Genomic DNA, 72,089 nt, shown 5'->3' with positions numbered 1-72,089 from the left:
TATGGATTAAAATATTAACTTTATTAATTAGTTAATTTTTATACGACACAAAATAAAACACTAACATAATAAATGAAGATGAAATCTTACTATATCAACTTGAGACATCCCACTTGTGTGTAAATTTTCGACTTGCTCTAAACACCCACGAAATTTGTTGGAACATTTCATGATTATACCCTATTGAGATTGGATAGACACTTGTGTTATTGACTGATCATTCTGAAGCAAGCAATAATTTTCATAAATTCTCCCCCAAAAGTGAGCATACGATTACGAATTGTCAACAATTGAGTCGTCAAAAATATGACACCAAGATTTACAAATTGTCACATCTTCATCAATGGTGAATGATTTTCCTCTCTTTGTTTATGATGAACCTTCCATAGTGATTGTCTTAAAAAAAACTAGAAAGAAAAATGTAATTTGGGAGGTTTGTTATGAAATGAAATTGAGATAAAGAGAAGAGAAAAAGAAAAATGTAATTTAAGATGTTTGCTATGAAATGAAATTGAGATTGAGGGTTTCTATTCATAGAATTACAAAATATGACCTTTTTTTCTAATAGCCGTTGAGACAAAAAAAAAAAATATGACCGTTTAGTTAGAGTCGTTGTTCTTTCTGTTTTACATTTTCTTTATAGGAAAAAAGAGCACAATAACTCTTTTTGCATTCCAAGACAAGACCTCAACCGTTGATGTTTTCACAATCCAACGGCTAAGATCTGTCCTCTGGAATCATCGGCAACTTTCTCAAGACAACATCCCCTTTCTCTCTTGCTCTCAAACCAATTGGTTGAGAGTATATCTCTCTCTCTAGTGTTCTATCTTCATCCATAGCAGACGTGATCCCGACGACCTCCTTCATCTTCATCTTCATCAAGAACCCGTTTATAGCGACCCCGGTCTTTTTTCATTTGATTATTGTATCCGGACTTAGGTTCCGTAGCTCCTGCCATTGTATTATGATTGTTACCGTCCTTTAATTTCCTATTTCTGAGTTGGGGGATGCAATGGGCAGGTTCGTAGCAGATTGGTTGAGCTTGGGAGCAAAGGGTTGCTGCCCAGAATTTTGACCCTTCGCTCGAGCTAGCAGTTCTCCGCTCGAGCGAGCTCTTTGTTTTGGTCCGTCGCTCGAGCCAGGGTTTCTTCGATCGAGCGAGGAGTGCGTTTTGTAGTTAGACCAGAGAGCAGAGGTTTTTGGCTCGAGCGAGCTTTTCTTCGCTCGAGCGAGTTAGTTCGTTCTTCGCTCGAGCGAGAGTTCCTTCGCTCGAGCGTGTGTCTGGTTACAGACCTGAGGGTTTGAGTTCTTCGCTCGAGCGATATTTCTTTCGCTCAAGCGAGCTTTTGGGTTGTTGGCTCGAGCAAGGATTCCTTGGCTCGAGCGTATCTTTTCTGTATCTGGTCACTCGAGCGACCAAGTCTTCGCTCGAGCGAGCCTGTCAGGTTTAAATAGGCAGCAGCGTGTTTCAGATCAGTTTTTCATACACTTTCATATTCCAAAACCCTAGTTACGAGTTCTCTCTCCCTCTACACACCTTCTCTCTTAGGATTGATCTACTTAGAGTGGGTTTCTACCTTAGATCCTTTATTAAAAAGATAGAGTGAGTCGAGGGCTTCCATTTAATCTGAATATTTAGTGATTTGGAGCACATTGGAATTTGGGTATTCATCTCTGTCTTCTCCATTCGGGTTATTTCCTTCAAGGTAGGAATTTCCTACTCCATTTTATAAGTTTTGTTCTAAGTTTTGGTATCTTGATATGTTGGGATTACTTTGATAATTTTGGGAAAAATCCTAGTTGTAATAATTAAATTAATTTGTATAATTAATTTAAGGGAATTGAGGAATTGGGTTAAATTCATGAAATTGGGAAATTATTGATTAAATGGTGTAGTTGGATAATTTAAATCACTTGCCTATTGAATTGTTGTTATAGTTATTTCCAAGTCTAGAAATAACTGTTTTGGGCTATCGGTGGAGGATAGTCGTGATTGTTGTAGACAATGCATGTGGATTAGGTATAACTGAAACTAATCACATTGGTTGAGTTATTAATTTTGACAGTTGAATTAATACAGACATTATGTGTATTGATTGTGTGATGTATATGTTATGTGTTTGCATACTTTGTTTTGTGTGGGAGGAGATAGGGGATGTACTCCATGGTTTAGGGGAAGATAGGGGATGGACCTCTAAACCGGATTTTGTTTGGGAGGAGATAGGGGATGGACTCCATTAGCATCACTTTTATGTGTGCTTATTTATATTGAAGTGTTTTGTTGATACATCACTAAAATGTGTATCAAATTGGGAGTATGAAGTATTTTGGTTTGAGCTTGAGTCTCATTTGTTTGTTGATATTGGAAGAATGTGAATTTGATATATAGAGTACACTGTTGTAAGTTTGGCCAGGTTCTGAGCCATATTGAATTAATATATTGGAAAGTAAAACGTGTTTAGACATTAATGTCATGAAACTGTATAAAGATATAACTGATTATCTTGGTTAACCAATTATTGAATGCTATTGCTTTATTCAATGCTCATATTTGGTTTAGTATATTTCTACTGGGCTGTGGCTCACCCTTTATGGGAACATCATTTTCAGGTTCAGGTGATAAGCTACCTCCAAGGAATTAGCTTGGGAGGGTTTGGTTTCTGGATTTTGAAGAAGGCTATCTTTAGTTAATTGTCTTTATTTATTAGTACATGTAAACATTCAAGCCTAGGGCTTTTCTTGTATTGAGTTAGAACTCATATTTTGTATCCAAGTGTTGGCTTGGAAAGATGTAAGCCTGTTGGGCATTTTATTCGATGTTACATGTAATGCTTTTATTTAGTAATACTCTGATGAATGAATTAATAAATTGTTTTCTTTAAATAATGCATGTCAATGATATATATATAATGGGTTAATTTTGAGGGCGTTACAACTTGGTATCAGAGCGTACCGGGTTTGAATACTTTGGGTACGTGGGAAGTGATTAGTATCACATTGGGTTCGTCTCGTTTGATAGAGACTTAGTGTAATGTTGTATGCTTATGTGATAACATGCTTATGTGATTATGTGGGTATGGAATGTAGTTCCTAGGATGTTGATTGGACCCTTTAGTTTCTAGCAGTCTTGTTGGAAAGGCACTTGATCACTGCTGCTTCCAACCGGAACTATAGTAACGCATTGGGACTATCATTATCCGGGAATGAAATTCATAGGTGCTTATGTGATTATGTGCTTACGTGGAATGTATTATTGTTGTCCAATGCATTAGGACGCGAGTGTTTAGCTTCAGCACATTTACTAATGTGCTAATGTCGTTGTTTCCTTTATTAGGATGTCAGGACGAGGACGAGGACGCGGTAGACGTGGTAGGCCGGGTAGGCAGGAGGTGCCTGTGCCAGAGGAGATTCCGGTAGTTCAGGAGGGAATTGGCCAGGCCAACGTAGCCGAGCCAGTAGGCCAGCAGGCTATGGGCGCTCTAGCCCGAGAGATAGCAGGGGCATTCAGGGAGTCAGTAGGCATTCTCAGAGCTGAGAATCAAGCTCGGGATGTTGCTGCAGATGCAGGACCTTCCTTTCTGAAGAGGGAGTTCTTCCGGTCTAATCCGGATGAATTTGTGGGTGATCCTAAAGAGCCACTTAAGGTAGATGAATGGCTCGAACAGACAACGAAGACGTTTGAGATGCTTGGCATCGAAGACGAAGGGTTGAAAGTGACCTTGGCATCTTTCCAGTTGAAGGGGGATGCGGGTCAGTGGTGGAAGTTTACTAAGGGTCGTATAGGAGGTACATGGGAGGCTTTTGTGAATGCTTTCCAGGAGAAGTTCTTATCTCCAGCAGTCAGGGAGAAGCTGCGAGACCAGTTTTGTCAGCTTAAGCAGTCGAGTTCTTCAGTGGCCGAGTTTGAGGCTGCATTTACTAGCTTGTCCAGGTTTGCACCTGAGTTGGTGGCGTCAGAGGAACGCCGCTGTATTGAGTTTGAGAAGAAGTTGAGGCGTGGCCTCAAGCTGAGAGTTGGGGGAACTATGATTCGGGATTATGGGCGTATGGTTGATGTTGCAGCCCACATGGAAATCATGATGCAGGAGGAGGAGGAAGGACAGAAGGGCTCCAAGAGGAGTCAGGATGGTCAGAGTGATGGTAGGAGACAGAAGGGTTTTAATCCTCAACAGTCTCAGGGTAGCTTTTCTAGATCGACTTTTCCTGTGCCGAGTGCTAGTTCGGGGAAAGGCAGTCAGGGAGACATTACCTGTTTCAAGTGTGGCCAGCTGGGCCACAAGTCTCCAGTTTGTCCTCAGAGGGGAGGAGTGCAGAGAGCAGCATCATCTTCGGCTCGATCTTACAGCCAGAGTCAGGGTAGAGGCCAGCCACTCTCGTGTTATCAGTGTGGTCAGCCAGGGCATATGAAGAGGTATTGCCCGCAGTTGGGTGGCACACCTGGTGCATCTGGTTTGAGGCAGGTTCAGGGTCAGCAGCCAGCTCAGGCCTCGAGGGCCAATCAGGGGGCTTCATCGTCCCAGTCGGTACAGCAATCTTATGCTCCTAGGGGTGAGCAGGTTGATCAGAGGTCGTCTGGGCGCGTGTACGCTGTTACCGCGCAGGATCTGGTGCCAGCACCATCAGTTGTGAGAGGTACCTTCTTGTTTTGCAACTCGGTTGCTAATGTTTTGATTGATACGGGTGCATCTCATTCCTTTGTGTCTGCTGCATTTGCATCTGTTTTGGAGTTGGAGTTAGCACAGTTAGCATCTCCTATTTGTGTAGTGTCACCTCTTGGGGGTGAATTGATTTTGAAACAAGGTGTTAGGGGTTGTGATATAGAGGTTGATTATCATAGAATCCCATTTTCCTTTGTAGTTATGCCTATGAGGGGTTTCGATGTTATTTTGGGTATGGACTGGTTATCGTCATACCGGGCAGTTATTGATTGCTACCGCCAGAGGGTCACTTGTTGTACCATGAGCGGAGAGTATTTTCATTTTCTGGGGGACCGGGTTGGTGATGTGTTGCCACCGGGGTATGTTCCACGAGGACGGAGTGAGCTTAGTGGTCTACTTGCTAACCTTTCGATTAGTGAGGATGAGGAGACACAGATTGTGTTGCCAAGGGTGGTTTGTAAGTACTCAGACGTCTTTCCTGAGGATCTTGTTGGTTTGCCACCGCATCGGGAGATTGAGTTTTCTATTGACCTAGTGCCCGGCACGACACCGATTTCTATGGCACCTTATCGTTTTGCCCCAGCCAAGTTAGTTGAGTTGAAGATTCAGCTCCAGGAGTTACTAGACAAGGGTTTTATACGTCCTAGTGTTTCGCCGTGGGGAGCACCGGCCATCTTTGTTAAAAAGAAAGGTGGTGCTTTGAGACTTTGTATAGATTACCGGAAATTGAATCGGGCTACGGTTAAGAATAAGTATCCTATGCCTCGTATAGATGATCTGTTCGATCAGTTGAAGGGTTCCCGTTGTTTCTCGAAAATAGACTTGAGATCGGGTTATCATCAGTTAAGAGTCAGGGAGGAGGATATTCCGAAAACGGCATTCCGTACGCGGTATGGCCACTATGAGTTTCTGGTGATGCCATTTAGGCTCACCAACGCACCAGCAGTTTTTATGGATTTGATGAACCGGATATTCCGGGAATTTTTTAGATCGTTTTGTAGTTGTCTTCGTGGACGACATCCTTATCTATTCACCTTCTGAGGAGAAGCACAAGGAACACTTGAGAGTGGTGCTTGAGTTACTTAGAGCCCATAAGCTTTATGTCAAGTTTGGGAAGTGTGAGTTTTGGCTAGAAGAGGTCAAGTTCTTAGGCCATGTCGTTTCTGGGGAAGGAGTGTCTGTTGATACATCCAAGACTGAGGCGGTGCAAGATTGGGCACAGCCTAAGAGTGTGTTTGAAATCCGCAGTTTTCTGGGGTTAGCTGGGTATTATCGTCGGTTTGTGAAAGATTTCTCCAGATTAGCTTCGCCTTTGACTAGATTGACTCGGAAGGGAGTCAAATTTGTATGGAGTGAGACTTGTGAAAAGTCGTTTCAGGAGTTGAAAGTTAGACTGACCACCGCTCCAGTATTGATTATTCCAGAGAGAGGGTTGGGTTATGCAGTCTATTGTGACGCCTCACGAGAGGGTCTGGGTTGTGTGTTAATGCAAGAAGGGAAAGTAGTTGCCTATGGCTCACGTCAGTTGAAAATTCACGAGCAAAATTACCCTACGCATGATCTAGAGTTAGCAGCTGTGATATTTGCCTTGAAGATTTGGAGGCATTATCTTTATGGTGAGAAATTTGAGGTATTCTCGGATCATAAGAGTCTGAAATACTTGTTTACACAGAAAGACTTGAACTTGAGGCAGAGGAGGTGGATGGAATTTATAGAGGATTATAACTTTGAGTTGCATTATCATCCGGGAAAGGCCAATGTGGTGGCCGATGCCCTTAGCAGGAAACCTGTTGGTGACATAGCTAGTATAGCCATCCGAGAATGGGAGATGTTGGGTGCACTTGGGGAGTTTGATTTACTTCTGGGCGAATCCGTTGAGGCTGCGGCCTTGTTTTCTATTGTTGCACAGCCTACACTTGTGACTCGAGTGTTAGAGGCTCAGAGAGGTGACCTTGAGGTAGAATCTCTCCGTGAGAAGATTTCCGGTGGGAAGGTTGAGAAGGGTTTGATGGTGTATTTCGACCTGAGTGTGAGATACCGAGACCGTCTGTTTGTGCCGGAGTCTTGCCGAGAGGAGGTACTCCGAGAGTTTCATCATTCACGCCTTGCAGTGCATCCGGGAGGCACTAAGATGTATCGGGATTTGGGTCGCCAGTTTTGGTGGCGGGGTATGAAGAGAGATGTGGCAGCTTTCGTATCTAAGTGCCTTACTTGTCAGCAAGTGAAGGCCGAACATCAGAGGCCAGCGGGTTTGTTGCAACCCTTGCCTATTGCCGAGTGGAAGTGGGAACACGTCACTATGGACTTCGTTGTGGGTCTTCCGAGGACTCAACGGGGTAGTGATGCTATTTGGGTGGTTGTAGACCGGTTGACTAAGTCGGCGCACTTTATTCCTATGCGTGTTAGAGATTCAGTCGATCATCTGGCCGATTTATATATTCGGGACATAGTGAGGTTACACAGGGTTCCAGTGACGATCATCTCAGATAGAGATCCTCGTTTTACTGCCAGGTTGTGGCAGAGTTTGCAGAGTGCCTTAGGCACTAAGTTGACCTTTAGCACAGCTTATCATCCTCAGACTGACGGGCAGTCCGAGCATACTATTCAGATCCTTGAGGATATGCTTCGAGGGTGTGTTCTAAACTTTAGTGGGTCATGGGAGAGGCACTTGCCATTGGTAGAGTTTGCCTACAACAACAGTTTTCAGTCTAGTATCGGTATGGCACCATTTGAGGCCTTGTATGGCCGACCGTGTAGATCTCATGTTTGTTGGGCCGAGGTGGGTGATGCAGCTCTGTTGGGTCCGGAGTTGGTGAGGGAAACGACGGAGAAAGTTGAGCTCATCCGTAAGAGGCTTGTTACAGCACAGAGTCGTCAGAAATCTTATGCCGACCGTAGGAGGAGACCTTTGGTGTTTGAGGTGCGTGATCATGTCTTTCTGAAGATATCACCTAGACGGGGTTTGATGAGGTTTGGGAAGAGCGGAAAGTTGTCCCCATGGTTCATTGGTCCGTTTGAGATCCTTGGGAGGATTGGCGAGGCTGCTTATTGTTTAGCTTTACCGCCGCAACTGTCCGGAGTACATGACGTGTTTCATGTGAGTATGCTTCGGAAATATGAGCCGGATCCATCACATGTGTTGGATTGGACCGATTTAGTGGTTGATGAGGATGTCTCATATGAGGAAAAACCGGTTCGGGTCTTGGATAGGCGGGATCAAGTTTTGCGAGGCAAAACCATCCCTTTGGTCAAAGTTTTGTGGAAACATCACGGAGTGGAGGAAGCCACTTGGGAACGTGAGTTGGAAGTCCGCGAAAAATACCCGGACATGTTTATTGATTTGTAATCTTGTATTTAGATTTTGTAATATTGTTGAACTTAAGAGCCTTACATATGTCTTAAGTTGTAAAACGTTGAGTATGTTTTAGTAAATGGGTGTATCTTGAAACTTGCTTCATTATAGAATTTTAGTGTAGCATTGCATATGTTGATTACATTGCTGAATGTGTTATATATATCATGCAATTGAATATGATATGGGGATTGCTAACATTGAAAGGAATAATGCATAATAGTGATGCATGCTGAAATATATGTTGTTTTATATATATATTGTGAGATGCCTCTTGATAAAGAGATGAAATGACCAGTATTGGGTCAAGCTATTTATTATTGTTATATAATATCTTTGGGAATTGAGAAAAAACTTGTTTTTTTTTTTTATAAACTTATGCTTAATTTCGGGGACGAAATTCTTTTAAGGGGGGGAGGTTATAGCGACCCCGGTCTTTTTCCATTTGATTATTGTATCCGGACTTAGGTTCCGTAGCTCCTGCCATTGTATTATGATTGTTACCGTCCTTTAATTTCCTATTTCTGAGTTGGGGGATGCAATGGGCAGGTTCGTAGCAGATTGGTTGAGCTTGGGAGCAAAGGGTTGCTGCCTAGAATTTTGACCCTTCGCCCGAGCTAGCAGTTCTCCGCTCGAGCGAGCTCTTTGTTTTGGTCCGTCGCTCGAGCCAGGGTTTCTTCGATCGAGCGAGGAGTGCGTTTTGTACTTAGACCAGAGAGCAGAGGTTTTTGGCTCGAGCGAGCTTTTCTTCGCTCGAGCGAGTTAGTTCGTTCTTCGCTCGAGCGAGAGTTCCTTCGCTCGAGCGTGTGTCTGGTTACAGACTTGAGGGTTTGAGTTCTTCGCTCGAGCGATATTTCTTTCTCTCAAGCGAGCTTTTGGGTTGTTGGCTCGAGCAAGGATTCCTTGGCTCGAGCGTATCTTTTCTGTATCTGGTCGCTCGAGCGACCAAGTCTTCGCTCGAGCGAGCCTGTCAGGTTTAAATAGGCAGCAGCGTGTTTCAGATCATGTCACGCCCTCAGAATAAACCCATTATATAAATAACATTGACATGCATTATTTAAAAAAAACAATTTATTAATTCATTCATCAGAGTATTACTAAATAAAAGCATTACATGTAACATCGAATAAAATGCCCTACAGGCTTACATCTTTCCAAGCCAACACTTGGATACAAAAAGATGAGTTCTAACTCAATACAAGAAAAGCCCTAGGCTTGGATGTTTACATGTACTAATAAATAAAGACAATTAACTTAAGATAGTCTTCAAAATCCAAGTCCCTTCCAAGCTAAGTCCTTGGAGGTAGCTTATCACCTGAACCTGAAAATGATGTTCCCATATAGGGTGAGCCACAGCCCAGTAGAAATATACTAAACCACATATAAGCAATGAATAAAGCAATAGCATTCAACAGATGGTTAACCAAGATAATCAATTACTCCATTTTACAGTCTCATGACACTATTGTCTAAGACACGTTTTACTTTCCAACTTTATCAACATGGCTCAGAACCTGGCCCGACTTACAATAGTGAATTATATATATATATATATATATATATATATCATAATCACATCCTTCCAATATCAACAAACAAATGAGACTCAAGCTCAAATCAAAACACTTCATACTTCCAGATTGATACACATTTTAGTGCTGTATCAATAAAAACACTTCTATATAAATAAGCACACATAAAAGTGATGCTAATGGAGTCCATCCCCTATCTCCTCCCAAACAAATCCGGTTTAGAGGTCCATCCCCTATCTTCCCCTAAATCGTAGAGTACATCCCCTATCTCCTCCCACACAAAACAATGTATGCAAATGCAATGCTCAATCAATACACGTATTTTCTATATCAATGCAATAATCAAAATTAATGACTTAACCAATGTGATTAGTTTCAGTTATTCCTAATCCACATGCAATGTCTACAACAATCACGACTATCCTCCACCGATAGCCCAAAACAGTTATTTCTAGGCTGGAAGTAAGTATATCAACAATTCAATGGGCGAGTGATTTACATTATCCAACTACCCCATTTAAGCAATAGATTTCCCAATTTCATGAATTTAACCAAATTCCCCAATTCCCTTAAATTAATTATTCAAATTAATTAATTTAAACAACTATAGTTTTCCCAAAATTATCAAAGTAACCCCAACTTATCAAAACACCAAAACTTAGAACAAAACTTATAAAATGGAGTAGAAAATCCCTACCTCGAAGAAAATAACTCGAATGGAGAAAGCAAAAATGAATACCCAAATTCCAATGTGCTCCAAATCACTAAATGCTCAGATTAAATGGAAGCCCTCGACTCACTCTATCTTTTTAATAAAGGATCTAAGGTAGAAACTCACTCTAAGTAGATCAATCCTAAGAGAGAAGGTGTGTAGAGGAAGAGAGAACTTGTAACTAGAGTTTTGGAATATGAAAGTGTATGAAAAACTGATCTGAAACACGCTGCTGCCTATTTAAACCTGACAGGCTCGCTCGAGCGAAGACTTGGTCGCTCGAGCGACCAGACACACGAAAACCTCGCTCGAGCGGAGAAAAGCTCGCTCGAGCCAAGAATGCAATGCTTCAGGTCTACAACCCTGGAGCACGCTCGAGCGACAGAATGCTCGCTCGAGCAAGGAACTCGAAAACATACACCTCGCTCGCTCGAGCGAAGAAAATCTCGCTCGAGCGAATAAGCACTGCCCTCAGGTCTATACTAGACGCAGTCGCTCGCTCGAGCGAAGAAAATCTGGATCGAGCCAGAAGACACAAAAACAAACCTCGCTCGAGCGACCAAATCCTGGCTCGAGCGACCAACCCAAAAACTGGACAGCAACACTTGGTTTACGAACCCAACCAACCTGAAACAAACCTGCCCAACACATCCTATAACTCCAAATGAAAAAATAAAGGACGACAACAACAAATATACAATGACAGAATAAACGGAACCCAAGTCCGGATACAATAATCAAATGGGAAAAGACCGGGGTCGCTATAACCTCCCCCCCTTAAAAGAATTTCGTCCCCGAAATTAAGCATAAGTTTGTAAACAAAAACAAGTTTTTCTCAATTCTCAAAGATATTATATAACAACAAATATCTCAACCTGTATCATTATTATGCATTATTCCTTTCAATGTTAACAATTCCCATATCATATTCAATCGCATGATAAATACCACACATTCAACGATGTACTCAACAGATGCAATGTTACACTAAACTTCTATAGTGAAGCAAGTTTCAAAATACGCCCATTTACCAATACAAACTCAATGTTTTACAACCTAAGACATATATAAAGCTCTTAAGTTCAACAATAATACAAAATCTAAATACAAGATTACAAATCGATAAACATGTCCGGATATTTTTCGCGGACTTCCAACTCACGTTCCCAAGTGGCTTCCTCCACTCCGTGATGTTTCCACAAAACTTTGACCAAAGGGATGGTTTTGCCTCGCAAAACTTGATCCCGTCTATCCAAGACCCGAACCGGTCTCTCCTCATACGAGACATCCTCGTCAACCACTAAATCAGTCCAATCCAACACATGTGATGGATCCGGCTCATACTTCCGAAGCATACTCGCATGGAACACGTCATGTACTCCGGACAGCTGCGGCGGTAAAGCTAAACGATAAGCAGCCTCGCCAATCCTCTCAAGGATCTCAAACGGACCAATGAACCGAGGGGACAACTTCCCGCTCTTCCCAAACCTCATCAAACCCCGTCTAGGTGATATCTTCAGAAAGACATGATCACCTACCTCAAACACCAAAGGTCTCCTCCTACGGTCGGCATAAGATTTCTGACGACTCTGTGCTGTAACAAGCCTCTTACGGATAAGCTCAACTTTCTCCGTCGTTTCCCTCACCAACTCCGGACCCAACAGAGGTGCATCACCCACCTCGGCCCAACAAACAGGAGATCTACACGGTCGACCATACAAGGCCTCAAATGGTGCCATACCGATACTAGACTGGAAACTGTTGTTGTAGGCAAACTCTACCAATGGTAAGTGCCTCTCCCACGACCCACTAAAGTCTAGAACACAACCCCGAAGCATATCCTCAAGGATCTGAATAGTACGCTCGGACTGTCCGTCAGTCTGAGGATGATAAGCCGTGCTAAAGGTCAACTTAGTGCCTAAGGCACTCTGCAAACTCTGCCACAACCTGGCAGTAAAACGAGGATCTCTATCTGAGACAATCGTCACTGGAACCCCGTGTAACCTCACTATGTCCCGAATGTACAAGTCGGCAAGATGATCTACCGAATCTCTCACGCGCATAGGAATAAAGTGCACCGACTTAGTCAACCGGTCTACAACCACCCAAATAGCGTCACTACCCCGCTGAGTCCTCGGAAGACCCACAACGAAGTCCATAGTGACGTGTTCCCACTTCCACTCGGCAATAGGCAAGGGTTGTAACAAACCCGCTGGCCTTTGATGTTCGGCCTTCACTTGCTGACAAGTAAGGCACTTAGATACGAAAGCTGCCACATCTCTCTTCATACCCCGCCACCAGAACTGACGACCCAAATCCCGATACATCTTAGTGCCTCCCGGATGCACCGCAAGGCGTGAATGATGAAAATCTCGGAGTACCTCCTCTCGACAAGACTCTGGCACAAACAGACGGTCTCGGTATCTCACACTCAGGTCGGGATACACCGTCAAACCCTTCTCAACCTTCCCACCGGAAATCTTCTCACGGAGAGTTTCTACCTCAAGGTCACCCCTCTGAGCCTCTAACACTCGAGTCACGAGTGTAGGCTGTACAACAACAGAAAACAAAGCCGCAGCCTCAATGGATTCGCGTAGAAGTAAATTAAACTCCCCAAGTGCACCCAACATCTCCCATTCTCGGATGGCTATACTAGCTATGTCACCAACAGGTTTCCTGCTAAGGGTATCGGCCACCACATTGGCCTTTCCCGGATGATAATGCAATTCAAAGTCATAATCCTCTATAAACTCCATCCACCTCCTCTGCCTTAAGTTCAAGTCTTTCTGTGTAAACAAATATTTCAGACTCTTATGATCCGAGAATACCTCGAATCTCTCACCATAAAGATAATGCCTCCAAATCTTCAAGGCAAATATCACAGCTGCTAACTCTAGATCATGCGTAGGGTAGTTCTGCTCGTGAGTTTTCAACTAACGTGAGCCATAGGCAACTACTTTCCCTACTTGCATTAACACACAACCCAGACCCTCTCGTGAGGCATCACAGTAGACTGTATAACCCAACCCTCTCTCTGGAATAATCAATACTGGAGCGGTGGTCAGTCTAACTTTCAACTCCTAGAACGACTTTTCACAAGTCTCACTCCATACAAATTTGACTCCCTTCCGAGTCAATCTAGTCAAAGGCGAAGCTAATCTGGAGAAATCTTTCACAAACCGACGATAATACCCAGCTAATCCCAGAAAACTACGGATCTCAAACACACTCTTAGGCTGTGCCCAATCTTGCACCGCCTCAGTCTTGGATGTATCAACAGACACTCCTTCCCCAGAAACGACATGGCCTAAGAATTTGACCTCTTCTAGCCAGAACTCACACTTCCCAAACTTAGCATAAAGCTTATGGGCTCTAAGTAACTCTAGCACCACTCTCAAGTGTTCCTTGTGCTTCTCCTCAGAAGGTGAATAAATAAGGATGTCGTCCACAAAGACGACTACAAAACGATCTAAAAATTCTCGGAATATCCGGTTCATCAAATCCATAAAAACTGCCGGTGCATTGGTGAGCCCAAATGGCATCACCAAAAACTCATAGTGGCCATACCGCGTACGGAATGCTGTCTTTGGAATATCCTCCTCCCTGACTCTTAACTGATGATAACCCGATCTCAAATCTATCTTCGAGAAACAATGGGAACCCTTCAACTGATCGAACAGATCATCTATACGAGGCATAGGGTACTTATTCTTAACCGTAGCCCGATTTAACTTCCGATAATCTATACAAAGTCTCAAAGCACCACCTTTCTTTTTAACAAAGAGGGCCGGTGCTCCCCATGGCGAAACACTAGGACGTATAAAACCCTTGTCTAGCAACTCCTGGAGCTGAATCTTCAACTCAACTAACTCGGCTGGGGCAAAACGATAAGGTGCCATAGAAATCGGCGCCGTGCCGGGCACTAGGTCAATAGAGAATTCAATCTCTCGATACGGTGGCAAACCAACAAGATCCTCGGGAAAGACGTCCGAATACTCACAAACCACCCTTGGCAACACAATCTGAGTCCTATCATCCTCACTATTCGAAAGGTTAGCAAGTAGACCACTAAGCTCACTCCGTCCTCGCGGAACATACCTCGGTGGCAACACATCACCAACCCGGTCCCCCAGAAAATGAAAATACTCTCAGCTCACGGTACAACAAGTGACCCTCTGGCGGTAGCAATCAATAACTGCCCGGTAAGACGATAACCAGTCCATACCCAAAATGACATCGAAGCCCCTCATAGGCATAACTACAAAGGAAAATGGGATTCTATGATAATCAACCTCTATATCACAACCCCTAACACCTTGTTTCAAAATCAATTCACCCCCAAGAGGTGACACTACACAAATAGGAGATGCTAGCTGTGCTAACTCCAACTCCAAAACAGATGCAAATGCAGCAGACACAAAGGAATGAGATGCACCCGTATCAATCAAAACATTAGCAACCGAGTTGCAAAACAAGAAGGTACCTCTCACAACTGATGGTGCTGGCACAAGATCCTGCGCGGTAACAGCATACACGCGCCCAGACGACCTCTGATCAACCTGCTCACCCCTAGGAGCATAAGATTGCTGCACCGACTGGGACGATGAAGCCCCCTGATTGGCCCTCGAGGCCTGACCCGACTGAGCTGGCTGCTGACCCTGAACCGGCCTCAAACCTGATGCACCAGATGTGCCACCCAACTGCGGGCAATACCTCTTCATATGCCCTGGCTGACCACATTGATAACACGAGAGTGGCTGGCCTCTACCCTGGCTCTGGCTCTGAGATCGAGCCGAAGATGATGCTGCTCTCTGCACTCTTCCCCTCTGAGGACAAACTGGAGACTTGTGGCCCAGCTGGCCACACTTGAAGCAAGTAATGTCTCCCTGACTGCCTTTCCCCGAACTAGCACTCGGCACAGGAAAAGTCGATCTAGAAAAACTACCCTGAGACTGTTGAGGATTAAAACCCTTCTGTCTCCTACCATCACTCTGACCATCCTGACTCCTCTTGGAGCCCTTCTGTCCTTCCTCCTCCTCCTGCATCATGATTTCCATGTGGGCTGCAGCATCAACCATACGCCCATAATCCCGAATCATAGTTCCCCCAACTCTCAGCTTGAGGCCACGCCTCAACTTCTTCTCAAACTCAATACAACGGCGTTCCTCAGACGCCACCAACTCAGGTGCAAACCTGGACAAACTAGTAAATGCAGCCTCAAACTCGGCCACTGAAGAACTCGCCTGCTTAAGCTGACAAAACTGGTCTCGCAGCTTCTCCCTGACTGCTGGAGATAAGAACTTCTCCTGGAAAGCATTCACAAAAGCCTCCCACGTACCTCCTATACGCCCCTTAGTAAACTTCCACCACTGACCCGCATCGCCCTTCAACTGGAAAGATGCCAAGGTCACTTTCAACCCCTCGTCTTCGATGCCAAGCATCTCAAACGTCTTCGTTGTCTGTTCGAGCCATTCATCTGCCTTAAGCGGCTCTTTAGGATCACCTACAAATTCATCCGGATTAGACCGGAAGAACTCCCTCTTCAGAAAGGAAGGTCCTGCATCCGCAACAATAACCTGAGCTTGATTCTCAGCTCTGAGAATGCCTACTGACTCCCTGAATGCCCCTGCTATCTCTCGGGCTAAAGCGCCCATAGCCTGCTGGCCTACTGGCTCGGCCACATTGGCCTGGCCAATTCCCTCCTGAACTGCCGGAATCTCCTCTGGCACAGGCACCTCCTGCCTACCCGGCCTACCACGCCTACCGCGTCCTCGTCCTCGTCCTGACATCCTAATAAAGGAAACAAAGACATTAGCATATTAATAAATGTGCTGAAGCTAAACACTCACGTCCTAATGCATTGGACAACATTAATTCATTCCACGTAAGCACATAATCACATAAGCACCTACGAATTTCATTCCCGGATAATGATGGTCCCAATGCGTTACTATAGTTCCGGTTGGAAGCAGCAATGATCAAGTGCCTTTCCAACAAGACTCCTAGAAACTCAAGGGTCCAATCATCATCCCAGAAACTACATTCCATACCCACATAATCAGATAAACATGTTATCACATAAGCATATAATGTTACACTAGGTCTCTATCAAACGAGACGAACCCAATGTGATACTAATCACTTCCCACGTACCCAAAGTATTCAAACCCGGTACGCTCTGATACCAAGTTGTCACGCCCTCAGAATAAACCCATTATATAAATAACATTGACATGCATTATTTAAAGAAAACAATTTATTAATTCATTCATCAGAGTATTACTAAATAAAAGCATTACATGTAACATCGAATAAAATGCCCTACAGGCTTACATCTTTCCAAGCCAACACTTGGATACAAAAAGATGAGTTCTAACTCAATACAAGAAAAGCCCTAGGCTTGGATGTTTACATGTACTAATAAATAAAGACAATTAACTTAAGATAGTCTTCAAAATCCAAGTCCCTTCCAAGCTAAGTCCTTGGAGGTAGCTTATCACCTGAACCTGAAAATGATGTTCCCATATAGGGTGAGCCACAGCCCAGTAGAAATATACTAAACCACATATAAGCAATGAATAAAGCAATAGCATTCAACAGATGGTTAACCAAGATAATCAATTACTCCATTTTACAGTCTCATGACACTATTGTCTAAGACACGTTTTACTTTCCAACTTTATCAACATGGCTCAGAACCTGGCCCAACTTACAATAGTGAATTATATATATATATATATATATATATATATATCATAATCACATCCTTCCAATATCAACAAACAAATGAGACTCAAGCTCAAATCAAAACACTTCATACTTCCAGATTGATACACATTTTAGTGCTGTATCAATAAAAACACTTCTATATAAATAAGCACACATAAAAGTGATGCTAATGGAGTCCATCCCCTATCTCCTCCCAAACAAATCCGGTTTAGAGGTCCATCCCCTATCTTCCCCTAAACCGTGGAGTACACCCCCTATCTCCTCCCACACAAAACAATGTATGCAAATGCAATGCTCAATCAATACACGTATTTTCTATATCAATGCAATAATCAAAATTAATGACTTAACCAATGTGATTAGTTTCAGTTATTCCTAATCCACATGCAATGTCTACAACAATCACGACTATCCTCCACCGATAGCCCAAAACAGTTATTTCTAGGCTGGAAGTAAGTATATCAACAATTCAATGGGCGAGTGATTTACATTATCCAACTACCCCATTTAAGCAATAGATTTCCCAATTTCATGAATTTAACCAAATTCCCCAATTCCCTTAAATTAATTATTCAAATTAATTAATTTAAACAACTATGGTTTTCCCAAAATTATCAAAGTAACCCCAACTTATCAAAACACCAAAACTTAGAACAAAACTTATAAAATGGAGTAGAAAATCCCTACCTCGAAGAAAATAACCCGAATGGAGAAGACAGAAATGAATACCCAAATTCCAATGTGCTCCAAATCACTAAATGCTCAGATTAAATGGAAGCCCTCGACTCACTCTATCTTTTTAATAAAGGATCTAAGGTAGAAACTCACTCTAAGTAGATCAATCCTAAGAGAGAAGGTGTGTAGAGGAAGAGAGAACTCGTAACTAGAGTTTTGGAATATGAAAGTGTATGAAAAACTGATCTGAAACACGTTGCTGCCTATTTAAACCTGACAGGCTCGCTCGAGCGAAGACTTGGTCGCTCGAGCGACCAGACACACGAAAACCTCGCTCGAGCGGAGAAAAGCTCGCTCGAGCCAAGAATGCAATGCTTCAGGTTTGCAACCCTGGAGCACGCTCGAGCGACAGAATGCTCGCTCGAGCAAGGAACTCGAAAACATACACCTCGCTCGCTCGAGCGAAGAAAATCTCGCTCGAGCGAATAAGCACTACCCTCAGGTCTATACCAGACGCAGTCGCTCGCTCGAGCGAAGAAAATCTGGATCGAGCCAGAAGACACAAAAACAAACCTCGCTCGAGCGACCAAATCCTGGCTCGAGCGACCAACCCAAAAACTGGACAGCAACACTTGGTTTACGAACCCAACCAACCTGAAACAAACCTGCCCAACACATCCTATAACTCCAAATGAGAAAATAAAGGACGACAACAACAAATATACAATGACAGAATAAACGGAACCCAAGTCCGGATACAATAATCAAATGGGAAAAGACCGGGGTCGCTATAGATCAGTTTTTCATACACTTTCATATTCCAAAACCCTAGTTACGAGTTCTCTCTCCCTCTACACACCTTCTCTCTTAGGATTGATATACTTAGAGTGGGTTTCTACCTTAGATCCTTTATTAAAAAGATAGAGTGAGTCGAGGGCTTCCATTTAATCTGAATATTTAGTGATTTGGAGCACATTGGAATTTGGGTATTCATCTCTGTCTTCTCCATTCGGGTTATTTCCTTCGAGGTAGGAATTTCCTACTCCATTTTATAAGTTTTGTTCTAAGTTTTGGTATTTTGATATGTTGGGATTACTTTGATAATTTTGGGAAAAACCCTAGTTGTAATAATCAAATTAATTTGTATAATTAATTTAAGGGAATTGAGGAATTGGGTTAAATTCATGAAATTGGGAAATTATTGATTAAATGGTGTAGTTGGATAATTTAAATCACTCGCCTATTGAATTGTTGTTATAGTTATTTCCAAGTCTAGAAATAACTGTTTTGGGCTATCGGTGGAGGATAGTCGTGATTGTTGTAGACAATGCATGTGGATTAGGTATAACTGAAACTAATCACATTGGTTGAGTTATTAATTTTGACAGTTGAATTAATACAGACATTATGTGTATTGATTGTGTGATGTATATGTTATGTGTTTGCATACTTTGTTTTGTGTGGGAGAAGATAGGGGATGTACTCCACGGTTTAGGGGAAGATAGGGGATGGACCTCTAAACCGGATTTTGTTTGGGAGGAGATAGGGGATGGACTCCATTAGCATCACTTTTATGTGTGCTTATTTATATTGAAGTGTTTTGTTGATACAGCACTAAAATGTGTATCAAATTGGGAGTATGAAGTGTTTTGGTTTGAGCTTGAGTCTCATTTGTTTGTTGATATTGGAAGAATGTGAATTTGATATATAGAGTACACTGTTGTAAGTTTGGCCAGGTTCTGAGCCATATTGAATTAATATATTGGAAAGTAAAACGTGTTTAGACATTAATGTCATGAAACTGTATAAAGATATAACTGATTATCTTGGTTAACCAATTATTGAATGCTATTGCTTTATTCAATGCTTATATTTGGTTTAGTATATTTCTACTGGGCTGTGGCTCACCCTTTATGGGAACATCATTTTCAGGTTCAGGTGATAAGCTACCTCCAAGGAATTAGCTTGGGAGGGTTTGGTTTCTGGATTTTGAAGAAGGCTATCTTTAGTTAATTGTCTTTATTTATTAGTACATGTAAACATTCAAGCCTAGGGCTTTTCTTGTATTGAGTTAGAACTCATATTTTGTATCCAAGTGTTGGCTTGGAAAGATGTAAGCCTGTTGGGCATTTTATTCGATGTTACATGTAATGCTTTTATTTAGTAATACTCTGATGAATGAATTAATAAATTGTTTTCTTTAAATAATGCATGTCAATGATATATATATAATGGGTTAATTTTGAGGGCGTTACACCGTTTCTCTCCATCTTCATTTTAATCATCACCACCACCAGACGCGATTGTCAAAACAATTCTCTCTCTCTCTCTCTCTCTCTCTCTCTCTCTTTTTGATTTCCATCACCACCACCAGAGCCGATTACCGATCGCTGAGTTCATTGGAACTCCAATGTTTGGAACACCACTGTTTGGACTTCGATGTCGATCGGTCTGGGAACGAGCCCTACAAGTTGATGAAGAACAAGCCATAGAGGTCGAGGAGGTTGAGATAAAAACAAGTTCATCTATCATGCTGGAATCCAGGTATTTATCTTCTAAATTCGTTTTAGAAATTTATATATATTTGTGAAATTTGGGTTGATTTGTTCTTGACTAAAATTTGGGTTTGATTTGTTCTAAATTTATTCTAAAATTTGTGATTTGTTCTTGACTGAAATTTGTGAAACTAGTTCTTGAATGATCATTTTGAAATCGTCGTTACATTTGTGTTTAGGAAATACAAAAATTGATGAAATTTATTTTAGAATTTTTTTTGAAGGAACATAAATAAATAAATGAATTCTATTTATTTTTATTTTTTAAATGGTGAACTTTTTAGTTTTTTTATAAAAAAAAAATCAAAGATTTTGGGAGGTTTTTTTGGTGAATGAATTCTATTTTTTCAACTAATTTGGAGTCAAAAATCTGTTAATATTTGATGATGTGGCATGTTTGGCACTTCCTATTCTTCTTACCAAATTTGATAACAAAAATAGCATCTACTCTATTTGGCAAAAAGAATAGCAGGTCATTGGAGACCCCTTTTTTGTCACTCTTGCCAAATTATAGCTTTGGCAGCTCCATTGGAGATGCCCTAACAAGCTCTTGGATATCGGTAGATCTGTTCATAGCAATTGTGCCATTATGTATAGATTCCCAACAGAAATCCTACGAAAACAACATATACTTTCTCTAGTTGGGTTGTTGCTTTTTAAGTAATAATTATCTATTCACCTTGTATAGGTTGTTTACCCTTTTCGATTATTCCTCTCGGTTTAGAGGTATTCTTCTGTAGATTAAAAATAAGTTAAGATGCTTGTTTAGTGATCTAATTTATGAAAATAATTCTTGCTAAGAAAATCTATTATTACGGAAATTATTAGTACCTTTGATTTGTTACTTCAAAACTATATACATAAATATTATTATACTGTTGGCACCATAAATCTACAATTTTATTATTTATTATTTATATAATTGCAGGAAATGTGGCACCGTCATACTCATTTGGAGGTTATGAGAAGTAATGAAATGTGGAAAGATGATGAAGAACACAGTGGAGAACATGAAGCATGAAGTGGAGGTTGAAGGAAGTTATGGAAGATCATGGAGTATGAAATGGAGGTGGAAGAGTGAGTAGTTTTGGGTAGTTTTTTCCTACAAATGTTTACCTGTAAATAGCCATTCATGGCTACATTGTAAATAGATCCAGAACTCAAATCAAAGACAATTGATTTCTATTTTTCTTGTCATTTATATTTCCTGCACTTTATTTTATACACTTCATTTTTTAAGCATAGGAGTAGAGTTAAATTTTCAGCAATTAATTTATGCACTTTCTTTTCGAAGCATATGAGTAGAGGTAAATTAATGGTTAATTTGATTGTTCACTCAATCACCTCGACTGTTTACTCAATCATCTTTCTCCGTCTCCCTCTTTCTTCTTTTAATTTTTTTTTTCTCTACACTTGGCAATTTTGAAGTCATTTTCATTGAGGCAAAAGAACCGTCAATACAATTGCTTGATAATTGGCTTGAATTTAATCTATAAGGATTTTTCAATCCTTACTGGCATGCTCGCATTTATGATATTTTCCTTCGTGAGAAAAATAAGCCAACATATACCATGCTAGTCTTTTTCCTTGATCAATAGCTTTTTCATTGATAAGAAAATCTCTTACGACCTTATTATTGGTATGTACAATAAAATTGTTAGGTGCTAAATAAATATGAAAACGTTTTATTGCCAATTTTATAGTGAGTAAAAGGATAATATATTTATGTTCATTTTGTTTATATATTCTAGAATTATATTCACAAATAAGGTCTTCTTTTTGTAGATTGTTGGGTATTATTTAAATTTTTTCTTGGTCTAATCCCATTTATTGCCAAAAATGGTTCCTTATTTTTCAATAAAACTGAAAGTATATATTTCCAAGATTAATTTATAACTTGTTTTAGGTAAATAAACTTCGAGTAGATTTTTGATATTTTTTATTTAAATTTTTTCTTGGTCTAATCCCATTTATTGCTAAAGGTGGTTCCCTATTTTTCAATAAAGCTGAAGGTATCTGTTTCCAAGATTAATTTATCATTTGTTTTGGGTAACTAAATTTCAAGCAGATTTGTGATATTTTTTCTTTAATTTGTTTAATTAAAACAATATCTTCTGATATCCATTTTGTATTTTCATTGAGCCTTTTATAGTTTGGGGCACCTATGGGCCGATCCTGTTAACCAGACTAATTTACCTATAAGTGCTATTCACTTTTTTACCAATCAATATCCCCAAAATGTCTTCCTTCACCCATAAGACCACTGACAACTATTGGTGATCACCTCTGGCTGTCGGAAACCAACTTCGGCTCCGATGACCATTTCCTTTGATCTCTAGCGACGATTTCTGGTAACTACCTCTGACCTCCGACGACCACCTTTGATCACTGTCTCTAACTACTAGCAACTACCTCCAATCTCCAGCAACTTTCGACAGCATTTTTTCGACCATTTTCTAACAAAAACAATGTTCATCTCCACCACTACTTACTCAAATCTGGTAGCAACAACATCAACAACACACACACACACACACACACACACACACACACACACACACACACACATAAATATGAAGATAATGGAGAGAGATAAGGATAAAAATTAAAAACTTTACTAGAAAAAATAATCACATCAGTCTTCACCGTCATAGATTAATACGAGGTCAAATTTAGTGATAAATTATCAATAGGTCCTGCTTTTGGGACTTATTGATAAATTTATCAGTCAATCTTTCTTGTTTTTATGGATAAATTTATAGTGATAAATTTATCAATCAGAACTTGTAAGTAATTAGTCTAATTAATAGGAGTGACTAGTAAGTGCCCTTAAATTTTATCACTAATATATTTCAGTGGTAAATTTATCATTGGATGATTTGTAAAAAAATTACATATGCCAAATCTAATCCATTCACTTACACTCGCTTACTCACAAGACACCTCCTTTTATACACACATACATAAAAGGATAGACTAATAAATTTATCACTGATATATACAGTAATAATTTTCACTCCACATTTCTGTGATAAATTTATCATTGTGTGATTTGTAAAAAAATTAAATATGCCAAATTTGACCAATTCACTCACTCACGCTCACACCCACTTACTCACAAGACACCTCCTCTTATACACATACAGAACAAGATATACTGATCAACTTATCACTGATAAATAAATTTGCAGTAGATCTATTTTGAAAAATAAAGAGACAAATAGAAAGATAGAGAAAAGAGATGAGGAATGAGATTTGAAAAAATACTCTTGTTTAAAGTTATTTGGAGTCGATTTCTCTATTATAACAACTAAATTGGTGGATCGGTGACAGTAGAGTGAAGATCAGAGACGTAGTGTATAGATCGATGATGGTGGACTTGATTGGTAAACGATGGTAGTGGATCGATGATAGTAGAGTGTAGATCTGTAGCAGTAGCCAATGAATGACAACGGTGGACGATGGCAATGGTGGTGGCCAGTGGTCGACAACGGTTGCAATGGTTGGCAACAATGGTGGTAGTGGTGGCCAAAAATAATGATGGTGTGAGGTTTTTGGAGAGAAACAGATAGAGAGAGAAGCCAGTGGAAGGTAGTAGTCAGCGATAGTAACGATAGTTGGCGACAATGCCCATGGTGGGTGAAGAAGCATAATGACGGTGGTGGTGTGGCAATTATGGTTGTTTGAACCTATCTAAAGAGAGTGATGTTTAGAGAGAGAGATGATGATAATGAAGAGAAAAAAGAAGAGTTTTCTAAAAAAAATGGTGGAGAGAGATAAGATAATAGAAAAAGAGAAAATTAATTAAGTATTATTAAATTCAATGAGGGTGATATAGGCATTTAGGACTTAACGGTGCATTTAAAAAGTCAATAGGACTTAATAATATTTAAATTCACTTAATGGGACTAGTTTATAATTAACCTTTATAGTTAACTATCATTCAGGCTTTTCCTCTCTTTGTTTCCACATGGTTTCTTCCCATAAATGCTGGGCTCAAATAAGGACTCTTAGTTTCTTTAGTTAACTACTTATCTAGAAGTTCTTGGATTTGAATATTGAATTCATCTATATCCTGTCTAGTGTTGACTCTTACAACAAAATCAGGACCTTCCAATTTTCAACTACAATAATTTGAGTTACGTGACCATAGTTTTAATAGATCTTCACAAAAATTTTGTTCTAGAATTTTATAAATCCAATGTGATTTATCAATGACGAAAAATCTAAAAATCATCGAGATATTGATTTGTGATTATGTTTCAATTTTTAAAAAATAAATAATAATCATAATCAAAGAATCAAAGACAAATTAACACAATGATTTAACGTGGAAACCACAATTGGAGCGCCTCCAATTGTGAGAAAATAACACAGGAGCCAAATCCAAAAAATAATCCACTAAGAAGACAAAAAGGAATTACACATGTGTACTCTCGATTACTTAGCAAATCCATGCTTGAATTGAACCAACCCCAATGTGCATTTTCCACCATTGGCTTCACTTCAGAGTTGTCTTGTCCAACGTTGAATCCACAACGCCGATATCGAATCCACGTCGATAAGCCACTTTGGAATCCACCAAAGCTTCAGGAACAAATTCCCCAAAATTCATTGAAGAACAACTCTCTCTTTTATGAATAAAAGAAATCAAACAAATCTCTTGATGATGTTGATATAAAGTTCATGGATCTATTGATTACTCTTAAATCATCAAGAAAACACTCATAAGGCATCCTCCAATATAAAACACTTTGTTTGTTCTTCCTCTCTAAAAACCTAGACGACACAAACCCTAAAACGAGCAAACAACGCACTATATTATAAACTGGATCACGAAGACCACTCGAGCACACATTTCACTGCTCAAGCAGTGCGACTAAAAGCAGTGCGAAACATATAGGTTGACCACTCGAGCGCAACTTTCACCGCTTGAGGGGTAAAACTTTAATCCCAGAAGTTCAAATGCTTTACAAAAGTACTGAATGATCATTTTCTTCACTCGAACGTACAAATAACAGCTTGATCCTCATACATGGTTAGCGAAGTAGCAAACATGAAAGGATTAATATCACAAACTCCTCTACAAGACACAATTCGGGTTAAATTCGCATCTAAACACTTATAGCCTCACTGAAACAAAAGAGAGAATAAAATTACAACTAAAAGGAGTTTTGTCAAGTGGGATTACCAATTACAAAAACCTAACAAATGACTTTGATGATAGGAGTCATCTCACCATGTGGAATGGGCACAAACTCTATATCACGTATATTTATGTTTTTCCAACAATGGAATATGAATTAAAGCATTGTTTATGCTTAATGCAATTCCTTTTTCATATATGTGCATAGGCAAATATTTATAGATAAAATTATTGCTAAGAAGGAAATCACCATACATATATGGAAAGCATAAATTTTTTGTATGATGAACTTGCTATTACCTAACCAAATTGTTATGTTTTTACCTGTGAATGGAATGGTGGTACAATTACCATCAATTCCTATTACAAGAATTGGGTGCTTCATTAACACCTATTTTTCTTTTAGCATGGCATTCCATTTACAAGAACGAATTGTAACTCCCGTATCTATGAGAATCACTTAGGTTGTATGGCTTATATCCAACAAAATTGAATGTTCCCATCTCATTATAAGTATATCTTACTTTTTTTCCTTGACTAGGAAAAAAAAAATTATATCATTATATTTTGTTTGAAGATGATGCATTTAAGTACATTTGATATTTTCATTTGAGTAGATTTGATCTCTTTGAGAGAATTTTTGAAAAATACAAATTTTATCAAATCAAAAAAAAGAAAAAAGACATCTACATAAAAATTTATGCTATTTCAAAGTTTGAAAAAGGAATTAAAGATATTTTTGGTACATAAGCTACGTCTTCTACGCTCTTTCCCTTGTCCTTGGTGCAAGAAAATTTGTAGGCTCTTATTTATTTATTTATTTGGGACAATATACCTTGTGGTGAGGGACTTCTGGCCAAAGTACCCCCCATTTTTATTGGGGATTTTATTTCCAGCTCCTCAATTATAAATCTTTACTAGTGTAAGGACACAAAATAGTATTTACTAGTATCCTATAGTATGTTGCACTTTGTTTAGACGAAATTACCCTTACTAAATCTCAATGCTTAAAAGAGCATAAACACAACAGTCATGTTGTTTTCAAAGTTTGAATGCTTTTCAAAACTTAAAAATTTAATAACTTCTGATATAGATCTCATTTTTTTTTTTTTTTTGTAAAATTTATATTTTTTGAATCCTTTTATCAAGATCTATGAAACAAGATCTACAATGAATATGAAATTTTGAAAAAAAATTACTACCCAACCTTAGAATAACTCACGCATACCTTTAACCTACGGAGATGCCTATCTTTATATAGAATGCTATAGAACTCTTATTCCCTTTAAAAATAACAAATCACCTAGGACTCACCACTTGTAGTTGGATTAGGATTTAACTCTGAGAAGAATCCCATCTTACGCAACCTAGGAATCAATCCACACCAGGACTTTGGCCCTATGCCGAACATCTCAGATGAGGTTGTGAACCTTATCCACACCTCGGCCCCTCACACATCGCCACATGGTACCTCGGCCTTAAGCCTAGCCATGTGGCCGAGATGAAAATTATGTCCCTACGCAATGATACAAATTAATTTAAATTTTTTATTTCTCAGAATAATTTAATTAAAAGTAAAAATAGAGATTCTTTATATGTAAAATAATTTTTAGGGGGATTTGGTGATAGCCCCCTCACTATCTAAATTGTCTTTTAAAAGGACAAAAATTATATAAGTACTTTCAAAACCCCCTAATATTTTAAAACTTGTTTCTTTTACCATATTACCCTCATAAAATTTTACTTTGTATGAAAGTAAAATTTTACTCTGTATAAAAGTAAAATTTTACACTCTGAAATTAAAAGTAAAATTTTACTTGAAAAACGAGTAAACTGTGAGACTTTGAAGCTAAAAGTAAAATTTTACTCTGAAAAACTAATAAAATGTTAGACTCTACACAAAAGTAAAATTTTACTCTGTATAAAAGTAAAATTTTACTCTGGTTCTATCAAATGAAAAAACAGAACAATAGAACCAGAGTAAAATTTTACTCTGGTTCTATCAAATGAAATTTGATAAAAAAACAACAAAAATAAATCAAAAACAAAACAAACAAAAACAAAACAAATTAATCAACAAATCAACATATCTAATTGAGAAGAAAAACTTCTAAAACTCGATCAACAAGCACAAATCTCAATGAAAAGAATACATATGTTCAACAACACTCATACACACAAATATATATATATATATATATATACATATATTCTCAAAATCTTGAATGAGGAATGTAACCATGATGGTGATAAAACCTAAACAATATTTAATAGAATTAAAATTCAATATTCTGGATTAGTGATGCTCAACTTTTAGAGCTTACAAACAAAAAATTCCTAGAATTGAACACGTATTCAACAACCTCCAAACCTCTCACGAACAAAGCAAAACACTCCACAGTAACACATGTTCAGACAGCCAATTGTTCTTCTTCTGTGAACACGTGAAGGCAGACACTCCACAGCGCAAAAAATTCCTCAACTTTTAGTGATGCTCCACGTCTTCTTCTGATATCTGCATATAGATATATATATATACATATACATATACACATATCTAGGATAAGATATGAAGGTAGACAGCCATAGCAACCAGACTCAGAGAGTTGCATTCACCGGCCTCTTGGTGCTCCTCCTCCCAATCTTTTCCCGCAATCTCTTCGATCCCTTGGGCCGCGCTTCTCCTTCCATGTTCTCCGTACGTCTCTCTCTCTCTCTCTCTCTCTCTCTCTCTCTCTCTCTCTCTCTCGCCGCCGAATCTGCAGATTTGAACTTCTCCCCATCAAAATGGTGTAGATCTGAGAAGTGTAGCCAAGGGTATAATAGTCTGATAAAATATTTAAATAATAAATTTTATCCTTTATGCAGGATTTTATAATTATGAGGGGGTTTAGAAAGTATAATTTTTTTCTTAGTCCTTTTAACAATGAAAGGAAGGTAAATGGGGTTTATAGCCAAATTTCCCTAATTTGTATATATAATTTTAGAAATTTTGACATAACAAAAAGGAGAGAAATTAGGAAATGTCCACTCAGTCTATAAATCTAATTTTGAAATTTGTTTGTCCAAAGGTTCACACTCTAAAATACTTTGTTCATAAAGACAAGCTCCTACAAAATGACCAAATTACCCATGTATATATATATTGTTTTCCAAACCAAACCCTAACTAAACTACTCTCTCTCTCTCCGATCTAAACCCTAGCCACTGCCATCTCCGCCACCTCTTCGTCACCGCCTTCGTTAATGGCTTCGGCAACACAGATCCATGCAGATCTCATGGAATGAATACAGATCTACAAATCTAGCCAACCCCACGCCATCGTCATAGTACAACTCGAACCTCTTCATCTCTCCGCCGTTGCCATCGGCTGGACTGCGCATCACGATGATGCCTCGGAGATGCAGTCACAGTCACCGGTAACCATGGCTTACAACCTAAGCGTAAAAGAGTGGGACTCCAAACCTTGCCCTCCATGCCTTAACATTGAAAAAATATTCTCAACAGCTAAAGAGGTCCCCAAGCCAACTAAAGAAGTCCACATCTGACGAAATTAATTCATTTGATCTGTGTGTCTTTGTTTGGTTGGATCTAATCTGATCTGTGTCTTTGTTTGGATTTGATATGATCTGTGTGTTTGGTTGAACCGATAATTCCTCACTTTCTCCTCTATCTAATTTGCACAAATAAGGGTTTTTGCTTTTGTTTTTGTTTTGGTGCATTGTTTTGTTATTTTCTTGTATTTAATGACACATATCGATGATGGCACATATCTAATAAGTTTTTTTTTTTTTTTTTTTTTATAGTAGTTGTTGTGGTGGTGGTAGTAAATTTGGGGAGCAAAGAACTCCAACATACAATGGATTCAAAAAAAATGGATAGACGTTTTTAACAGATTGGAAAAAATAAAAATTGGAACAAAGAATTTTTTGAACAGATAAAAAAATGAACAAAAATTTTAAACAGATTGATTTAAATAGATAAGTGAAAAAATTGAACAAAGAAATTTATAGTAGATAGATATTCCAACGGATAGTTACAAATTTAACAAATAGTTAAAAAAATTAAAAAGATAAAAAAAATATTTGAACAGATAGTTAAAAAATTAAATACATAGATTAAGGGATAAAATTGAAAACAAAATGTCCTTCAAAATAATAGATTTTTTACCAAACTATTTTACAAAGGGTGAACCTCTTACTAAATTTTTTTTTTTATACTAAGGCCTCGTTTGGGAACAGGTTAATTTAGTAACTTTTTGGCTATTTAGCTAAAAAAGTAGGTAAAAAAAATTTATATGTTTGGAATGACTTTTTGGCTAATTACGAAAAGATGTGCAAAAAGTAGAGAGAAATTAGAATTTTTGACTTTTTTGTATGAATTGTTGACTTTTTAACTAAAAAAATAACTTTTTGACTAAAACGGTAAGTCTCCAAACGGGGCCTAAAACTAGTGTCTTAAACAGTTGCTAAATTCGACTTTTTAACAATTAGAAAGAAGGAAATAAAGTGGGAGGATGCGTGATTTATGGAATTAATTAGGAGAGATAAAGTTATTGAGTTAACTAGAAAATAACTTATAATACAAACAACTAATAATGAAAATAGAAAAATTAAAAATAAGAAATGTGCAGGTTCTCCGTTGGGGCACAATTATATATAGAAGATTTAATCACGTAATTAACTTTTATAAGACGAACATGAGATCAATTCCAATAACTTAAAAAATCGAAACTAATATAAATCATATGTTGGTTTAAAAATAAATCAAAAAGGAGATGCATCATTCTAAAAAAAATCAAAAAATCAAAATAAACCAAATCAAACCAAATCAAGTCTTAAGTGCTATCAAATGGGTCGGCTATATGAATAACTTCTCCACTCGACTTTATCAAAAGTCATTTGATTAGTCAAATTAAGAAGTTTCATATCTCTATTTACTACACTAGACCATGTCAATCTAAGTCTGTCCCTTTTCCTAAGTCTTCCCTCTATCATCACTGTATCACATTTCTTCACTACTGTTTCTGTTGATTTCCGTTATATATGATCAACCCGTGATCAATGTTAGATCCTAATCCTATAAAATAAAATTTTCATATCAATTTCAGAATGTCATAAAATTTTACGTTCTTTTTTTACCATCCTGCAAACCCGTAATCATTTATTAATAAAATAAAAAAACAAAATGGAAAAGTCCATTTATAAATACACTACTTTACATTAAAATCAATTTACAAATTGATGTGGATTTACATATAACAAAGCTTGAGAATACGTATTTAAAGTGAGACTCATACATAAAAATGACTTAACCACATTATCACCCAAACTATAGTGGGCCTCACTATAAGAATTAACACTTTTAGCAACAAAAAAATTGGTCGCTAAAAGTCTATTTTTGGTCGGCAAAAGTTATCCGCGACCAAATTTTTTGGTCACTACTTTGGTCGCCAATTGAGGGTCGGCAAAAGTAATTCGCGACCAAAATTATGGTTGGTCGGCAAAAGTTGGATTTTGCCGACTAAATTTTTGGTCGCTAAATATTTAATTACCGCGACTAATTTATTTTGTCGCCAAAACACTTTGGTCGCGAAAAGTGATATTTTCCCGACCAAATTTCTTAGTCGCCAATTGTCACATTTGGCGACCAAAAAGTTTGGTCGCCAATTATTACATTTCGCGACCAAATTTTTTGGTCGCCAATTATCACATTTTGCGACCAAAAAAATTGGTCGCCATTTGTGTCTTTTTGCGACCAAAACTTTTGGTCGGCAAAAGTGAGATTCCACGACCAAGAGCTGTTTTGGTCGGCAATACATGTATTTTTTGCGACCAAAACTCTTGGTCGGCAATTGTCATTTTTTGAAAAAAAAAATAATTTTGGATGTCGCAACTAATAAATTGGTTGTCAAAGCAGGAAAACAATACACCTGTAATGATGTTATAATTCAATCAATCCATAATAAACCTATAATTTTAAAGCATCATTCAAATTAACTGAATCATTAACATTCGACACAATACATAATTCATTAACATTCGACACAATACAACTATTCTAAGTTTTCATTCACAAGTCACATCCATGTAGCATAACAATTTGTGTCACGCCCTCAAAATAATAACAATAAACCCATCAGATAAAACATGCATTTACATATAAATTAACCACACTCTTATATTCATTAGAGTTCCGTTAAATAAATATTACATGTTAACCTCATAACAAAATGCCCTACGGGCTTACAGCTTTCCAAGTTAACACTTGGTTACAACAAGAGTTCTAACTCGTTTACACATTAAGTCCTTGGCTTGAAGTTACATGTAATACATCAAAAGTAAAACGACAAAACTATGCCCGCCACTAGCCTCCCAGCTAAGTCCTTGGAGGTGGCATGCTTCCTGTACCTGAAAATGATATTCCCATATAGGGTGAGCCACAGCCCAGTAGAAATACACTAAACCAACCATGGACAATGACTAAAACATTAGCAATTGATAGTTGGTCAACACTGATACAATCACATAAATTACATATTTATGTCAACGACTTACAAGTCCCAATTACTTTTCATTTTCCCTTTTTCAACAGATAAGCATGCTAGCTCTATCATCATTTCCACAGATATGTATAAAAACTATATTTCACATTCAGATAAGCATAAAAGCTATATCCACATTCTCAACAGATATGTATACCAACAATATCCACAGATAAGCATACAAGCTGTATCCACATTCTACAACAGATATGTATATCAACAATATCCACAGATAAGCATACAAGCTGTATCCACACTTCACAAAGATAAGCATATGAGCTCTATCTTCACTTCTCTAGACAAGCATATGAGCTCTGTCCACGGAGTTCATCCCCTATCTCCTCCCAATACCTATCCGGTTTAGAGGTACATCCCCTATCTTCCCCTAAACCGCGGAGTACATCCCCTATCTCCTCCTCTACACATAACGTATATAAACACATTGGTTCTATATACAATCACACAATACACACATTTAATGTATTCTATCAACCGTCAAGTTCCATGACACATTCCATTGATTAGTTTCAGTTTACTTAATCATCAAGCATTGTCTACAACAATCACGACTATCCTCCACCGATAGCCCAAAGCAGTTATTTCTAAACAGAAAATAAATGCACAATGGATATTCAATCAACATTTCATTCCTTCATTCCTCTCAATTAATTATCCCAATTAATTAAACAATGTAATTAGGTCAATTCCCATAATTAACATTTCAACCCTTAGGTCCCATTTTCATCAATGATTCAACATTAATTCCATTTTCCATGCCAAACATGCATCTAGGTTTATTATGAGTAAAACCCTAACTTTTGTAAAATTACACAAAAGTCCCAATCTTTCACCAAATTACCAAACCAAGCCCAACATCTCAAATTACCAAAATTTAAAGACAAAACCCATAGAGAGGAGTAGGTTATCCCTACCTCAAATTCGGAGTCCCAAAGGAGAAGACGACAAAACCCAACGTGCTCCAAAACCCGAGATTTTCAGATTAAAATGAAGCCCTCGACGATCAACAACTTTTTTGTAAAGGCCAAAGGTGAGTAAATCACTCCTACTAGATCAAAACCTAGAGAGAAGGTAGAGTCTAGAGTGAGAGGCTCAATAATGGTGATTTTGGAAAAGTAAGAGAGAGAAGAGAAAGTGAAAAAGTGATTTAAAGAGTCACAAATTCGGGACTTTAACCCAGGTCTCCGCTCGAGCGTAAAACACCCCGCTCGAGCGGCCACTCACAGACTTCCGCTCGAGCGGCCAACCTCCCGCTCGAGCGCAGAATGCACTCGCTCAGCACATTTGCAGAACCAGGCCTCCGCTCGAGCTCCCAACCCTACGCTCGAGCTCACAACACTGCACAACAAGATACTGGATGGATGTATTCCCCGCTCGAGCGCCAACACCTCCGCTCGAGCGGACAGGCCAAAAATCTGGGCAACTAGTTTTGGTTTCTAAACTCAACCAACCTGTAACCAATCCGCCCAACACATCCTATAACTCAAATACAAAGTAAGAAAGGATGTAAACAAGATAATAAACAACTACCAACATCCACGGACACATGTCCGGATCACGGTATAACAAGGGTAAACCCGGGATCGCTATAACCTCCCCCGCTTAAAGAATTTCGCCCCCGAAATTAAGCACAAGTTTTCAAAACAAGTTTTTCTCCAATTTAGACAATGTTACACTTGAACATTCAACAATTCGACCCATTACCGGTCATCCCATCCCTTTAACAAGAGACATATCACAATATGTAAACAACATATGTACTTTCAACATGCATTAACATTATGCACTATCTTTCCAATTTCCACAATATACTTAACACATATAATGTTACATTCAACTTCCATATTAGGCAAGTTCCAAAACATACTTCCAATAATCAAAACATTCTCAATGTTTTACAACTTAAGACATATATAAAAGCTCTTAAGTTCAACACAACGTAAAATTTAAATACAAGATCACACATCAACAAACAAGTCCGGATATTTCTCACGGACTTCCAACTCACGTTCCCAAGTGGCTTCCTCCACTCCGTGATGTTTCCACAAGACTTTCACCAAAGGAATGGTCTTGCCACGCAGGACCTGATCCCGTCTATCCAAGACCCGAACCGGTCTCTCCTCATACGAGGCATCCTCATCTACCTCTAAATCAGTCCAATCCAACACATGTGATGGATCTGGCTCATACTTCCGAAGCATACTCACATGAAACACGTCATGCACTCCGGACAACTGCGGTGGTAAGGCCAATCGATAAGCAACCTCACCAATCCTCTCAAGGATCTCAAAAGGACCAATAAACCGAGGGGATAACTTCCCACTCTTCCCAAATCTCATTAGGCCTCGCCTAGGTGATATTTTCAGAAAGACATGATCACCTACCTCAAACGCCAAAGGCCTCCTCCTACGGTCGACATAACTCTTTTGTCGACTCTGGGCTGTAACAAGCCTCCTACGGATAAGTTCAACTTTCTCCGTCGTCTCCCTAACCAACTCCGGACCCAACAAAGGTGCATCACCCACCTCGGCCCAACAAACTGGAGACCTACACGGTCGGCCATACAAGGCCTCAAACGGTGCCATACCGATGCTAGACTGAAAACTGTTGTTGTAGGCAAACTCTACCAATGGCAAGTGCCTCTCCCACGTCTCACTGAAGTCCAGGACACAACCCCGAAGCATATCCTCAAGGATCTGAATAGTACGCTCGGACTGCCCGTCAGTCTGAGGATGATAAGCCGTACTAAAGGTCAACTTAGTGCCCAGTGCACTCTGCAAACTCTGCCACAACCTAGCAGTAAAACGAGGATCTCTATCTGAGACGATCGTCACTGGGACCCCGTGCAATCTCACTACATCCCGAATGTACAAATCGGCAAGATGATCTACCGAATCTCTCACGCGCATAGGAATAAAGTGCGCCGACTTAGTCAACCGGTCTACAACCACCCAAATAGCATCACTACCCCGCTGAGTCCTCGGAAGACCTACAACGAAGTCCATAGTGACATGCTCCCACTTCCACTCGGCAATAGGCAAGGGTTGCAACAAACCCGCTGGCCTCTGATGCTCGGCCTTCACTTGCTGGCAAGTAAGGCACTTCGATACGAAAACAGCCACATCTCTTTTCATACCCCGCCACCAAAATTGGCGACCCAAATCCTGATACATCTTAGTACCTCCCGGATGCACCGCAAGGCGCGAATGGTGAAACTCTCGGAGTACTTCCTCACGGCAAGACTCCGGTACAAACAAACGGTCTCGGTATCTCACACTCAGGTCGGGATACACCGTCAAACCCTTCTCAACTTTCCCACTGGAGATCTTCTCTCGGAGGGATTCTACCCCAAGGTCACCTCTCTGTGCCTCTAACACTCTAGTCACAAGTGTAGGCTGCACCACGACAGAAAACAAGGCCGCAACCTCAACAGATTCGCCCAGTAGCAAATCAAACTCGCCAAGTGCTCCCAACATCTCCCATTCCCGGATGGCTATACTAGCAACATCACTAATGGATTTCCTACTAAGGGCATCGGCCACAACATTGGCCTTTCCCGGATGATAATGTAACTCAAAATCATAGTCTTCGATGAACTCCATCCACCTCCTCTGCCTCAAATTCAAGTCTCTCTGTGTAAACAGATACTTCAAACTCTTATGATCCGAGAATACCTCGAACCTCTCACCATAAAGGTAGTGCCTCCAGACTTTCAAGGCAAAGATCACAGCTGCTAACTCTAGGTCGTGTGTGGGGTAATTCTTCTCGTGTATTTTCAACTGACGTGAGCCATAAGCTACCACTTTTCCCTCTTGCATCAACACACAACCCAAACCCTCTCGTGAAGCATCACAATAAACCGCATAACCCAACCCTCTCTCCGGAATAATCAACACCGGAGCGGTGGTCAATCTAATTTTCAACTCTTGGAACGACTTTTCACAAGTCTCACTCCACACAAACTTGACTCCCTTCCGCGTCAGTCTAATCAACGGTGACGCTAACCTGGAGAAATGTTTCACAAACCGACGGTAATACCCAGCCAATCCCAGAAAACTGCGGATCTCAAACACACTCTTAGGCTGTGCCCAATCTTGTACTGCCTCAACCTTGGATGTATCAACAGACACCCCTTCCCCGGATACCACGTGGCCTAAGAATTTGACTTCCCTCAGCCAGAACTCACACTTCCCAAACTTGGCATACAGCCTATGGGCTCTGAGTAACTCAAGCACCACTCTCAAGTGTGCCTCGTGCTCCTCCTCAGAAGACGAATAGATAAGGATGTCGTCCACAAAGACAACCACAAATCGATCTAAGAACTCCCGGAAAATCCGGTTCATCAAGTCCATAAAGACTGCCGGTGCATTGGTAAGTCCGAATGGCATCACTAGAAACTCATAATGGCCATACCGCGTACGGAATGCCGTCTTAGGAATATCTTCCTCCCTGACCCTCAACTGATGGTAACCCGATCTCAAGTCTATCTTAGAGAAACAACGGGAACCCTTCAACTGGTCAAACAAATCATCTACACGGGGCATAGGGTACTTATTCTTAACCGTAGCCCGATTCAACTTCCGGTAGTCTATACACAATCTCAAGGCACCATCTTTCTTTTTAACAAAGAGGGCCGGTGCTCCCCACGGTGAAACACTAGGGCGAACAAAGCCCTTATCTAGCAATTCCTGGAGCTGAACTTTCAACTCAACCAACTCTGCTGGAGCAAAACGGTAAGGTGCCATAGAAATTGGCGCCGTACCAGGCACTAGATCAATAGAGAACTCTATCTCTCGGTGAGGTGGCAAACTAACAAGATCTTCGGGAAAGACATCCGAATACTCACAAACCACCCTCGGTAATACAACCTGGGTCTCACCACTCTCACCACTCTCAAAGCTGGCAAGTAGACTACTAAGCTCACTTCGCCCTCGCGAATCATACCCCGGTGGCAAAACACTACCAACCCGGTCTCCCAAGAAATGGAACCACTCCCCGCTCAAGGTACACAATGTAACCCTCTGGCGGTAGCAATCAATAACAGCCCGGTATGACGATAACCAGTCCATACCCAAAATAACATCAAAACCCTTCATGGGCATGACAACAAACGGAAAAGGAAGCCTAAAGTCGGCGACCTCTATATCACATCCTCTAACACCCTGTTTCAGAATCAACTCACCACCCAAAGGCGATACCACACAAATAGGAGATGCTAACTGTGCTAACTCCAATTCCAAAACAGATGCAAATGCAGCAGATATAAAAGAATGAGATGCACCCGTGTCTATCAACACATTAGCAACTGAGTTGCAAAACAGAAAAGTACCTCTCACTACTGATGGAGCCGGTACTAAATCCTGCGCGGTAACAGCATACACGCGCCCCGTAGGCCCCTGGTCTACCTGCTCACCTCTCGGAGCAAAAGACTGCTGCACAGACTGGGATGACGAAGCTCCCGGATTGGCCCTCGAGGCCTGCACAGACTGAGCTGGCTGAAAACCCTGCGTCTGCCTAGAACCAGACGCTCCCGAAGTGGCACTCAACTGTGGGCAAAACCTCTTCATGTGCCCAGGTTGTCCACACTGATAACAAGTCAAGAGCTGGCCCCTGCCCAAACTCTGACTCGGCGATCTAGCTGAAGAAGAAGCAGCTTTCTGACTCCCACCCTTCTGCGGGCAAACAGATACCTTGTGACCCAGCTGGCCACACTTGTAACAGGTGAAATCCCCCTGACTGCCTCTCCCCGAGCCTACAGTAGGCACTGGAAAGGTCGATCTAGAGACTGCACCCTGAGACTGCTGAGGGTTATAACCCTTCTGTCTCCTGCCATCACTCTGACTATCCTGGCTCCTCTTGGAGCCTCTCTGACCCTCATCCTCCTCCTGCATCATAAGCTCCATATGAGCTGCAGCGTCCACTAGGTGTCTATACTCTCGAATATAAGACCCACCAATTCTCAACTTGAGGCCCCGCCTCAACTTCCGCTCAAACTCATAGCAACGGCGTTCCTCAGACGCCACCAGTTCAGGTGCAAACCTAGACAGACTGGTAAAAGTAGCCTCAAACTCGGCCACTGACAAGCCCTGCTGATTAAGCCGGCTAAACTGATCCCTCAACTTCTCCCTAGCTGCTGCTGATAAAAACCTCTCCTGAAAAGCATTCACAAACGCCTCCCAAGTACCACCAACACGAGCTTTCTCGTACTTCCACCATTGACCCGCATCTCCCTTCAGTTGGAAGGATGCCAAGGTCACTTTCAGTGCTCCGTCCTCGATGCCAAGCATCTCAAACGTCTTCGTTGTCTGTTCGAGCCATTCATCTGCCTTAAGCGGCTCTTTAGGATCCCCGATAAACTCGTCCGGATTACACCGGAAGAACTCCCTCTTCAAGAAGGAAGGCCCTGTCTCAGCTGCCTGATTCCCAGCTCTAAGAATACCCAAAGCTCCTGCTATCTCTCTGGCCAAGGCACCCATAGCCTGCTGACCTACTGGCTCGGCCACATTGGCGTGCCCAACTCCCTCCTGCACTGCCGGAATCTCACCCTGTAACGGTACTTCCTGCCTCGCAGGTCTACCACGCCTAGCACCTCTTCCTCGTCCTGACATCCTAATAAAGGCAACACAGAACGTTAGCACATTCATAAGTGTGCCGAAACTAAACACTCACGTCCTAATGCATGGACAACTGTAATTCACTCCACATAAGCACATAAACACATAAGCACTTACGAACTTCATTTCCGGATAATGATAGTCCCGAGGCGTTACTAGAGTTCCGGTTAGAAACAGCGTTGATCAAGTGCTTTTCCAACAAGACTCCCAGAAACTCAAGGATCCAATCAACATCCTAGAAATTAAATCCCATACCCACATAGTCACATAAGCATGTTATCAAATAAACACATAGCATATGGTACTACATCTACGTCTCTGTCAAGCGAGACAAACCCATTGTGATCCTAATCACTTCCCACGTACCCAAAGTATTCGAACCCGGTACGCTCTGATACCAAGTTGTCACGCCCTCAAAATAATAACAATAAACCCATCAGATAAAACATGCATTTACATATAAATTAACCACACTCTTATATTCATTAGAGTTCCGTTAAATAAATATTACATGTTAACCTCATAACAAAATGCCCTACGGGCTTACAGCTTTCCAAGTTAACACTTGGTTACAACAAGAGTTCTAACTCGTTTACACATTAAGCCCTTGGCTTGAAGTTACATGTAATACATCAAAAGTAAAACGACAAAACTATGCCCGCCACTAGCCTCCCAGCTAAGTCCTTGGAGGTGGCATGCTTCCTGTACCTGAAAATGATATTCCCATATAGGGTGAGCCACAGCCCAGTAGAAATACACTAAACCAACCATGGACAATGACTAAAACATTAGCAATTGATAGTTGGTCAACACTGATACAATCACATAAATTACATATTTATGTCAACGACTTACAAGTCCCAATTACTTTTCATTTTCCCTTTTTCAACAGATAAGCATGCTAGCTCTATCATCATTTCCACAGATATGTATAAAAACTATATTTCACATTCAGATAAGCATAAAAGCTATATCCACATTCTCAACAGATATGTATACCAACAATATCCACAGATAAGCATACAAGCTGTATCCACATTCTACAACAGATATGTATATCAACAATATCCACAGATAAGCATACAAGCTGTATCCACACTTCACAAAGATAAGCATATGAGCTCTATCTTCACTTCTCTAGACAAGCATATGAGCTCTGTCCACGGAGTTCATCCCCTATCTCCTCCCAATACCTATCCGGTTTAGAGGTACATCCCCTATCTTCCCCTAAACCGCGGAGTACATCCCCTATCTCCTCCTCTACACATAACGTATATAAACACATTGGTTCTATATACAATCACACAATACACACATTTAATGTATTCTATCAACCGTCAAGTTCCATGACACATTCCATTGATTAGTTTCAGTTTACTTAATCATCAAGCATTGTCTACAACAATCACGACTATCCTCCACCGATAGCCCAAAGCAGTTATTTCTAAACAGAAAATAAATGCACAATGGATATTCAATCAACATTTCATTCCTTCATTCCTCTCAAATAATTATCCCAATTAATTAAACAATGTAATTAGGTCAATTCCCATAATTAACATTTCAACCCTTAGGTCCCATTTTCATCAATGATTCAACATTAATTCCATTTTCCATGCCAAACATGCATCTAGGTTTATTATGAGTAAAACCCCAACTTTTGTAAAATTACACAAAAGTCCCAATCTTTCACCAAATTACCAAACCAAGCCTAACATCTCAAATTACCAAAATTTAAAGACAAAACCCATAGAGAGGAGTAGGTTATCCCTACCTCAAATTCGGAGTCCCAAAGGAGAAGACGACAAAACCCAACGTGCTCCAAAACCCGAGATTTTCAGATTAAAATGAAGCCCTCGACGATCAACAACTTTTTTGTAAAGGCCAAAGGTGAGTAAATCACTCCTACTAGATCAAAACCTAGAGAGAAGGTAGAGTCTAGAGTGAGAGGCTCAATAATGGTGATTTTGGAAAAGTAAGAGAGAGAAGAGAAAGTGAAAAAGTGATTTAAAGAGTCACAAATTCGGGACTTTAACCCAGGTCTCCGCTCGAGCGTAAAACACCCCGCTCGAGCGGCCACTCACAGACTTCCGCTCGAGCGGCCAACCTCCCGCTCGAGCGCAGAATGCACTCGCTCAGCACATTTGCAGAACCAGGCCTCCGCTCGAGCTCCCAACCCTACGCTCGAGCTCACAACACTGCACAACAAGATACTGGATGGATGTATTCCCCGCTCGAGCGCCAACACCTCCGCTCGAGCGGACAGGCCAAAAATTTGGGCAACTAGTTTTGGTTTCTAAACTCAACCAACCTGTAACCAATCCGCCCAACACATCCTATAACTCAAATACAAAGTAAGAAAGAATGTAAACAAGATAATAAACAACTACCAACATCCACGGACACATGTCCGGATCACGGTATAACAAGGGTAAACCCGGGATCGCTATAATTTGAAACATAACTATTTGTTATCCATGCGCAGCTATCAACAAATCAAAACTACTAATATTTGTTATCCATACACATCCATCCAAAAATATTTAATCCTCCCAAAAATGCTTATACTGCCAAGTAGTCTTGTACAATTTGGCTTCGTGAACTTGTTAAGAAATATGTTGGGGAGGGTGCTCGTCTGGTTCGTGAACTTTTGATCCACTTTTCCCAACTTTTGATCCACTTTTCAATGATGGCCCCATCGATATTGTTTTAGCCACTTCAAATGTTTTTGGGAACAAAGAAAAATTATGTCACTATGAAACAACACTACCGAACAAAGATAATAAAACCTCAACAAACTTCACTACAACATACCTTGAAAAGCCCCAGAGTGCTTGAGTCGTTCAAGAACAATAGCGAAGGCAGGTCCTTGAATATCTTTCAAATTCTTGGTCACCTAGTCATGTAACAAGACAATAAACTCAGGAGTTCTGCTAGATTTTTGACAAAAACCAAAGGAGGCACCAAAAAACCAAAGGTATATACCTGAATCATCCAATTCCATTAACACAACTTCAATAAACTTGAATGATTGGAAAATCTACATACTCTTGCATACCATGTCAAGAAGGCTAGAAAGATCAGAAATTATGAAATTTCCAAGTGCATGTAGAATGAAATTTTTTTTATTTATACATTGTATTCACAATATACAATATAGATTGTGCACAAAATAAATAAAATAAAAACAGAAGAAAAGATGAGAGCTGCAATAACCCTTGAAATGCAATTCAAACTATATGGTAAATTGATCTGTAAGTAGGTATAATACAGAATGGTCATCATCACTGAGCACTTGATATATGATGGAACTACACAATGAGGACTGAGAAATTGCAAAGGGAAATACATGTAAAAACTATGAATTAATTACCTAAAAATAGTCTTCTTGGCCTTTTCAAATAACAGTCTTCTAGCAGGAACTCTTATCTGCTGCATGACCTCTGTGTCACTCCTTAAATCAATCTCACACTACTTTTCATTCTCCCAAAACCTTTGAGTTGATAGGAAACCTCTCTAAGAACCTGGGAAAAACAAAGTATGCTAAATATAATAGAAGGTTGGGATTAAACCAAGTTATAGAGGGATACACATTCACAACAGTAATCATTATATTTTTGTGACACATTCTATATTTTAATTCGATAATTGAATGAGTGAAGAAACAATAGACACAGCCACAGGTTGGGCTACCCACCATCTCAATATAATCATTGACCCAACTATGGATCAAAAGATAAAAAATTACTTTCTGTTATTTCAATGTTTCCCTCTTCAATTAGGTGTTTCTCAATCCATTGATATATATCCCTCCTATGGTTTTGGCAACCTGTTGGGCTATAAAATAGCAGAAGTCACACATTGTATTACACTGTTTAGTAGGTAATTATCCAGAATCAGATAAAAGATATAATCTAACTGCACTCACTCAAAAAAAAAGTGTTCTTATCCCAACAGATTAATTTTGTTTGGTTTGTTTTTCTTGTTTTCAGAATAAAATAATAATAAAAGTTTGAAAACATCCATCGTTTCCTTCATTTGTGCAAAAACAGCTTTCGAAAATTTAAAAACTATTTTTTAGTGTTTCTTTAATAAAAAAAAGTTTTCCATATTTTTCGAAATATGAAAACAGAAAAATGAAAATGATACCAAACAGATTTAAAGTTTATTCCATAGAAAATGTACTAGTTGAATTGCAATATTTTCTCTCATGTATACAACAAATTTCCAAAGTACCACCAAGAATACATAAACTGGTACATCCCACTGATATTGCAAATGCACGAGTGTCTCTACTTGCAAAAAATAAATGAAAGGCAGCATGGAAAAATACCCAATGACGAACTTTATAATGAAGATGCTGAGAATACTAGTCAGGGTGCTAACCGATCAATTTTCCATACTCTTTTTCCGTCAATCATTTCAGGGGAATATCATATCCTGTCAAAGGAATGAAATTCTATATTACCAATGGTATTCACCATCTTGTACAGAAACAATAGTTACCTGAATCAAATAAAAAACTTACAAAGAAATGGTTGATTATGCAAAATGTGCTTATATATTTTGTTTCTAACGTCTTTCCAACACCAAACATCATTTGCAATTAACACGCATTAAAATATGATCTGAAAATGAATGGAAAGATAAACTTAAATAATGGGGCAGAATAAGGAACTTTTCAAGCTAGATTCCAAAATGCTAAAATTCATCAAAAAGTGTGTGAAAATCAAATATGAAAAATGTAGATAGATCAGTCACAACTTAACAAAATGTAGGAAAATCTTGCTTACACAAAATTCAGATTTACATAACATCGAAACAATAAGATCTACCACACAATACAATTTTCTTCGTTTTTTCCTTAAAGGTCATAAAATCCTCCAAATGTCCCATTTTATTTTTCTAATAATAATGATAAAGTGTCCCATATTGCTCTCCCTTTTGTCGCCCACACAAACTTCTAAAACTACTCATGAAACTATGGGAGAGAGTAGTTGAACAGAGATTAGGATATGCAGCAATAGTTTTAAATGAGTAATATGGCTTGATGCCGCAAAGATCCACTATGGAAGCTATTTTTCTACTTAACCAACTAATGAAAAAATATAGGGAAAAGAACAAATATTTCCATATAGTGTTTATTCACTTACGAAAAGCATATAGGGTTATTATGACGAAATCTGTTTTGAGTCTTTGAGATGGTATGGAAATGTGAAACATAAATAGTTAATGCATCTATAAGAAGGAGTGATTTAATCCACATTGATGTTGCTAAAAAAAATATATAGGCAGTGAGATTATGAGATGAAGACATGATTAATCTAAACTTAACTGAGATGACTGACTTCAAACAGATGCAAGTTAATTAATTATATGTACCGTATCAAGCCATTTTTTAAACCATTCTATAGCTGAATTCTGAAGACGTTAGATGTTCAAATCCTGATCTTTAATTAATTTTTTTGCCCTTGTGTGGAACAAGAAAACTTCCCAAGCAAAACCATTTGAATTTTAGAGTTGTCTTTTGTGTTAGGCAAGATTGATGTTAGTTTCTCTAGTTTTTTTTTTTTGAACCTCATTGGCATGGGCCATCATAACGACAGCAAATTCAGTGATCAAATCAGAGGCCCACACTAGGCTTAAGGTCAGTCCTAATTGAGAGCCATTGATTGGTAGATTACATGCTCATGCAGATAAACAGGGTAACATGCATTAAAATCATGTACTTACTAATACCCCGAGGAGCAAATATTTTAAATGACGCCTCAACCGCTTCTTTGCCATTGATTGGCAGATTACATGCTCATGCAGATTTTTAATGGGTTTTTTTTAATCAGAACTCCAAAGAAATAACTTACTTGGCAATATTTATGTGATCCATCTCTGTCAGTATAAAGATTTCCAGGATTGTTGCATATGGGACACCATTTTTGCAGTCAAAAAAAAGTATGCAGTCTCTTTATTGCTACAATTTGATTAGTCTCAAGATTAAGACCTTTTTAAACAATACCGTAGGCGCTGAGTCCAATAACCTTACCCAGCTTATACTGCCAATTCAGCACCTTTAGTTTATTGACAACACACAACATATATAAATTGATTAATGATGATTATGATATTGAACTACACAAGCACAACACATATCCTTAATAAATTCAATTATGCCAACCGGTAGAGATATGTGATGTCGTACAAGTATAGCTAGAGAAAGAAGCAGCAGAGAAAAGGAAGACAATTTTAGATATGAATGTTCACAATATATTGGTTCACAATATATTGGTTTCACAATATTATAATATTATCATTTCAAAATTATAAAATTGTATCACATCATCTATTTGTATACTAATTAATTTTCCAAGTCTGTTTAAAGTGATGGTTATGTTTGATTGGTAAAAATAACATATGAGACTAAGAGTTATAAATCTCTCCCATGGTGCAATTAGCATTTCTGTAGGGTAGGATCGCTAACTCGAGTTCAACTTACATTAAATCATTAAAAATTCGTTTAAGCTTATCATATAATTAAGTCAAATTTGAACATATTTTAAAACTCATGAATTTTTTAAGCTTAACTTTCACCATAAAACTGTATATATATTTTAAAAAATAAAAAATGAAAACCTATATATATTTTAAAAAATATAAATAAAAAACCCAAATAACTCAAACTCAACTTCATTTAAACAACTCAAAACTCAACTCATTTACAACTGAGCCACATTAGACAAAACTTTTCGTGAAAACATGGCTTTACTCAATCCTAGGTGTAGATCCCCATATCCTTCTGTACCATGTAAATGGCTTCCACACTAGTCCAATTTTCTCTTTTTAGCACCTGGGACATTGCATAAACTAATGGCTAAAGCAACCTCTCTCTAATTTGTAAAACAAATTAAAAGCACTAATCAACAATGTCAAAAGGGAATGCTCACTGTGCACCGTCCTAAAAGCATATCTCTGCCAACATTTAGTGTTAATCTTATCCATTAACACTAACCCAAATAGTCAGTTACCAACAAATCACGTGTATCATTAAGTTCAAGCACAATACCAAGAGAGTCTAATCCAGGACATCCAAATTAATAGTCCGTCCAAAATTCCAGGCAGTTTAATTAATAATTATTGCCAATGACTCCATACAATAGAAACCAGCAAGCCCACCTAGATTTCAATTACATAATCATACATTTTATGTCAAAAAACCAAAATCAATGTATCCCAAACAAATATTCTTTCCAAAGGTTAGTTGAGGATATTTGGAACCCTAATGTCATTTTGCTTTGTAGATAGATTGCAAGTCACAGATTCCTCACATCTTTCACCACCTACTGATGTGATACCAAAATCGATCATGAATTTCCTTCACAAGTATGTTCAAATTTGAGTTTTAACAAACGAGTTACCTTAATATGCTTGAAAGATTACCAAATGCAGCAAACAACATTGTCTCTAGCATTGATGACATATTTCCAACTTCCATGATTACATCTAACAATATGTTTATACAACACTGTTCAAACTGATGCAAATACACATAGAAATAGATTTAGAATATTAAATTTTATCACTTTCTTAACTCAATGTGGTAGAGAATTGTTTGTGGATTATTTATGAAATTTGGGCAGCAAATTAACCCAAAATGTGATTCGACTTCAAAAATATAACAATCCACATTTCTTTGTTCTCATTCACTGATAGCAAGATAATTCCTACATTCAACCAGTCAGGACCAATGTTACTAGAAAAATGATTGTTTTGGTATGTGGAATTCTAGTTACCATGGCTAAACCTCAACAAGCAGGTCAATATACCATACCCACTGAGGATATTATATCATGTTTCTCCTACTCAGTGCAAAAAACTAAATACGGTCTATTGAAAGATAATGGAGAAAAGCTTCACTCTCAAATACCATGAAAGACAGTAGAAGAGAAATCAATAATTGAATCCCAAACTCTGCTGCAAAGCGGGAGTCTTGTGCTGAGTACGACCTTTATTTAATTGACAATAAGCTGTGATCTAAATATGAATCAACCACTAATTTTCTTTTTTTCATTATTAATCAAAGTTTTTGGTACTTACTTGTTAGGGCGTTGCATTAAAACGTAATATATTGGATCTTCTAAAGATTCTCCAATTGACAATTTCAGCAATTGCAAAACAATGTAACAACATGTTGTAATGCTGTAAAAAAAACAAGCAACTTCACATCAAATCTGTAACAAGGATCTAGATTTCACTATACATGGTGGCAACTCATTAACATATCTAAATAAAAATTATAAAACTACAATGTAATCAATTCCTCAAAACATATATTTAGCTGACAATCAAATAGTTTTTGAATCTGCAAGAAAAACTAGAAGAAAAAATGCACGTAGGAACTTTAACTGTAAAGTATTTGGATAAAATAACAAAGATTTATTAATGCATGTTTAATAGTGAAAATGAAAATGTAATGTCAAATCAATTCAAATTAAAGATAGAAGATTTCTATATTAGCACCATAGCAGAACATTTAGCACCATATCAGAACATTTACTAGGGGGAAAAAAGGATAGAACATAACATAAAATTGAAACTAATTTCTAATAATTGGAACAAATCGATGACTGAAAAATGCTGAAACAGAAGTGGGCATTTACCTCATCTTGGGATGTGTTTCTGATTTGGGAAATGAAACGCTGCTTCTTCCTATGAATTTGTTGGACCTATTTAGTCAGTCATAGATTCTTTTGTAAATTTTTTATGTTTTAAATGTAATTTCAAGAACTTATATATGAGGAATCTAGTTGGACAAAACTGGTGTAATTTGTCAACTTAAGTAAATTTTGTTCTAGTGTCTTTAATCCAGTTTAGTTCTCTTGGCACAAACAACACAATTGGGGAAGAATGAGATAGATAAATATTATAAAAGCAAATACCTTTTTCTTCTCTTCTTTGTCAAAAGGCTGTAAAGCCTTGAACACTCGGCAAAAAGAACAATCATCACAACCAGGCAACGTTGTTCTAAGCATAGCAATTATGGCTCTGACTACCTATTATAAGAAAACATTAGTTGGTTCATAACCAATAATCATGCTAAACTTTCTGTGCATGCATGTTTTAAAATGGACAACAAAGGAACAAGATGTGCTCACATATCATACAGGAAAACTGTTGCAAATTACAGTAGTTTCTGAAATAAATATTGGCATTAAAGAAAAGCTGAAGGAATTCTGCATTTTTGAGTGCATCAATCAAAAGTCAATTCCAATCAACCAGCAACAAGATTACTGGAGTGCAGTATAGCTCTACAAATTTACAGATATCAACAAATAACATTTCCATTTATGAACAACAGGGAAGTCAGCAACCTTTTTTCTATAGAAGGCCACACCATGAATGTTGAATGGTATTTTCCTGTCTCGGAAAGCTGCTTGAAACACTTTTCCTGACACCTGATGTATGAAAGGCAGAGCTGTAAACTGTTCAGAAAAGTCACAAAAGTTTTTTTTTTTTGTTGGAAACTCATTATAGAAGGTATGCTTGACCTGCCTCCGGTAAAGAACATCAATATTGCCATAAGAGCACTTAGCAGATGAACCTTCAGATGTAATTTCTAAGATCTTATCAACAACAAATGCACACTGTGCAACCTCAGTACAACATTCCTTTACAGAAAGCTGCATATGGAGTCAAAAGAATACAGAATCTCTTACCAGTTTCAACAAGAGTTAGTAGTGTGGTTTCAATATTATTTCCTAAACCTACTTGAGTAATACACCATTGATAGGTTAAACAAGTGCATTATAAAGTAATTTAAAGCAAAGAAACACTTCAAACTAACACAATTATCCCCAATTCTGGGATTTTACACATATTCTACACATCAAAAAAGTCATTCCAATGACCTCCAAATGGAAAAGCCATAACAACTTCCCAAACCAACAATTCATGGGTGGCTAAAGAAACAGAGTGAACTCAAGGTAGAAGAAGAGAAATAGAAAACCAAAAAAATTGATGGAACCCATTAATGGGTTAGGCTTGTGGCTTAGAATTTTGAGAAGCCTAACAGACATTTTATCAAACAGTTTGAAGGCAAGAAAAAAAAAACAAAAAACACAGATCCTTTGTTATTAAAGTTTTGCTTTTAAAAAAATGTACATACACAATCAATTTAAGTTGGGCCTTTTAAAAAAATGTACATATTCAGTAAAACAATGGTTTGAAATCACCTTATGATCGTCTAAGAAGACCGAGATGCTAATCTTTTAAGCGAGTTCGCCACATCAAGATTGTCTGGGATGTGAGGGAAGAAGATCAGGACGGGAGAGTGGATTCCCATATCTCTATCCTCATCTGATTGTTTGAGATAGAGTGAGGATGAGAGTGAAAGATCAATCGATTGATCATGAGAACAAGAACGTGACAACAAAAGCATGAGAATGCAACTGAAAGAGAGGGAGAGTTGACTGTTGGTGACAAAGTTCAGAGATCGTGAGAGTTGAGAAGAAGAGGCACTGTGAATTTGTTAGAGATTGTCGATTGATGAAGGGCAAGTGGAGAAGAGATGGACTGTTGCACTCAAAAAATTTTCAGACAGAGATAGAGAGTAAGAGCGGGAGATATTTTATATGGATGGTTATTGGATCAGCTGTAAAACGATCTTACTTTGCGTATACGGACACATTTTAGAGTCTCCTTATGGCGAGTGTGGTCTGAGGATATGAGGATCAACGAGAGATCAATGTGGTCGTAGGTCGAGTGTGGTCTGAGGATCTATGTGAGAGAAAGACAGAGGGGAATGGCGAATTTCAGATTCCCGCCCCACGTTTCAAATTACCCCCCAAAATTTTTTGCGACCAAAAGACTAAATTAGTCGCAGAAAAAGGTACCTTCGCCGACAAACATTTTTAGTCGCCAAATCTCAATCAAAAGCGACTAAAATATTAGTCGCTAAAAGTACTAATTTGGCGACTAATTTTTTTTGGTTGCCAAAATGTGACCTTCCGCGACCAAATTTATAGTTGGTCGCCAAAGGCATATCACTTTCTGCAACCAACTCATTTTTGGTCGCCAAAATATGACCTTCTGCGACCAACTCATTTTGGCAGCCAAAAATAATGATCATTCGCGACTAATTAATATTTTGGTCAGCAAACGTCATTTTTTTGCGACCAAAATTTTTTTGGTCGGCAAATGTGTAAATTCTTGTAGTGCTAGCTTGACCTATAGCTTAAACTCCATAGTGGAGAGCAAAATGATTCAACCATTGATGCACATACTTCATATACTCTTCATACTCTTCCTAGGATTTTTTGGATTGGGAAAGAGAATATGGTTTTTTTGGATTGAATAGAGATCATCTTTGATTTGGGGGTTTGGAAGGAGATTTGATTACCAATTTGTGGAACTCATTCAATTTATATTTGTGTGCAACAAAATATTATGGGATTAGTAATTCTATGGGAGTATGAATTGCCTCTCATGGTGGGATTAAAATTCCCATGGGAGAGTTGGAATAGTTAAGAATGGTGTTATTAGCACCCCATAAATTATTTTGGATCCTCCATTTCTTTTGGTCCCCATTTATAAATTTTGAAACCCTCAAAATTTCTTTTCCCCCCAAATAATACCAAAATTATCCTTGTGAAAATATTTTACCCATCGAATGCACACCCCCTACACCCCAACACCCCCCAAAAAACCATCTTCTAAAAAACCCTAACAAAACCCACCAAGAAGAAGAAGAAGAACCAATGTGATTACTGTCTCTGCTACCTCATCAACCATTGTCACAGTTGATATGCTCTCTCTCTCTATATATATATATACACAATTTCTTAGTTTTCTCGTAATAATTTCTTCTCTTGCAAGAAAAAAAATTATAATTATTGGTTTGGTTAGTTTTGTTAGTAGATATTATAAAATTGTAAGTTTAGTAGAGAACTACGCAACAATATTATCAAAGTTACGCGATGAAGGAATAAATTTTGAACCTGATAATGGATTTGGACTACTTCTGATAACTTCTGCAAGTGTTAAAAATTTTGACTATTCAATGTGTTAAGAAATTTATATGTTTAGGCCTGTATTGCCGAACTTGAAAAAATGAAAACTTCTACGAGCTTTAACAAATTTGACCGTTCAATATGTTAAAAAATTTCATATTCGGACCTGCATTCCCGAATATTATTATTTGTTTGGGAATGCCTTCCCGAACAAATAAACAATGTTTGGACTTGCTTTCTCAACTTTCAGTCATATATTCGGGAGTTCAGTCCCGAAAAAATGATGAATAGATTTTATTATTTTTGCCATTTTTTTCAAGAAACTTAATCTTACAAGACCAATCTTTTTTGGGCTAAGAACCTCCTCTAAGCTTTTATTGTTGTACTCCTCTTGTCTTATGAAGTTGTGGTTACTAGAAAAACTTCTATTCATTGTCATTGCCGGAGAAATGTAAGTAGTCAAATGATTGTCACAGTTACCACCTGAATATTGCCGCCAAAGGGTTTTCAAGATTTTGAGGGTGGGTAGGTTTTGAATGTGGGATTTGGAGAAGATTGATGGGTGGTGATGAACGTGGGTGCTCTCATAAACCCTAATTCATGAAATAGTGGGTGTGTAGGTTTATTGGTGAGATGTGGTGTCTCAAAATTAATGATATCCTTTTTAGAAATTTTATTTGAGGTTATTATTGTAATAAAAAAAATGTAAAAAATTGAGGGGTTCAAAATAATTTATGAGGTACTAATAGTAAAGTTAATCCTCTCACACAAATTGTTGGCTAAAATACCATTTTGTCCTCCACTTTACAAAACTAACAAAATTATATTGCATGTAAGGAGAGCTTTTGGGGAATTTTATAGATTTAGTCCTAACTAACTAATACCATCACACTAGTACACCAAACAAATATACTTTATCTTACATCTCTAACCTAATATCACAGCACTAATCAGTGTGTCTGGTTTTAATTTTCGGAATTCAATTTTTTGAAAATTGAGTTTTTTGTTTTTTGTATTTTTTTGTTTTTAGTAAATATTTTTAAAATTGTAAGAATTTTTTTTTTGACTTTTTTAGATGCACCTTACTTAGATAATAGTAGAATATTTGTAAAAAAAATATTTTAAAAAATTAATAAATATAAAAAAATGTACTGAATTTTCGTATTTTCTTTTTTGTATTTTTGGTATTTATAGTGAATTTTTTTAAAAAAAAATTCTCAAAAAAAAATTTAAAAAAAAAAATTGCTTAAAATATTAAAAAAAATTAGTGAAAACAAAAAAATAAGAAAAATAAAAAGTAAAATTTTCTGAATAGTGAATTTTGGAAATGAAAACCAAATAGAGTGAATAATTTTCTCACTTAACCTCACCGTACTTATAATCTCATTCAATTTAATCCGTCAAATAAACGAGACCAAAGAATGTATTGGTGAGTTGATATTGATATCAATATTAACTTTTAAAAGCCACAAAATATACATTTTGAAAATCATATATCAATGAATAATTATTATTTTTTAAATAATTAATTAAGTAGATCAGCTAATAACTTGTTTCAAATATCTTTTAATAAAAAAAATCAACAAAATTAGTTGGAGGTCTTAACGCTCCCACTTTGCTAAATATATATACATATAGATATAAATATAGATAAATTTTTTTTTCGTATTTTATCTTTCCCATTCCATATATGTAATGGATAATTTTCATTACATATCTAATAATTATAAAATAATAATATAAATTTATAATTAATTTAAATTTAAGAAAAAAGAGATTATTAAAAATTTTAGAAATCCCCTAGATGTTAATTTGTGATTATGTATCAATTTTAAGCAGTAAACAACAATCCCAATCAAATAATCAAGACAAATCAACACAATGATTTTATGTGAAAAAATCACAATTGGACACCTCCAATTGTGATAAAAAAAAATCACGGGCAATAGTCACAAAACAATCCACTAAGAAGATATAAATGAATTACACAGGTATACTCTCAATTACCTAGCGAATCCACGCCCGAATTGAACCAACCCCTATGTGCCTCTTCCAAGCCCATCTTCATCTCGGAATTGTCTTGACGATGAGCCACTCCAGAATCCACCAAAGTTTCGGGCTCAAATTCTTCAGAATTCACCGAAAAACAACTCTTTCTTTTGTATAGAATGAATAAACAAACCTTTGATGTATTCTTCTTAACCCATGAGTTGAATACTCAATTAAACATCAAAGAAAACTAGCAAAATATCTCCAGAGATAAATCTTAATATCCAAAAAGAAGATCTGGACAAGTAATCCTAAAATTTGACAGAAACTCGTACTTATAGAAATCTGAATCGCGACGTTCGCTCGAGCGAATACTCTTTCGCTCGAGCGAGGAACCAAAAACGCGTGTTTTCCATAAATGGCTTCGCTCGAGCCAAACAACCTGCACTCAAGCATAAAATCATTCTTCTCAGGTTTTTTGCCAGACGCAGCTTTCGCTCGAGTGAGAACTCCTTCACTCGAGCGAGCAAGGGCGGACATGCAACTTCGAATGCAATTTTGCATTTTGCTCGATCCCCGCGAGTTGTCCGGGCAGCTCGATCCCCGTCATAATCAATGAAGTGGCAATCATGAAAGTATTAACATCACAAACTTTTCTACAAGACATAATTCGGGTTGGATTCGCATCTAAAAACTCATAGCCTTACTGAAATAAAAAGTGCGAAAATAAGTACAACTGAAAGGAGTTTTGTCAAACGGGATTGCCAAGAATAAAAACCTAACAAGATTGAATCTCAGTATTTGAACGTAATCAGTGAGGTGAACAGTTTTATTCTTTTATGGGCTCCAAATTCCACGTTCCAATCCCTTTCCGTCTTTGACAAAAAACTAGCCATATCGACAACTCCGTGCTCAATCACTGCACTTAACTCCTCTTCTACAACTATAAATATGCGTATATAAAGAGAGAGAGAGAGAGAGAGAGAGAGAGAGAGAGAGAGAGAGAGAGGGAGGGATGATTTTGAAGACGTTTTGGAAGAAGAAAAATGGGTCAAGTGAAGAAAGTGAAGTTGGGTTCACAAAGTAAATATTGACATTTTGGAGAGACATTTTGTAAATATTGACATCATCTATGTTGGAATTCAAATTGAATCAAAAGAGGATTGACAAACATTTAAGATTGGAGTCTGTTATTATTTTATCACATAGCACATGGCAACAAATAACTATTAACAAACCACACGACAAACAACATGATATAAATTTATAAAATGGCCAAACTCAGAATGTGAATGTTGACATTGGTCGTCACCCAATAACAAGGGAAACAATAAGATGTTATTATATACAACATGCCTATAAGAATTCAAATTGAACCAAAACAGGGTTGACAATCATCCAAAATTGGGGTTGTAATTATTTGATCACCATCAACAACCAACAACACCAATAAGTCTGACATTGACATAAGGGAAGAGATAGAGGGTGTATAACAAAACAATAACACATGACATGACAAAACAAACAATAGTAACAGAGAGTGTAAACATTTACATTAGTTCCTAACCGTGAATATCAATGTTGACATTTGGTTTCATACAATAACAATCCAATATTTTTTTATTTTATTTTATTTTTTTTATCAACAAAAGAGAAACTTTATTGATGAAAAATATAAACAAGCGAATAGCTTACATCAATAAAGCAGGGAAGTGCAACAAGCATCAAAACTAACTTAACATTCCCAACTAGGTTGGCACCGAAGAGCTAGCTCAATCATATGCCAGCACTAACCCAAGATTGGAGAGGATCCAATCGACCAACCAAAAGGGAGAAAAAATAATAAAATAACAAAATACTACCAAAGTAAACTACTTCTCAATACTACAGATGAACACCCAAGGCCCAACACTGCTATGTAGCAGCAACAGCAACAAACTTGCAGCAGTTCTATAGCAATAGCAACAACAAATTAGCATCAGCCTTGTAGCAATAACAACTGGCATCAATAGCAACATAGCAACACTCTTATACTTCCAATCTTCAAGCTAGACTTCCAAGCCCCAACCAAAACACCCACTAATATCACCCTCAAATTCCAAACCAGAACCAACACAATATACAACAACAGCCATAGAATGCAACCTTCCAGGCACCTCATAGACACATCTTGATCTGATTCAAATTATCCACAATATCATGCACTAAATAGTGTATATTAGACAAATTATACTTAACCCAATATGATGTAAACATTTACATCATCCTGTAAATATTTACCTTTAAGAATCAGAAGATGGGGAAAAAATTGGAGTTCTATGGACATCAACAATCAACAATACCAGCATTGACAAAGGGGAAAAACATGGAGTTCATTATCAAATCACAACCACAAACAACATTAATAACAAAGGATTGTAAATGTATACATTTGTTACTGTTATTCATATTGAACAAAAAATCAACATCACCAACATTGACAAATAGTGAAAATAGGAAGTTCATTACAAAATCAAATCCAAAACAACAATAATATTAGATTAACATTGAGTGAAAATAGAGGGTGGAAGGATGGTGTTCACATTTGCTCTCCATTGTGAGAGGGATTTGGAAATTGATGGAATTGAGGAAAAGCAGTCGATTGGCGGCAACCATGGAAGAACGAACCACACTCCTTTCGATGTAAACCTTTGCAGTTGTGAGACGAAGTGGAATAGCAATGGCCGGCGATGGTGGGCGGTGGAGGATGACGGTAGGACAGTGGTGACATGATGTGGAATCTAGGGTTATGGTTTGGGAGTTTTGGGGGGCAACAATTAGCTTTTATGGAGAATGAGTGATTTGTGGAGTGAAATCTAGGAAGATATTGCATAGGAACAGTTCTGTTTTTAGAATAAAATAGGCGCGGAAGAAAGGGAGGATACTTTGGTCTTACTACACTGAATGAAACCTAATGGGATAATAAAAAAATGGTTTGGGTTTTATGGTATAAAAGTCTTAGAGGGATTTATGAAAAAAAACTCCCAAAGAAAAATAAATAAATAAATCATAACCAAACAACACATGAGACATAGCCAAAGATCTCATGAGTCATAACTAAATTTAAGACATAACTAAAGAAGAAAATGGTCATAACTAAAGAAGAATATGACATAATTTAAGGATGCATATCGTACGGGGTGTGTATAGTAGAATCTTTCTAAAAAGTAATGGTCATCTAATGGATAACAAAATAGGCTATTTTAGTAACTTTTTGATTTTTTAATTAAAATATAAGGTGAAAAAAATAATATGTTTGGAATAATTTTTTAATTTTTACAAAAGAAGTACAAAAAATAAAGAATAAAAAAAGAGAGCCTTTTTTGATAAATCCTCTTTCTAAGAGTTTTATTCCATCCAACCCATATTCTTTTTTACTATTCCATTAGATCCTATTTGAGGTAAGAAGACCAAAACACCCTTAATCTCTCCTACTCCCTATTAATGTTGATATTTAATGTTGATTGTCTTATGTTTGGATAGTTCTCATGTATCAGGATGTTGACTGTCATTATATTCATATTAATTTGAAATAAATTTTTGTCATTGTGTTGTCAATTACATGATGTGAATATTCACATCAAGTAATTGAAATGAATATTCACATTCATTTGAAATGAATTTTTGTCATTGTGTTGTCAATTACATGATGTAAATATTCATACTAAAACATACGAATGTTAATGTTCATATAACTATATTAGATGCGAGAGAATGTTCACATAACTACATGTTGTGAATAAAAATGTGTTGTCAATTAAAAATATAATGAATGTTATTTTTAATGTGTTATCAATTAAAAATAAGAAGGTTCACATGTTGTGATTGTTCACATCACTCCATTAGATGAGAGAGAATGTTCACATTATTTTTAATGTGTTGTCAATTAAAAATATATTCACATTATATAATAATATAAAATAATAACATCAATGTTATTTAATTTGTGTATGAAATTTCCCATGCCTTGGTCTTTTCTCTTCTCTCTTCTCCCCCAACATTAAATATCAATATTAAATATAAGGGTATAAGAGTAAGAAAATAGTATAAATTAAGAAAAAAGACTTTATGAAATAGAAGCATAAAAATATGGGACTGAGTGGGTTAAAAAATTCTTTCATGGACCTCTTAGGTTAGATTACTTCTAAATGAGATTTATCAATAAAAATAATATAAAAAAACTGTTTAACTTTTTTGTAAAATTATTTGACTTTTTATTTTTTTTTATTAATTTTTTAACATTTTAACTATCATCCAAGCTTTCGAAACTTACTTAAGCTTCCGGATTCAGAGCGCCCTTCATGGAATTCACGATTGGCCAAGATAAAAGCCTCCGAATTCGGAGTCCCATCCGTGCAAGATACATTTAGGCCGAAACAAGCCTTCGGATTCGGAGCGCCCTTCGTGGAATTCATGATTAGCCAAGATAAAAGCCTCCGAATTCGGAGTCCCATCCGTGCAAGATACGTTTGGGCCGAATGAGCCTCCAAATTCGGAGCACCCTTCGTGGACCGATTGGCTAAGGGAACGGGCCTTCGAATTCAGAGCGCCGTTCCCTGGACCAATTGGCCAAGGGAATAAACCTCTGAATCCGAAGCGCCCTTTGTGGAAACCATGTTTGGCCAAGGCAATGTATATGACATTGCTTTTAAAAGAAAAGACTTGAAATCTTGGCTAATAATACTTTGAAAGGAAAATATATCTAATTGAAGTATATCAAGATCAAATCATTGCTTAAGGTTTTATGACTTTGATTTAGAACAACGATTTTTATAAATATTATCAGCATTCACAACATGATCATAACTTACTTAAATACCAAACCATATGCAATCATTTTATAAATAAAATTGTTTAAATGATTGTTTAGAATTAATTTTATCATTATACAATGACAAACATGCAAACAACACACTTAACAACTTATAAATATATATGAGATATTAATAACATGGGGCTGGCTTCGGATTGGAGGGTACTGTTGGGCTAGTGGATGCCTGTTAGAGGTCTGGTATTGGTAATCTAAATTGTCAATGTGTAAAACTCATCGAATACTATATGCCGGTAAAAAATCACGTTAATTGGATATCGATAGTTACGTGATCAAATCAGTTTTCTATTAAAAAAAAATGAACGGTGAAAAAATAAACAGTTTACAGAAATTTGATCTGATGAGATAGCTATCGATATCCTATTACCGTGATATTTAACAAGCATATAGTACTTGACGAGTTCTACACATTGAATGGTTCGGATTATCAAAACGGGACCTGTGGTGGACCCCACAGGCTCAACAGTACCCTCCAAGATGATCGCGAATTAGAGGGAAGCCCAGCTCTAATAACAGACTTGAGTATCTACCATAATTAACAAATTATAAGGCAAAGTTGTGGTATACACTCTTCAAAAAGTGTGTACCATATGCACATGATTACACATTTTTTTGTGTTAAATGCTATGTATTTTTTTGATAGGAGTTACAACAATTAAGAAATGAAATTATGCATTTTGTGGTAGTATTAGACATCTTTTTATAATGTTACACTTTTTTTATCCAAACATTTTTTAATTACAAAATGTGTATTAATACCGCAAACGGCGCTGCTTGAGGGCCCGAATTTCGGGGCTCGAATGCCCCGAAATTTCCATTTTAGGTATTAAAAAAAAAAAAAAAAAAGGAAAAAAGAAAGAAAAAAAGAAATAGTTTCCAAAAATAGAAATTAGGGGTATTAGGGGCAAATTTTTTAGGGCCACCAATCATTTTCCTACCGCAAAATACCTAATATTACCTCAAAAATGTGTAACTCCATTTTTGAACCATAAATTATCATAACTCTTATTTAAAAAAAAAATTCATAACATATATTACAAACATAGATAAATACCTCTGAAGAGTGTGTCATAGAATTTCCCCCCTATGATATAGATATAACTTATAGGAAATTCTAATATACATCTTTAAAAGATATATATCATATGCACTTTTGGTTATATCATTTTTTTAATTATAATTAATTTTTTTATTTAGTTATGACATTATTTTAATTATAATTCATGAGTTATTTAGTTATATCTCGTATTATATTTAGTTATAGCATTTCTTTTTTATTTAGTTATGACTCAAAAATTAAAATTATGTTATTTTATAATTTTAGAAAAAAATTAGAGATCCAAAATATTTTATTAAATATTCTATTAAATGCCTCATATGACTATGAAATCCATACCATATAAATTACATATAAATATATAAAATATTTAGGAAAACATTTGAAATTCCTAAAGTTATATCTGCACCATATTGTTTATCATAACATTATCCTATAATTATAGATTTCGATTATGAACGTAATCCGTGCCGTCGGCACGCCACTCCCTTTCCTCCTTTTAAAAGAAAAGACTTGAAATCTAATAACACTTTGAAACGAAAATATACCTAATTGGAATATATCAAGATCAAATCACTGCTTAAAGTTTTATGACTTTTGGAACCAAACCAAATTAGTAAAATTTGATTTGATTTGATTTAGAACATCATTTGTAACACGATCATAACTTACTTAAATACCAAATCATATGCAATTATTTTATAAATAAAATTGCTTAAATAATTGTTTAGAATTGATTTTATCATTATACAATGACAAGCTTGCAAACAACACACTTAACAACTTATAAATATATATGAAATATTAATAACATGGGGCTAGCTTCCTTCCATTCTGTGATCGGACTAGAGAGTATTGTTGAGCCAGAGGAGACCTATCACAGGTTCCGTTTCAATAATTTGAAGTGTTCAATGTGTAGAACTTGTTGAATACTATATGTCTCTAAAAAATCACGTTGATCGGATATTGATAGTTACATGATCAAATCACTGCTTAAAGTTTTATGACTTTTGGAATCAAACCAATTTGATTTGATTTGATTTAGGATAACGATATTTATAAATATTATCATTCTTTGCAACATGATCATAACTTACTTAAATACCAAATCATATGCAAACATTTTATAAATAAAATTGTTTAAATAATTGTTTAGAATTAATTTTCTTCATTATACAATGACAAACTTGCAAACAACACACTTGACAACTTATAAATATATATGAGATATTAATAACATGGGGATGGCTTTCTTCCATTCTGTGATCGGACTAGAGAGTATTGTTGGGTCACCACGAGTCCCGTTTCAATTATTTGAATCATTCAATGTGTAGAACTAGTAGAATACTATATGCCTATAGAAAATCATATTGATCAGATATCGACAGTTACGTGATCAATTCAGTTTTTTATATATATATAAAAAAAATGAATTGTGAAAAAATAAACCGTTGATAGAAATCTGATCCGATGAGATAGCTATCGATATCCGATTAACGTAATGTTTTGCAGGCATATAGTATTCGACGAGTTTTATGCATTGAACGGTTCAGATTATCAAAACGAGATTCGTGGTGAGCCCCCACGTAGAGATGGCAATAGATAACCTACCTTGTGGGTATCCATGGAGAACTAACCCAAATACGTGGGTTTTTCCCTTTTTTTTCTTATCCATTGGGTAGGGTAAGTGATATTCTCTAAATATCCACAGGAGATGGGTCGAAGATGGGTGCCCACTAATTTCCCAATATGTATTTTTATTTATTTATTTTTTGTTTAAGATTCACAACCAAAGCTAAATATACATTCAATCTTTTTTATTTATTTATTTTTTTTTTTCAGGTTCACAACCTTTTTTTTTTAAAAAAAAAAATTTAAGATTCACAACCAAAGCTAAATATACATCCAATCTTTTTTCTTTTTTTTTTCTTTTAATTTTGTTTTTTTTAAGGTTCACAACCATTTTTTTTTTTTTAGATTCACAACCAAAGCTGAATATATATTCAATCTTATTTTATTTTATTTGGCTCAACAACAAAATCAAATACATATTAATTAACATTGTCACATTATTCTTGTCAAATTTTATGCATATCTAGAATTTTATTAATTTATTTAGAAAAATTCTATTCCTACAAAAAAATTCCATCTTCTTTTTTATTTTTTTTGTAATTTTATGTATCTCATTCTCCTCTCTATTAATTGATCTTCGATAATCTGAAGGTGAGTTATTGCTCTCGTTTCCATCTTCTTCTTCTTATTCTTTTTAAAAAAATTTATTTGCATTTATAGAATAAATTTTCTTTTTTTAATATCTCCTACAATTGTTTTATTGGATTTCTCTCTGATTTGATGGTAGCCTTAGATTGAATTTCTCAATTTTCATCTTAACTAGCGATCACCTTAATTAAAACTTTATATATTTTTGTCTTCAATTTTCATGTTTTGGTTATGATTAATTGCGTGTTTTTTATCGACAGTCACAATCTTGTCACCGCTAGATTGTCGTCATCGCAAATCGCTGTAGTGAGAGGATGAGAGAGAGTGAGAATTAGAATTCTAATTGTCAACAAAGTAGTGAAAATATATGGAGAAATTATTTTCCTATGTACCCAAAAAAAATATATGGAGAAATTAGTAGGTACCCATCCCCGGTTGAGATTTAAAGAACATCACTTACCCTACTCGACGAATAAGAAAAAAGGGGAAACCCAAGTATTTGGGTTGGGTCTCCATGGATACCCACATGGTAGGTTATCCATTGCTATCCCTACTCTATTGACAATTAGAGTTCTAATTCTCACTCTCTCTCATCCTCTCACTATAACAACGGCGATTTGCGATGACGACAATCTAGCGGTGACAAGATTGTGACTGTCGATCAAAAATGCGCAATTAATCATAACCAAAACATGAAAATTGAAGACAAAATTGTACAAAATTTCAATTAAGGTGATCACTAGTTAAGAAGAAAATTAAAAAATTCAATCTAAGGTTACCATCAAATCAGAAAGAAATCCAATAAAAAAATTGCAGGAGACATTAAAACAAGAAAATTCATTCTATAAATGCAAATAAATTTTTTTTTTTAAAAGAAAAAGAAGAAGAAGAAGAAGATGGAAACAAGAGCAATAACTCACTTTCAAATTATCGAAGATCAATTAATAGAGAGGAGAAGGAGATACATAAAATTAAAAAAAAAAATTAAAAAAGAAGATGGATTTTTTTTTTTTGTAGGAATAGAATTTTTCTAAATAAATTAAAAAAATTCAAGATATACATAAAATTTGACAATAATAATGTGACAATGTTAATCAATGTGTATTTGATTTTGTTGTTGAGCCAAATAAAATAAAATAAGATTGAACGTATATTTAGCTTTGGTTGTAAATCTTAAAAAAAAAAAAAATGAATGTATATTTAGCTTTGGTTAAGATTGAATTTTTCGAAATAAATTTTAAAAATTCTAAATGTACAAAATTTGACAAGAATAATGTGACAATGTTAATTAATGTGTATTTGATTTTGTTGTTGAGCCAAATAAAATAAAATAAGATTGAAGGTATATTTAGCTTTGGTTCTGAATCTTAAAAAAATAAAAATAAAAATAAAATAAAAAAGTTGTGAACCTTAAAATAAAAATAAAAAAAAAGATTGAATGTATATTTAGTTTTGGGTGTGAACCTTACCCAAAAACTAAAAAAAGGTTGTGAACCTTAAAAAAAAAAATTAAAATTAAAAAAAGATTGAATGTATATTTAGTTTTGGTTGTGAATTTTAAAAATAAAATAATAAAAAAAAGGGGGTCAAGTTGGGTTGGGGAATATCCAAACCCATTAGGAGATGGAGAAGGTAGTACCCATGGGGAATGGGGAATGAGGATGAAGAATTAATATCCACCCCATTAACTCCCATTGCCATCCCTACCCCGACGGGCCTAACAGTACCTTTCAAGATGATCACAGACTAGAGAAAAGCCCAGCTCTAATAACATACTTGATTGTCTACCATAATTAACAAATTATAAGGCAATGTTGTGGTATACACTCTTCAAAAAGTGTGTACCATATGCACATGATTACACATTTTTTTTGTGGTAAATGCTATGTATTTTTTTGATAGGAGTTACAACAATTAAGAAATGAAATTATGCATTTTGTGGTAGTATTAGGCGTCTTTTTATAATGTTACACTTTTTTTATCCAAACATTTTTTAATTACAAAATGTGTATTAATACCGCAAAATACCTAATATTACCTCAAAAATGTGTAACTCCATTTTTGAACCATAAATTATCATAACTCTTATTAAAAAAAAAATACATAACATATATTACAAACATAGATAAATACCTTTGAAGAGTGTGTCATAGAATTTCCCCCGTATGATATAGATATAACTTATAGGAAATTCTAATATATATCTCTAAAAGATATATATCATATGCATTTTTGGTTATATCATTTTTTTAATTATAATTAATTTTTTTATTTAGTTATAACATTATTTTAATTATAATTCATGAGTTATTTAGTTATATCTCGTATTATATTTAGTTATAGCATTTATTTTTTATTTAGTTATGACTCAAAAATTAAAATTATGTTATTTTATAATTTTAGAAAAAGATTAGAGATCCCAGATATTTTATTAAATATTCTATTAAATGCCTCATATGACTATGAAACTCACACCATATAAATTACATATAAATATATAAAATATTTAGTAAAACATTTGAAATTCCTAAAGTTATATCTGCACCATAGTGTTTATCATAACATTATCCTATAATTATAGATTTCGATTATGAACGTAATCCGTGCCGTCGGCACGCCACTCCCTTTCCTCCTTTTATAAGAAAAGACTTGAAATCTAATAACACTTTGAAAGGAAAATATACCTAATTGAAATATATCAAGATCAAATCACTGCTTAAAGTTTTATGACTTTTGGAACCAAACCAAATTAGTAAAATTTGGTTTGATTTAGAACATCATTTCCAACATGATCATAACTTACTTAAATACCAAATCATATGCAATCATTTTATAAATAAAATTGTTTAAATAATTGTTTAGAATTAATTTTATCATTATACAATGACAAGCTTGCAAACAACACACTTAACAACTTATAAATATATATGAAATATTAATAACATGGGGCTGGCTTCCTTCCATTCTGTGATCGGACTAAAGAGTATTGTTGAGCCAGAGGAGACCTATCACAGGTTCCGTTTCAATAATTTGAAGCATTCAATGTGTAGAACTTGTTGAATATTATATGTCTCTAAAAAAATCACGTTGATCGGATATTGATAGTTACATGATCAAATCAGTTTTCTATAAATAAATAAAAAATGGACGGTGAAAAAATAAACTGTTGACAAAAATCTGGTCCGATGATATAGCTATCGATATCTGATCAACGTGATGTTTTATAGGCATATATTACTCGACAAGTTCTACACATTGAACGGTTCGGATAATCAAAACGAGACCGGTGATGGACTCCCACGGCCCAACAATACCCTCCAAGATGATCATAGACTATAGGGAAGCCCAACTCTAATAACATACTTCAATGTCTACCATAATTAACAAATTATAAGGCAATGTTGTGGTACACACTCGTCAAAAAGTGTGTACCATATGCACATATTACACATTTTTTGTGGTAAATGCTACACATTTTTTTTTTTTTTTTGTGGTAAATGCTATGCATTTTTTTGATAGGAGTTATAGCAATTCAGAAATGAAGTTATGCATTTTGTGGTAATATTAGGCATCTTTTTATAATGTTACATTTTTTTTTATCCAAAATATTTTTTAATTACAAAATGTGTAATAATACCGCAAAATACCTTAATGTACCTAAAAAATGCGTAACTCCATTTTGGAACCATAAATTATCATAACTCCTATAAAAAAAAAAAATACATAACATACATTACAAACATAGATAAATATACCTTTGAAGAGTGTGTCATAGAATTTCCCAGTATGACATAGATACAACTTATAGGAAATTCTAATATGCATCCCTAAAAGATATATCCTATGCATTTTTAGTTATATCAATTTTTTTTTAATTATAATTAATTTTTTTCTTTAGTCATGACATTATTTTAAATATAATTCATGAGTTATTTAGTTATATCTCGTATTATATTCAGTTATAGCATTTCTTTTTTATTTAATTATGACTCAAAAAATTAAAATTATGTTATTTTATAATTTTAAGAAAAATATTAGAGAACTTAAATATTTTATTAAATACTCTATTAAAAGTCTCATATGAATATAAAAACTTACACCATATAAGTCATATATAAATTCGACACCTATATAAAATATTTAGTAAAACATTTGAAATTCTTAAAATTATATCTGCACCATAGTGTTTATCATAACATTATCCTATAATTATAGATTTCGATTTTGAACGTAATCCGTGACGTCGGCAGTTCTATTCTTTCATGGTCACTCCCTTTCCTTCTTTTAGAAGGAAAGACTTGAAATCTTGGCTAATAATACTTTGAATGGAAAATATATCTAATTGAAATATATCAAGATCAAATCACTGCTTAAAGTTTTATGACTTTTGGAACCAAACCAAATTAGTAAAATTTGATTTGATTTGATTTAGAATAACGATATTTATAAATATTATCATTCTTGGCAACATGATGGTAACTTACTTAAATATCAAATCATATGCAATCATTTTATAAATAAAATTGTTTAAATAATTGTTTAGAATTAATTTTATCATTATACAATTAATGACAAACTTGCAAACAACACACTTGACAACTTATAAATATATATGAGATACTAATAACATGGGCCTGGTTTCCTTCTATTCTGTGATTGGACTAGAGAATATTGTTGGGCCACCACGAGTCCCGTTTCAATTATTTGAATCATTCAATGTGTAGAACTAGTAGAATACTATATGCTTATAGAAAATCATATTGATCGGATATCGACAGTTACGTGATCAATTCAGTTTTTTATATATATAAAAAAAATGAATGGTGAAAAAATAAACCGTTGATAGAAATCTAATCCGATGAGATAGCTATCGATATCCGATTAACGTAATGTTTTGCAGGCATATAATATTTGATGAGTTTTACACATTGAATGGTTCAGATTATCAAAACGAGATTCGTGGTGAGCCCCCACGTAGAGATGGCAATGGATAACCTACCATGTGGGTATCCATAGAGAACCAACCCAAATACGTGGGTTTTCCCCTTTTTTTTCTTATCCATTGGGTAGGGTAAGTGAAATTTTTTAAATATCCACAGGGGATGGGTCGGAGATGGGTGCCCCCTAATTTCCCAATATGTATTTTTTTTTTTTTAAGATTCACAGCCAAAGCTAAATATACACTCAATCTTTTTTATTTATTTTTTTTTTTTTTCAGGTTCACAACCTTTTTTTTTTAAAAAAAATTAAGATTCACAACCAAAGCTAAATATACATCCAATCTTTTTTCTTTTGTTTTTTTTTTAATTTTGTTTTTTTTAAGGTTCACAACCTTTTTTTTTTTTTAGATTCGCAACCAAAGCTAAATATATATTCAATCTTATTTTATTTTATTTGGCTCAACAACAAAATCAAATACATATTAATTAACATTGTCACATTATTCTTGTCAAATTTTATGCATATCTAAAATTTTTAAAATTTATTTAGAAAAATTCTATTCCTACAAAAAAATTCCATCTTCTTTTTTAATTTTTTTTTTTAATTTTATGTATCTCATTCTCCTCTCTATTAATTGATCTTCGATAATCTGAAGGTGAGTTATTGCTCTCATTTCCATCTTCTTCTTCTTCTTCTTCTTCTTCTTCTTCTTTTTAAAAACTTTTATTTGCATTTATGGAATAAATTTTCTTTTTTTAATATCTCCTGCAATTGTTTTATTAGATTTCTCTTTGATTTGATGGTAGCCTTAGATTGAATTTCTCAATTTTCATCTTAACTAGCGATCACCTTAATTAAAAATTTATATATTTTTGTCTTCAATTTTCATGTTTTGTTTATGATTAATTGCACGTTTTTTATCGATAGTTACAATCTTGTCACCGCTAGATTGTCGTCATCGCAAATCGCCGTAGTGAGAGGATGAGAGAGAGTGAGAATTAGAACTCTAATTGTCAACAGAGTAGTAAAAACATATGGAGAAATTATTTTCCTATGTACCCAAAAAAAATATGTGGAGAAATTAGTGGGAACCAATCCCCGGTTGAGATTTAAAGAACATCACTTACCCTACTCGACGAATAAGAAAAAAGGGGAAACCCAAGTATTTGGGTTGGGTCTCCATGGATACGCACATGGTAGGTTATCCATTGTCATCCCTACTCTATTGACAATTAGAGTTCTAATTCTCACTCTCTCTCATCCTCTCACTACAACAATGGTGATTTGCGATGACGACAATCTAGCGGCGACAAGATTGTGACTGTCGATCAAAAATGCACAATTAATCATAACCAAAACATGAAAATTGAAGACGAAATTGTACAAAATTTCAATTAAGGTGATCACTAGTTAAGAAGAAAATTGAAAAATTCAATCTAAGGTTACCATCAAATCAGAAAGAAATCCAATAAAAAAAATTGCAGGAGATATTAAAACAAGAAAATTCATTCTATAAATGCAAATAATTTTTTTTAAAAAAAAAAGAAGAAGAAGAAGAAACTGGAAACAAGAGCAATAACGCACTTTCAAATTATCGAAGATCAATTAATAGAGAGGAGAAGAAGATACATAAAATTAAAAAAAAAATTAAACAAGAAGATGAAATTTTTTTTTGTAGGAATAGAATTTTTCTAAATAAATTAAAAAAATTCAAGATATACATAAAATTTGACAATAATAATGTGACAATGTTAATCAATGTGTATTTGATTTTGTTGTTGAGCCAAATAAAATAAAATAAGATTGAATGTATATTTAGCTTTGGTTGTGAATCTTAAAAAAAAAAAAAAAAGAATGTATATTTAGCTTTGGTTAAGATTGAATTTTTCGAAATAAATTTTAAAAATTCTAAATGTACAAAATTTGACAAGAATAATGTGACAATATTAATGTGTATTTGATTTTGTTGTTGAGCCAAATAAAATAAAATAAGATTGAAGGTATATTTAGCTTTGGTTCTGAATCTTAAAAAATAAAAAAATAAAAAAAATAAAAATAAGATTGAATGTATATTTAGCTTTGGTTGTGAATCTTACCCAAAAACAAAAAAAGGTTGTGAACCTTAAAAAAAAAAAAGAAAAGAAAAGGGGGGGTCAAGTTAGGTTGGGGAATATCCAAATCCATTAGGAGATGGAGAAGGTAGTACCCATGGGGAATGGGGAATGATGATGGAGAATTAATATCCACTCCATTAATCCCCATTGCCATCCTTACCCCCACAGGCCTAACAGTACCTTTCAATATGATCACAGACTAGAGAAAAGCCCAGCTCTAATAACATACTTGATTGTCTACCATAATTAACAAATTATAAGGCAATGTTGTGGTACACGCTCTTCAAAAAGTGTGTACCATATGCACATGATTACACATTTTTTGTGGTAAATGCTACACATTTTTTTGTGGTAAATGCTATGTATTTTTTTTTTATAAGAGTTACGGCAATTCAGAAATGAAGTTATGCATTTTGTGGTAGTATTAGGCATCTTTTTATAATGTTACACTTTTTTTATCCAAACATTTTTTATGATACACCGTGTTCCAGATGGAACAGGCCGGATTGATTCACACTTCTCTAACCGGTACCTGAGGTACCAAGCCCACCAGAAGACCTGCACAAGAGTTCAACGGGGAATGGGGAGTCTCCCAGCAAACCCTCCGAGGAGTAAGTTAGAAAGAGAGGCGGAATGTAGAGATAGATTAGAGATAGAAAGCTTAACCTTCTTTTTGTCTTCAACGTCTGCTTATATCCTTTGGTAATCATTTCATTGTCCCTTCCGACCTGTCGCCATGGCTGAAGGTCTATGCTCTAGCTTGCCTTGTTCATGGTGAGGTCGTTCTGTCTCGACGGGGAGGGCTTATCGCAATAAATGCTGTAAGGGCCTTCATTAATGGCTGATGTGTAGTGCAATAACTTTGTAGGATCTTTGTCTGCTTATGTGGCTTGTCCTTCTCTTGCCACGTGTTTAGGTGTTATTGGTTCTTAATGCCATGTTAAGCTCCAACAATGTTGGGCCTTAATATTTGAGTTATGTATTGGGTTCTAAACGGTAAGCTATATCCTTTATGTGCTTACCCGTGTCAGTAGTCCCCTATTTCCGAGTGCAGCTTTAGTCCAATGAAGGGAATAAGGAAGAAAACGATGGTTGTGACAGACTGGCGGGGCGAAGACCGACTGAGAGGTGGGCCGAAGGCAATGGGTGACCGAGTGGACGAACCGACCATGAGGTGGGTCGACCGTGAAGGGTGACCGAGTGGAGGGACCGACCATGAGGAGGGCTGACTGTGAAGGGTGACCGAGTGGTGGAACCGACCATGAGAAGGGCCGATCGCGAAGTGTGATCGAGTGGTGGGACCGATCATGAGGAGGGTCGACCGCGAAGGGTGATCGAGTGGTGGGACCGACCATGAGGAGGGTCGACCGCGAAGGGTGATCGAGTGGTGGGACCGACCATGAGGAGGGTCGACCGCGAAGGGTGACCAATGGGTGGAACTGAGTATGAGGATGGTTGACCGCGAAGTGTGGGTGGTGTGGCGCGGGGCTCGAGGGGCGGCGGGGCACATGGTGAAGTGAAGTGAAATAGACAGGGAAGGGGAAATGGGCAGTGGATCGTGGGCGTAACCGTGGCAGAATCCCGTGATGGGGAAGGTTAGGCGTTAAGGAAGAAATGAAGCGATAGGTCAATATAGGGTGTTGAAAAGACAGTTTTGGCAGATTTTTGAAAATTTTTGAACTGGCAAAATTTAATTGTGGCCCTTGGAATATAGGCAAGCCTTGGGCTTTTGGTATTATCCGTTTTACCTATCTCTTTGCAAAAAACCAAAACATCTCAGAAGTAAACTTGTTTGTTGCTAGTGATACGCCCCTGCAACACTTTGTGAACTTTCTTGTGCCTGCATCCGAAGCCATTCGCAGACACACAAGAGAGATGGCCCAAGAAGAAGCAACAACCGCAAGGGTTGATCCGTTAGGCGACAACAATACGGTGGATTTGGCGAAATAGTATCGTACGGAGCGTAGGGAAGGAGGCGTAGTTGGTGAGGCGGTGCGAGCTCGTCCAAGGACGATGATTGCAGCCACGAAACCTATTAGCCAAGTGGAGCTGGACCACTGGCACACCAAACCGGACAAATCCATACTTACGGCAGAGGAGTTGGAGGGAATAAGGAGGAAGTACCAAATTTCCTCGGAGATAGGGTTAAGATTGCCCACATCCAAGGAAAGGGCGTCGGATGTGTCGCCGGGCGAATTCAGCTTGTACGAGGAAGCGTTGCGAGGGGGTTTGAGGCTACCTCTCCCCCAAGTGTGGTGGATGTGTTAAACAAGTTAGAAGTGGCGCCAGAGCAGCTGATGCCGAACGCTTGGAAGATAGTAGTGGCCTGCGCGAGTGCCTGGCTGCAGGCGACCGGAGGGACGACACTGACAGTAGAGGAGTTCTTCTCCTGCTACAAGGCCTCTGGTCAGCAAGAGACTTGGGTGACTCTGCAAGCAGTGGCGGGGCGAGAGCTGGTGGCGGGTCTTCCATCTTCGGTAAAGGGGTGGATGCTGAGATAGTTCTTTATGACGGCAAACGGTGGGGCTGGGGTTCCCACCAAATCAGTCGAGCCCAAGTTGGATGGGGCGACCGAAGACCGAGTGAAGAAGGTGAGGGAATGGAGGAAAGAGAAGAGGGTGAGGTGGGACGAGCTGGTCCTTGTTTCAACGTTGTTTGCCCTGAACTTGGGACCGCAACCGTTGGGGGAGGATCCAGCAAGGGAGGAGTTGGAGATGTAGAGGAGAGCGGAGGAGGAGGAGGAAAGAAGATTGTTCACCAGAGCGGACAAATATTAAGAGGCAAAGTTGGGGCCTGTTCCGAAATCGATCGCAAAGGAGCGAGTTCGACCGTGCCCCAAGTCGCTGGGGAAGAAGGATCTGAGTGGTTTTGAGCCACGACTATCGCCAGTTGATCCTCTGAAGAAGTAGAGCAAAAAAGAGGTGGAGGCCGTATTGAAGAAAAATAAAAGAGTAAGGGAGAGAGAGGAGGGGCCAGCCCTGAAGAGAACAAAGGCGGTGATGGCAGAGGAGACCCTCGAAGTGGGACTGGAGGAGGTGGCGAAAGGGGTGGAGAGTGGGGCGACCGCCCCTGAAAAGCAAGTGGAGGGTGGGGCGACTGGCCCTTTGAAGGGGGCAGAGCAGCAGCCCAAGGGGGGTCCTGCGCCCCAAGGAGAAGAAGAGAGGGCCAGGTTGAAGACCGCCTTTTACCACGCTCCAGCGGTGTCCAGGCGACTGGAAAGAGAATGAAGAGAAGCCAGGATTGCTGTAGATCGCCTCTTGGGAGTAGTGGAAGACGCAGCCGTGCACTCGATGGCCAGTTTTATTGAGGTTGAGCTGCTAAGGGGGTTGTGCTCTATCCAAATGGAGGCGACCGTCTTAGTAGGGGCCCTACTGAACAAGGCGGCGGTTACAAGAGGCGAAATGAGGCCATTGAAGGCAAAGTTGGAGGAGGTGGAGGCCCAACTTGAAAGTTTAAGGAGGGAGACTGCAGGGTGGAGGAAGACCGCGCGAAGTGCGTGTGTTAGGGGACTGGAAGAGGCCGAAAAGGCCAAGAAGATAGAGGTGTTGGCGGTGGTGCAGGGCAATGTTGCCGATCATGCCCATGCTGAGCTGCTCGCGGCCAAGTTGGAGCTGGAGACGGAACGCTGCAAGGTGGTGTCGCTCGCGTTCCATCTGGTTGGCGAGCAGAAGAAGCTGGAAGAGGCGTAGAAAGCCTGCACCGTCGCCAACGAGCGGTGGGATGAGGCCATGACTTGCAACGAGGATCTGCGTGCCTAGTCGATTAAAGAAAAAGAAGAAGCAGATCTGAAGGTCGCTGGGTTGGAAAAGGAGTTGGCAGACGAGGGCGCTAAGTCAGCGGTGGAGAAGGCGGGGTTGGAGAGGGCCTTGGAGGAAGAAAGGGCTAAGTTGGCATTTGAGAGGGCGGCGTACCCTGACCTATGTGTTGCAGCGGTTGAACAGTTCAAGGGGTTCGCCGACTTCCAGATGGCCATTGATGTCGCGATCGCCAGTATCTTGGCGAGAGAAGAGTCTAGGGGGGCTGGCCCGTCGGGAGCGACCGCTAGGAGCAGGAGTGAAGAAGAAGTGATCCAAAGCTTCCAACGGTCGGACTTCTACAAGCATGAGATGGCTGAGTTCTGGGATAGCAGCTAGAAGACTTTCAAGCGTAAAGCAGAAGAGCTGTTCCCAGACTTGGACTTCAGCAATGTAAGGATAGACGAAGACAATGTGGCCTAGACCCCCTAGACGAGGGTGTTGACGAAGAGGAACTTGCCTCAAGTGAAGATGAGTGATTGGTGTGAACAAAATTTGTAAATAAAATTTTGGTTTTTTGTTTTTGTTTTTGTTTTGTTGTCGCTGTTGTTGTTGTTGTTGTTGTTTTTT

At 37.3% G+C, this 72,089-nt stretch overlaps 1 protein-coding gene and 2 long non-coding RNA genes across 4 annotated transcripts; 1 reads left to right on the top strand and 2 right to left on the bottom strand.

The window, feature by feature from the left end:
• The first annotated feature begins 19,920 nt into the window (after positions 1 to 19,920).
• On the top strand, positions 19,921 to 21,410 carry LOC145794672 (uncharacterized). The gene is made up of 2 exons (XR_014334603.1): positions 19,921 to 20,202; positions 21,142 to 21,410. It is a non-coding gene; the product is annotated as an uncharacterized LOC145794672 (long non-coding RNA).
• A 21,268-nt stretch (positions 21,411 to 42,678) lies between these two features.
• Positions 42,679 to 46,447, bottom strand: LOC145795127 (uncharacterized). Its single transcript, XR_014335411.1, has 2 exons — positions 44,397 to 46,447; positions 42,679 to 42,975 (listed from the first exon to the last, which is right to left on the bottom strand). It is a non-coding gene; the product is annotated as an uncharacterized LOC145795127 (long non-coding RNA).
• Positions 46,448 to 46,582: 135 nt separating this feature from the next.
• On the bottom strand, positions 46,583 to 49,308 carry LOC114300711 (ATP-dependent DNA helicase SRS2-like protein At4g25120). Of its 2 annotated transcripts, none has more exons than XM_082878037.1 (4): positions 47,898 to 49,308; positions 47,466 to 47,579; positions 47,187 to 47,252; positions 46,583 to 46,725 (listed from the first exon to the last, which is right to left on the bottom strand). In XM_082878037.1, exons 1-4 carry the CDS (start codon positions 48,210 to 48,212, stop codon positions 46,627 to 46,629), a joined length of 594 nt encoding a protein of 197 aa, XP_082734163.1. In that variant the 5' UTR covers positions 48,213 to 49,308; the 3' UTR covers positions 46,583 to 46,626. The 2 variants fall into 2 exon arrangements, with proteins under 2 accessions (XP_082734163.1, XP_082734164.1); XM_082878038.1 differs by having other exon boundaries at positions 47,187 to 47,235.
• Between the last annotated feature and the right edge of the window lie 22,781 nt (positions 49,309 to 72,089).

Source organism: Camellia sinensis, chromosome 7, assembly GCF_055761805.1.
Source record: "Camellia sinensis isolate YWXY chromosome 7, ASM5576180v1, whole genome shotgun sequence".
NCBI classification, from domain to species: domain Eukaryota; kingdom Viridiplantae; phylum Streptophyta; class Magnoliopsida; order Ericales; family Theaceae; genus Camellia; species Camellia sinensis.
This window is presented reverse-complemented; position numbering and strand designations above follow the sequence as displayed.

Coding starts and splice junctions, on each gene's coding strand:
- LOC114300711 (XM_082878037.1), bottom strand. CDS start 48,212: ATGCAGCTTTCTGTAAAGGAATGTTGTACTGAGGTTGCACAGTGTGCA. Junction 47,580..47,897: donor TGGCCTTCTATAGAAAAAAG/GTTGCTGACTTC, acceptor TTCTTATAATAG/GTAGTCAGAGCCATAATTGC. Junction 46,726..47,186: donor GAAACACATCCCAAGATGAG/GTAAATGCCCAC, acceptor TTTTTTTTACAG/CATTACAACATGTTGTTACA.